Below are 72,089 nucleotides of genomic sequence, written 5' to 3' on the forward strand. Positions count from 1 at the left end.
CGATGAATTTTGGGATAAAGTGTTGAATTAACTTGTACCCTTTTCAATTTTTTTATTTTTTATTTTTTATTTTTTTTTGTAACATTTGATCACACATACAGTACGCTTATTTTCAATATTTTCAATTGCTATAGACAATAAAAAATGTAAAGAAATTTAGGACGAAAGGATTTGAGTATTTTCAAGAAATGACCGAAATTGTTAAAACTATTGTGCCACATGGGCCTTGGCCCGTGCATCCACACAAGAAGCCCTTGACTCTAATGAAGAGGATGAAATGCTTGATAAATTTTGGTCTCCTGGAGCTGGTGGGAGTAATGTGGCTGAACCTATTATTGTTGACTTATTCGGCGATGAGTATATGGAACCATCGAAGGACAAAAGTCACAAGAGGGGCCCTACAAATAGCCAGACTACCAATGGTCATTCTAAAAGATCACGGTCAAGTCACTTTGATGATGTCTGCGTAGCTTTCACTACCTACGTACAGGCAAAAACGAAACATTCCCGTACATGATCAACAGACACAGAGGCTGTAAGTGCAGGTAGTGATGACTATTCCCTTGATGCATGTCAAGATGCCCTGTTAGAGCTTAAGGACATAACAGCAGTCCAGTACGTTAGGGCACTGACACTATTCAAAGATAAGGAATGGCGGAGGTTTTTTATGCGTACTCCTGCCCATATGCGCCTAGCTATGATCCTAGCTTTGCAGTGAAGGGGGAAGTTGTGCCTTGATTGAGTTTGCGCTTGTCCTTGTGGTTGTGCAACATGATTTGATGATTTATGTTTTGTTTTTATTAATTTTTTTCACCTGATGACATGCTCTTTTTTATCCGTCTTTGTATGTTTATTTCTATATTTTTCTAAAACTATTTCTGTTTTACATTTAGATATGATTTTATTCTTCTGCGTTCTTTCATATCTGTTTTCTTATTTCTGCTTCAACTTTCAATTTTACACACAGCATAGAATATGCATTAGTAGGTATGACAAAATGACTAAATATTAATATATTTTCTTCTCATGTATATTTCCATTTAGTTTGATAAATGACTAAGGTCGACAAAGTGTAGCCAGTGGTTAATTTCAGTGCCACCAATAATGGTAACAGTTAGCATGTTGTTAATCAATTTTTTATAATTATGCTTTTATTATGATGTAGCCGAAACAATACGTCATCCGACACAAAAAACAATGCAATGGAGAGGTCATCAGAGGAGGATGAGGTTATTAAAGATTTTATGAATTTTTTTATAATTGCTTTTATGAATGAGCATATGAATGCATCAACCAGCAGACGACCGCAGCGAACTTGTCCATTCAAAGGTGATGATTACATCTTCAGTTTATTAAATGGCCATCCAGAAATAATGATGGACATCATGCGAATAGATGCCCAAACATTCATTTTATTGAAAGACACCTTACTTCAAAATGGCTTTGTCGAAACTAAACATATGCATATCAGTGTCGAGGAATCGCTTGGCATTTTTTTGTACACTTTCGCACAAAATGACCGGCATAGACTACTAACCGATAGATTTCAACACTCTAGTGAAACTATTTGTCAACACATCAAAATCATTATGTGGGCACTGTACAAGCTTGCATCAACGATTATCAAACCACGTAACCAAGACGAGATACCGGCAAAAATTCTAAATGATAGGAGGTTTTTCCCTTGGTTTAAGGTATGAGTACATGTTTGTCCTGTAAGTTTTCAACAACAGTAATGAAGGAATTTTTTTTTAATGTTTTAAAAGTAATATCTAGGTTTGTTTCGTGTTTAATGTCAAACTAATATATTTCAAGTAGGATTATGTCGGTGCTATTAATGACATATTGGTAGATGCATGGGTCCCTACCTCAAGATAAAATACATTCCGTGGTCGAAAAGCTATGGTATCACAAAATTTACTCGCAACTTGCGACTTTGACATGTTGTTCACATTTATTAATTCTAGATGGGAATGTAGCGCCCACGACAATGCAATTTTAGTTAACTCAATTACAAGAGTTGATCTACATTTCCCACACCCACCCCATGGTGAGTGTCACAAAATAACACACTATACTTTCTTAAATGTTGATTTTTGTGTACATATATTTGACAGAGCATTGCCTACATTATTTACATGTAGGCAAGTATTATTTAGTGGATGTTGGCTTCACGAACATGCCTGGATTTCTTGTCCCATTTCGTTCCCAACGCTATCACTTGCAAGAGTTTCATGGCCGCCATTATTCTGGACCCAATGAATTGTTTAACCATCAACATTCATCGTTACGCAATGTCATAAAAAGACTATTCGGTGTTCTGAAGAAATGCTTTCCAATATTGTGGTCCATGCTAAATTACAAGTCCACAAGACAAGGACCCCTCATGATTGCATGTTGTATAATGCACAATTGGATCCATTTGCATGCAACTGTGGACCTGTTCTTCATGAAAGATGATAATGAAATGGCGGCAGAAATGGCAGCAGACGAGTTTGTTGGAGGCCAAGCTGACTATGTTGACATGTTACAACATGGGTTGACGTACCAATCGAACTTGAGGGATGCAATTGCTACTGCTATGTGGCAAAATCATGTTGGCCGTGGGTAGATTTGTGACGTGAAGAAATAATGTGAATTTGGTAATATTGTATGTATTATTACATTCGACTTTTTTTTTTTTTTTAATGTATACAATACAACTGTAGTTTGAACCGTACTCTTTAAAAGCGTTATCCAATTTTAATCTTCACCTACGAAGAACATTTTTTTTGGCCAAAAAAGTAGGACAATTATGTAACTACTTTTTGTCAATTCTTGAAAATTGGTAACGATGGATTAATTTAACATTTCAGTAAAACAAAAATATTAAAAAAAAAACATTTTAAAATTCATCTACCGCGGATAGAAATAAAAATTCAACCATAATTTAGGAAAAAAATATGATTGTAGACATATTTTGTTGTATATTTAACAACAACAACAACAGCAAAAAATAAAAAATAAATAAATAATAAGAAGCGACTTATTCCGAAAGGTTATGTGGTATCAAATGTGGTACCAACTTATAAATCAGTCGTAAATTCTGATACCTATAATTAGGTGCTATGCACAAGTTACATATTTTGAGAAACTTCCCACGAAAAATTAATAGGTAAAATACTAATAGTGTTAATAGTTACATTTAATTCAATTAAATTTTATTAAATATTTTCTTATTTAATATTTTTTTGTTATAGCTGTTATTTTACTGAAAATTTTACTAATAGTGTTAGTAATAGTGTTATTTTATTGAATATTTTATAACTGTTACATAGTTACTAATAGCGATATTTTATTTTAAATTTTACTAAAAAGTTGTGCAACAATGAAGGGAAAAGTTTGGTTATAATTGTTTTTTTTTTCTTTTGTTAATAATTAATTTCTTCAATTAAATTTTAAGAAGAGTTTAGTTAACCGTGTTTTTTTTGTTAATAATTATTTTTTGAATTGAAATTTGAAAAGAGTTTGGTTATAACTGTTGGTGCATTATATGAATCTAATACTATTGTCAAAAAAAAAGTAATTAAATTTTAGAATCAAACGTAAATAGAACTATAAATAACATATATAAAATAAAATAAAAAATGAATTGTTGAACATTTTTCATTTCAAATTAGGACAAATAAATTGGAACTTTTATAAATACGAAGTTGAGGAATCATAATGCTTGCATACGTATAAAAAATGTATAGATCCACAACACCAATCTATTTTAATTCTATTTTTGGACTTCACGTTTTTTTTTAAGATAAATTACACTTAATACTCTTAAAGTGTTATCCAATTAGCATTTGGACATAAAAAGAACAATTGTTTTTTAAAAAAAAATTGTGGTCCTTCAATTTACATACTTTTGTCAATTATTGCAAGTTGGTAGCAGTGAATTCATTGTAGTTTTCATAGAAAATAACAAAAGTATGTTATCTTTCTTATCAAATTTCAAATTTGCCAATAATCCTTCTTAACTAATGTTTAATAGCCCAATGGGTAGTAATTAAAAAAATAAAATAAAATAAATAGATAGGTGCCTTATTTAAAAATAAAAAAGACAGCCATAAATTATATGGAAGAAAAAAACAAAAAAAAAAAAAAAAAAAATACAATGACAAATGGTGCTTACATCCATGATCCAAAAAATTAAGAAAGAAAGAGAAAGAAACAAACAAATAAGAACAGAAAGTACTAGTACATCTGCAACATAACTAAAAATCACAATATGCGTCAACCATTTAATCGCTCGTTGAAACAAGTTAAGCGTCATTATCAGGTAGTGGTGGAGGTGGAGGGAAGTAGTGATGGTAGACCTGAGTGACTTGATGGTCAATCTGATCAATGCGGTTTCTTGTTACTTCATCACATCTTTCAACGTCTATACAAAACTCACCAAATTGTTGAATTAGTGAGTTCTGAAAGGCAGAAAATGCATCGAACCGACTACCCAATGCATTGAACTGACTAACCATTTGTTCTTCCCATTGTACGCGCTGATTATGTCGTTCTTGTTCCAGCACCAAATAATCAGTCCAGTATTAGGGTTGTTAATTTGGTGGCTGGTATTGTTATTGGGGTCTTCGAGATCATCAGTTTTTGGTGCATTTGCAACATTAATAGATCCCAATAGGTTTTCAGCGCCATTAGCTCGAGTGAGTGTATACTCTGAAATTGGTGAAGTGATTTTCATATCAGCTTCACCTACAAGGCTGATATAATAAGGTTTGAAAATTTTGGTTAACAGAGCTCCAAAAAGTAATGACCGGACACTGAGAGTACCATGATTTGCAACCACCATTTCCTTCAATAGTATGTAGCATAAATCTAATGTTTGTCCAACTTCAAAATAATATAACAAATAAATATTAAAAAATGAAACAACATTAAAATGTCCTTTTTTGGAAGTGACATTTTCGACTATCCATCGATAAAAAATACGAATGTGGGGTTTCAAATTTCTTGCTCGTAAATTAGTACCAGAAAATCGGTTCTCACAAATTGTAGTATAAACCTTACTTACATCACCAACAATGTTAACTAGGTCAGACTCACTCTGAAAATGACTTTGCAAATCCACTGACTGAACTCCAATAATTTGTAACAAAGTGTGGGGGTTCAGTGTGATTAGTTTACCTTTGACGTAAGATGTCAAACTATTCCTCCAACTTCTCCCTCAGTAGGTCTCAAGTGAAGGTGAAATAAATACACAAGACGTGGATATACCTTTTGTGGTAAATTAATTAAAGGTATCCATCCCATCGTCTCCAGTCTGCCAACCAACAAAGGATCATATTAAGAAGGTAGATTTACCCTTCTCCCGGTAACAATTGGTCAGTTGGCAAAATTTGGATAAGCTTGTTCATGATTATATGTGAGAAAATCAATAGTTAGATAGGTCTGCTGTTGTTGGCGTGGTGGAGGGTTAAAGGTTTTGCCACATTCTGGTTTGGCTCTTTTTGTTCTCGGCATGACTTATGAAGGCAAGCAAAAAGGATAGCAAAAGGTAAGAAAAATGTATGAAAATGGCGTGCAAAAGGTAAGCAATAGATAGCCAAAGCTCAGCCTCAGGTTGAGTCTTGCTGGAAGCTGGGAACAGGTGAAGCCGGTTGACCGGCCGAATGACCCACTGGTTGACCCACCGGTTGATCGCCAGGTCAACTTGTTTGTTGAACATTTCAGCTTACTTCTACAGCTCTAAAATTGTGAACAACACTAAAATTGTGACGCTCTGGTGTTGTGAACCTCTGGTCAAAGCTCTTCGTCTCTTCTTTTACACGAATATGAATTGTAAAAATATACACTGAATTTTTGAAATTAATTGATTATGAAATTAATTGAGGTAGGCGGTGGAGGAGGTAGTTGTATGGTTCGGGTCTCTGATCTGGTTGTGCTGATACTATTTCAATAATGAATGTAAATGAAGATTGTGAAGAAGTTAGTGAAAGTTGTGAAGGAATAAAGTTGTAGGAATGAAGATGGTGAAAAAGTTGCTGAAAGTAATGAAGTAATTGGAATGAAGATGGTAAAGAAGTTGCTGAAAGTTGTGAAATAAAGTTGTTGGTTAGCAGAGTGATATAAAGCCTCAATCAAACAAATGGTCAAAAAATTTGTAGTTGACTTTTGGCTTTTTTTTTTTTCCTTTTATCAAAAGCTGACCAACTATTTTGGCTTCTTCTTTTTTTTTTTTTTTTTTCCTTTTATCGAAAACTGGCCAACTGAGGTTTTGTAGAGAAGTGATGGCTCTGCAGAACATGAGTTAAATTACGATGTTGTCCTTTTCATTTTTTTCTAACATACCGCTTTAGTATTCTATAAAAAGAGGGGCAATTTGGTCATTTTAATGTCAAACACATCAATGAATAGCCACAATAATATTATTGATGGTACAGAACTTCACGAGTGGAAAAGACAGGTTAGGCACAATAATGAAGGTGAGGACAACGGTACAGGTTCACGAATTTTTCATCAAAGTGATAAAATTTAACGAACGAAAAAAATGTTCAAGTAGCGTTTGGTAACGTTTATGTTTTTTGTTTATATTTACAAAAATTTTATAAATTAGTTTTTGTTTATTTTTAGAAAAACATAAACTACAAACGCGTTTGGTTTGAACAAAATATTTGTTGTCTAAATTTAACAAACATAAACAAAAAAAACATGTGTATTCAAGTCTAAAATATTTATATTTATTTTTTATATTTTATGACAATGGGATCATACACATTATAATTGAAAAAAATTAATTAAAAAAATTAATTGAAAAAAAAATAATTGAAAAAAAAATTAAATGAAAAAAATTAATTGAAAAAATAAATTAATTGAAAAAAAATAAATTGAAAAAAAAAATTAATTAAAAAAAATTATTTGAAAAAAAAATTATTAATTCATTTTTAGAATTGAATTTTAAAAAGAGTTTGATTATGACTGTTGATCAAAAATTTTAATCGAGCTTTGAGTTGTGTGTTTGATTATGAATTATAACATTTTGAATTAAGTTTTGAAAACTCTTTTCAAAACTCATAACCAAACAAATTTTCTTATTTCACATGTCACATCAAACTTTCAAAACTCGATTTCACACTCAATTCAACACTTTATTCAAAAATCATAACCAAACAAATTTTCTACACTTAAATCATAATTCCAAAACTCACAAACTCAAAATATAACTCTATTCTCAAATCATATTTAGAAAACTCTACCAAACGCTACATCTATTTTCACATATCTAATTATCTTAGTCAATATGCTTAATGAAATATTATTTTAATAATAATCATACCCTAAATTAAAATGATTATAATGGACATCCACCAGTACCAATAATATTATATCAAAATATTCTCTATACACACCTTTTAAAAATTTTAAAAAAAAATCTCAATATACATCTTTTGAGTTAAAAAAATAATAATAAAATTAAACCCTAATTTCTTCATTATTTGTCACTTCTTCCATTGTTTCTCACTTTGCTTGTTATACAATCTATACTCCTTTATTGCTTGCGAAGCAATACTCTCATAACAACTCTCATATTGTTTTACTTTCTAAGTTTATACTCCATTATTTATATCGTTTTCTCATTAGTTCCATAATTATTCTTGATTTTGTTATAGAAAAATTACAAACCAATAGAAGTTCAAAATCAAGTAAAAATAGCCTGGTGACAGCAAAAGTAGTAATGAAAGGGTTAGTTTTTTCATGTGGAAGTTTTTTTTTCCGGCGATTAATTCGAAAAACCAGTGCCGAAATATTCTATTTTATTCGAAACTACAATGTCAAATAAATCAATATATTCCGGAACTACAATGTCGAACAAATCAATCTATTTCGTAAACCAAGTGTTGAATTAAAAAATGAATTTCGAAAAATCAGTGTTGAATTCCCAAAATCACAACTCTTCAAGGAAAAAACGAGGGTTTATTCTAATTTGTTATGCACTCGACAGAGAAAACGAAATGGTACCAAATGCGATAACGAAATCGAAACAAAGTAATAATTACCTTCAACAGATTTCGGAACTAGAGTGTCCAATGGAGGAGGAGGGTCTTCAATAGAGTTAGTGTCAATAGAGGTTCTTTAATGGAGGGTCTCAGGTCTTCAGTCTCTTTAATGGAGTTTCCGTCACTATTTTCACTATGAACCGAAATAGGGTACACTATTGCTCTTTAATTTTGAATAGGTGTGTGGAAAAAAGGTTGAGGTGATGTGTGTACAAGACATGAGTTAAGAATATGATTAGAATAATTGGTTTGTAGAATGAGAACAAAAATTAATAATCAAATTATTAAGTGTGTCCACTGAGAAAAGATATGTATTGAGATAATTAATAATGTAGAAATAGAATTTCCAGAATTGTTTGTAGTCTTGTTATTTTGGCATTGAAATTACATTAATAGCCTTAAAGTTCACATTTAGTATTGATTTTCCCTCAACATTTAAGAAATTACACTATACCCTATTAACCTTTGTTTTTTAATAATAGCAATGGAAAATGTATAATAATCTGAATTATTTAAGATAATCTAAATAAGTGTACTTTTAACTTTTTACGAAAAGATCCACAAAGAAGTAGATAGACAATGTGACTCAAAAAAGATAAAATGATTTTTAAAAAAATGTATTTATATAGTGTAAACCAAACCAAGTATCCACCTCGTTTGGCAACATTACTTTTTAACCTAAAAGTCAAAAAGTCACTAGGCCTCGTTTGGCAAGTGGCTTTTTTAGTTAAAAAGTCAAAAAGTTATTAAAAAAATCAAAAAGCTAACAATCTATATCAAAAAGTCAAAGATTCTCTTTTCTCTCTACTTTTTGCACATCTTTTCGTAAAAAACTAAAAAGTCATCCCAAACATACTAGTTTTTTTTATATCATATTTTAGCCAAAAAAATTAAAAAGTTACTAAAAAAGCTTGTTTCCAAACGAGGTGGTTGGATTTTTGGCTATTGCCTAGGGCTAAAAAGTCTCGTTTGGGAATGATTTTTTGACTTTTTTGACTTTTTTGTGAAAGAAATAATATAATGATTATGGGTTGAATGTGATATTTTGTCTTATTAGGCTAAAAAGCCTATTTTATTTTTTTGTGACTATTTTAGCCAAAAATTCCCAAACCTCGACTTCCCAAACGAGCACTAAAAAAATAAAAAGGCCAATAATTTGTACCAAAAAGTCAAAGATTTCATTTCTCTCTACTTACTTTTTGCACATCTTTTCGTAAAAAAACTAAAATGTCATCCTAGGTATACTATTTTTTTTACATTATATTTTAGTTAAAAAGTCAAAAAAAATATTTAAAAAGCCTGTTTCAAAACGAGGCATAACGGTGTTCAAAAAATCGAATCACTTGACAAACCCAAATCCGACCCAACGTTATCAGAGCATTCCCATCTCTCCCCTAAATCATTTCCTTATCTATTTTAGAAAGTTAGAGCTCTCTTATATCACCCTATCAACTCTCTTAGGCCCTGTTTGATTGGGGGATATAAAGATTGGGATTGGATATTCTATCCGATGAGGTCCATATATCCCATGTTTGCAATTTTTTTTGAAGGGGATATAATATCCGGTGGGATTGTATATCCCCCAAAGGTGTGTTTGATTGGACGGACTGGAAAAGGGGGGATTAGAATCCATCGGACTTGAGTCCTGGGACTGTGAATCCCCCGGACTATTTGGTCGGATTGGATATGTATCCTGTGTTTGTTTTTTCATGGGATTAGATGTCTGGATAGGACTATTTTCAATGAATCCAACGTTTGGTTGGACAGACTGGATAGGATAAATGAACAAAAGACTATTTTACCATTTTTCAATTGTTTACTAAGTAATAGCAATATTAACACATCTTTAATATTTTAATTATTTGTAGTAAACATTAAACATACTAATGGTTAAATTTTGTTTAAAGATATTTAAACATACTAATATTGATAAATTTTTTTGACTGGCATAGATTATTTTTATTTAAACAAATAAAAATTTATTGTTGAAATTAAACATACTAATGGTTAAATGTTTAAATTTTTATTTAAACAATTAACATTGAAATTATTTTGATGTACAGATTATGTTTAAACAATTAAATAAATGTTGATGTACAGATTATGTTTAAACAATTAACAAATGTTGATGTAATTAACAATTAACAAATGTAGATGTAATCTAATGTTGACGTATTAAAACATAATTTAATAGATGTTAAATAAATGTACATGTTGATGTACAGATGTTGAAATAATTTAATAAACATGTTGATGTACAAATGTTTAAATGTTTAAATAAAACATAATTTAAATAAATGAAATTATTTATTGTTGAAATTAAACATTTAATTGTTTAAATAAAACATCTATTAAAACATCTATTAAATTTAAATAATGAAATTAAATAAAAAATTAACAAAATTTTAAAATAAAACATCAATAAAATATCTATAAAAAATTATTTTAAAAAATTAAATAAATAAAACATTAATAAAAAGTTAAATAAAATTATTTTATTTTTAAATTGAGACATTTAATTTTTATTAAATTTTATTAAATATAATACATAATTAAATAGTAGAGGGTCAAAATTGTCATTTTCGCATCTAATCCAAACAGTGATTAGTCCCCCCAAAACAATCCCACCCCCCAGGATAGGATAGTCCCCCATATGGGGGACATGGAGTCCGGCCGGACATGGAGTCCGCCGGACTAAAAAAAAATCAAACGACGGATAAGGAGGGAGGCCGGACATGGAGTCCAAATAGTGGATAGTCCCCTCCCCTTATCCCCCCAATCAAACACACCCCAACAGTGGAGGATATACAATACCACCCCCCCATTATATCATATCCCCTTGGTTGGGATATGATGTAAAAAGTCCAATTTACCCTTTTATCTATCTAACATAATATAATTTAATATATTTTTTTGAATTTAATATAATATAATTATTGAATTTAATTTAATATTATTGAATTTAATATAATATAAATATTATTGAATTTAATATAATATAAATATTATTTAATTTAATTTAATATAATATAATTTAATACAAATTTTGAATTTAATATAATATAATATTATTGAATTTAATATAATATAATATTATTGAATTTAATTTAATTTAATATTATTGAATTTAATTTAATAAAATATAATTTAATATAAAATTTTGAATTTAATATAATATAATTTAATATAAATTCTGAATTTAATATAATATAATTATTGAATTTAATTTAATATAATATAATATAATTATTGAATTTAATTTAATATAAATATTATTGAGTTTAATTTAATTTAATATAATATTATTTTATTTAATTTAATATAATTTAATTTAATATAAATTTTGAATTTAATATAATATAATATTATTTTATTTAATTTAATTTAATATAATATAATATTATGAGGACAATCTTGAAAATTACTTGTTATATCCCACAATATATTTTGTAAAACAAACATGCGTAACATATATCCAATCTTATATATCAAGTCAACAAATATGACTTGGGGGATATACTATCCAATACCTATATCCTATTCATTATATATCCTAAGCAAGGATCCTCTAAAGTTTTTTTTTCCTAAAGTTTCCTAGAGTGGTGCATTGTGTGGTTGAGATTTCATGACAAGTCACATCAATTTTTTAACATTAAATCTCAACCACACAATACACCACTTTAGGAAACTTTAGAAAAAAAATACTCTAGAAGATCCTTGGTGATATATCCTGACTAAATCTCACATCATATTATATCTTCTATTTTATATCCAGTGAAACAAATGGGGCCTTATATCATATCCTAAACTAATATTTACAGTGATTCCTTATTTGTTTTGCTTTGTTTAAGGATACAGTACAAATTTATAATTTTTATTTCTTTTAAATTTATTATTCAAAATAATATTTTAATAGAATAAAAAAAAATTAAGAATTTGTTAATAAAACAGTAAAAGAATAAAGAATTTATTAAGAGAAATAAATAAAAATTGATTTTTAAAATAAAAAAATAAATTTTTAATTATATTTTAAAGTAAAATTTAAGTAAGGATGCTCTTACTGACCATTTTGCTAATCTTACGGTCGACAGCGGTTCAAATTCGTAGTTTCGGTCGGCCATCGGATTTAATAGAGTAGAACCCGTACAACCTGACTTGCTCGAATTTCTATATACAATCATTACAAGTCACGTGGTAATTATTGAGCTTATTATAATAAAAATATGAAAAATGGTAGAGTTCTCAAATTTTCTATTAAATAAATGACCAAATGTCTCATATGGGTGTGGGGCCTATAAAATTGCAGACCCCACACCCATGTGAGACATTTAATCATTTGTTTGGTAGAAAATTTGGTAGCATTACCCTAAAAATATTTTTAAACTTTAATTTGTGAGATTTAACAATTTTAATGGATAAATGAGACTTATTTGATGTGATATTTTGACTTTATTATTATTTTTTTTTTATTTTTTTTTCACCTCACTAGAGGTTTAATTTTAAAAGGATATATAATTGTTAAAAAAATAAATAAATAGATTAAAACATTACATTATAATGAGACTCATTCCCATTAAAATTTCCTAAAACCTTTTTATTAGGTCTCTCAATTATTTTTTTTAATTAAAGTATCTTCCCGAGGTAGCCTTATACACTGCCCACCGCCGCGAGTAGTCATTTCATATCTTTATTAAGCTAAATGGTTTTTTTTTTTTTATTAAGACCTTGTTTGATAAGTGATTATTTTAGTTTAAAAGTCAAAAAATTATTTAAAAAATTAAAAAATTCATAATTTATACCAAAAAATCAAAAAAAAAAATTCTCTCTATTTTTTTCATATCTTTTCGTAAAAAATCAAAAAGTCATCACCAACATGCTAATTTGTTTACCTCATATTTTAGTCAAAAAGTTAAAAAGTTATTAAAATAGCATGTTCCCAAATGAGGCCTAAGTTGATTTTTTTTATTAAAATAGTTACAGAAAGATAAAATAATTTTTTTAACTTAATAAAATAAAATGTCAAATTTAAATCATAATTATTTTACTTTTTCACTTATAAAATTAAAAAAAAATCAAAAAATTTATCCCAAACTAGACATTTTAACTCTCGACTAAAATAACCAAATTCCAAACGAATCACAATACAAACCTAGTCTTCCCAAGATAAATTTATCTCATTTCCCACACTATCAATCATTTTGTTTAGTTTGAATTTTTAAAACTCACTTTTCAAAAAAAATTTATATATACTTTTTTTTTCATTGAATTTTTTTAATATTTTAAATAATGTTTTTTAATTTTCAAACACATCTAACATAAATATACTTAAAAATATAATATTTGTGAAAAAATCTTTAAAAAATTCATTAAATACCAAAAATATAAAAAAATATATGAGAATTCAATACATTTTTCATATTTTGTGTATTTATTAATTTTTTTAAATATTTTTTCACAAATATTTTATTATTTAGATACATTTCAAAAAGTAAAAATTACTTAAAATTTTAAAAATATTCACTAAAAATAAAAATAAAAAACACAAAAAATAAAAAATAAAAAATAAAAAATAAAAAATTAAATTTTCAAAAAATTAAAACCAAACACACTAAGCCCTGGTTTGGTTTTCATGTTGGGCTAAAAAATCACAAAGGAACTAAAAAAAAAAAAAAAGAGGCAAAAAAGGCAAAATGTCAAAAATCACAAAAGGACAAAAAAACACTTGTCATTCTAAAGCTAAAAAGCCAAAAAAATCAAACAAAAAAACCTAAACAAAAAAAAAAGTTACAAATTAAAAAAACTAAAAAACTAACTACAAAAGTCAGTGTCAAAAACCCTTAAATTCAATTTTTTTTTTATAGGTCTAAACCATCGGTATCCAGAAGGCCACAAGACCCCGACTAATCCGGTTCGAGCCGGGTAGGACTACAAGGGCGGCAAAGCTCGCCCAACAAGTTTTTAACACAGCTGCGTTCCCAAGTCTTGATCCCGGAATCTTGATTAAGCTAACATAGCCCTTTACTAGCTAAGTTACGTGCTTGTTGGTAAATTCAATTCGTCCATCTTCTCTTCCCTGTTTTCTCCCATTTCTTTCTTTAGCCTTCTTGTCTCCCTCTCACTCTTGTTTTTGCCTTCTCTCTAAACTCATTTCATCTCTCTTCATCTTCACCCTCACCCTTTCACTCTCTTGTTTCCCTCTCTCTTTCTATCTCAGTTTTATTGTCTCTCTCCCTCTCTCCCTTTTTCTTAATCTTTCAAATGTAACAAAGTCCTTGAGGCAAAGTGTAGCGATGGATAAACATGACAATAACTAATGAAATTCCATATATATTGCTCTCTTTCTTCCTCTTGAACCATTATCCAACCCTAGAACTCATGCATGGCAGTAGTATACAACAGGAATGATGGTGGTGTATGTGTCTTCTCTTTATTTTACTTTTATTTTTTTTCTCAGCATTATATTTCAGATTTGTTATGTATGAGAGTTATGTTTGAATTAAATAACATTATATGTATGTGAGTTGTATATATTTTTTATTTTGAAGTTTTTTTATATGCTGGAAGAGAAAAAACTTGTTCATAAATACCCGTCCGAACCGACCATTGGATGATTTGATTCGGTCCATTTCGAGCATGACGGTCGACAATGGTTGACCAATATACTAACCCGATATATTCGGTTTGGATGACGGGTTGAGGGCAGCCCGACCCTGGCCGACTTGTGAACACACCACCTCAACTACACGAGTGAAATTATTGAATGTGTTTGGTAGAATTTTCGAAAATTAATATCACCCTTATATTTAAATTATTAGGTTTTATTCTTGGCAACCCCGTTTGACAAAACTCCTTTCAGTTGTATTTATTTTCGCACTTTTATTTCAGTGAGGCTATGAGTGCTTAGATGCGAATCCAACCCGAATTGTGCCTTTCAGAGAAGTTTGTGATGCTAATGCTTTCAAGATTGCCACTTCGCTGATTATGACGAGGATCGAGCTGCCCGGTCAGCTCGCGGGGGTCCAGGGGACAGCGCCCCTTAGCAGGTCCAGGGCAGCGCCACAGCGGGGTCGAGGGGCAGCGCCCCCGAAGCAAAATGCAAAAATGCATTCCAAGTTGCCTGTCCGCTTGAGCGGACTTTACCCCGCTCGAGCGGAGAATCCCTGGTTCCAGAAGTTTTGGTCGCTTGTAAAAGTACTGAGCTATGTGATTTCGCACTCGAGCGGGTTCTCTAGCGCTCGAGCGGACCTCTGTTATATCACGCGCATATTTTGCAGAAGCCGCTCGAGCGAGCTGTTGGGCGCTCGAGCGGAGATCGCGGGACAGATTCTATAAATTCACGTGTTGGGTCAGTTTTTAGGATTACTACTCCAGATCTTCTTTTTGGGTTCTAGGGATACTTTGTGAGTTTTCTTTGATGTTTTGATTGAGTATTCAACTCATGTTTTAAAGAGTATACATCAAAGGTTTTGTTTGTTCTACAAAAGAGAGAGTTGTTCTTCGGTGGATTCTGAAGAATTCGAGCCTGAAGCTTTGGTGGATTCCGGGGTGGCTCATTGTAAAGACAATTCCGAGGTGAAGACGGGTTGGAAGAGGCACATAGAGGTTGGTTCAATTAGGCGTGGATTCGCCAGGTAATTGAGAGTATACCTGTGTAATTCCTTTAAATCTTCTTAGTGGATTGTTTTGTGACTGTTGCCTGTGATTTTTTAATCACAGTTGGAGGTGTCCAATTGTGGTTTTTTCCACGTTAAAATCGTTGGGTTGATTTGTCTTGATTGTTTGATTGGGATTGTTATATACTGCTTAAAATTATTACATAATCACAAATCAATATCTAGGGGATTTCTAGATTTTTCAATTGGTATTAGAGCAAGTTGTTCTATTTTTTTTTAAAAAAAATATTCTTTTAGAACGAGATCTTGTTTGATTTATGATAATGGATTCAATTCGTGAGGAAAATTATATGGTTCGACCACCTCTACTTGACGGATCCAATTATTCTTTTTGGAAAACTCGGATGAGATCGTTTTTAAAATCTATTGATGAAAAAGTTTGGCAATCTGTCATGAATGGGTGGACCGAACCAACAATTACTATTGATGGAGTAACTTTTCCCAAACCAATTGATAAGTGGGACACAACTGATTACCAAAATAGTAGCTGGAATAGTAAAGCTATCAATTCTCTCTTTTGTGCTGTCACACCTGAAGAGTTTAGTCGTATTTGCAATTGTGAAGTCGCAAAAGAGGCTTGGGATATCTTACAAACTATTCATGAGGGCACTCCTTCTGTTAAACGCTCAAAACTTCAAAGGCTCACGTCTAATTTCGAAAACCTTTCTATGAAAGATAGTGAGACCTTTGATGAATTTTATGCGAAGTTAAGTGACATTGTAAATTCCAGCTTCAATTTAGGTGAAAAAATTCCATAATCCAAAGTTGTGGGAAAAATTTTGAGATCCTTGCCCGATCGGTTCCAACCAAAAGTTACGGCTATTGAGGAGGCTCAAGATGTTGACAACCTCAAGCTGGATCAGTTGGTTGGAAATCTCCAAACTTATGAGGCACACAGGAATTTCAAAAAGAAACAAAAAGATATTGTTTTTAGTAGTGCTCATAAAGTTAGAGAGGATTCTGATGAGGATTTTGATATAGATTCCAAGATTATGGCTGCTTTTGTTAAACAATTTAAAAAATCTTTTTTGAAAAAGAATCCTAATCTTTTGGAATCTACTCATACTCATAAATCTAAAGGCAAAGATAAACTCAAAATTAATTCTATAGCCAAGAAGGAGAAAGGAAAGAGACAAGGGAACTCTGAAAGACTCCAATGCTATGAATGCCAAGGATTTGGCCACTTTGCTTCAGAATGCCCTACTCGTTTGAGAAAGAAGAAAGCCCTCACTATCACTTGGGATGATGAATCAAAATCTGATGAAGATGAAAGTGACAACGAAGATCAAGGCGAAGAGGGACATAAACAATTCCTTACTTTCATGGCGGCTTCCGAAGTTGAAGGACAAGCAGATTCTCCGAAGATGTCAGTTGAGAATATCACTGATGATGAATCCTCGGAGAGTGATCGTGAAGAGCTTGAGCAAGCTTATGAAAAGTTGTATAAGGAATCTCTTAACTTATTCAAATTGAATGACAAACTCACAAAGAAACTCAAAGCATGTGAAAGTGAGAATGTCAAACTTAAAGAGGAGATTTCCGAGGCCAGGATTAATGCCATCAAGGTAACTGATGATCGACAAGTTCTTTGTGCAAAACTGTTGAAGACAGAGAGGAATGAGCTGCTGCAAACTCATGCCATGTATAAAGGAAAGATTGAATCTCTCAAGATGTCACAAGTTGCTTTGGAAGAACTAATGATCAAGAAAGAGGAAGAGCTCAAGTGTGCTATGGTTACCATTGGTCTTTGGAACAAAGGATCAAAGACTTTGGAGGATATCATTGGGTCTCAACAAATGAGTTGTGTCAAGAGTGGCATTGGCTTTGGTGGTAAGAAAGAGCAAAAACAGAGTGCTTCAACATCTCATGATACAAAAACTCAAGGAAAGGGAGAACAAAAAATTCAACATAATGATGAACTTCTTAAACTTCCTAGAGTTGGTAAGGTAAAAGAAAAGAAGGTACACCCTGTTTTTATTTGTCATCATTGTGGTGTGCATGGTCATATTCGCCCTTATTGTTATAAGTTGCATGGGAGAGTGTATTTGCCTAGACCTAGGAATAGGAAGTTGGAAACTATGTCGAGACGGGTTCCTATTGCAAGGGAAAGGAACCACAACGTGAAGACACCACCCAAGAACTGCAATTCTCACAACTTTGTTCGTACTAAAGCAGTTTGGATAAGAAAACTTGACTTGTGTTAATTTGTTTATTTGTTTTAGCTTTTGGGTTTTTGTGTATTGTTTTTAATGAAAAAAAAAATGTGTGCTTGTTCATTTTTTTTTTTGTCTTGCTTTATTTTTGAAAAAAAAAAAATTCCCAAAAAGATTTTCTTAGTATGGTTTTGCAAGCTTAAAATTTTTGAGTGATCCTTGGTGCATATTGGAATTGATGAGAATATCCATTACATGTTAATATATGTGTGCTTTCTGTGGTCATTACTCATTTTGGAGTGCGTGTTTTTTGATTAGTATGTTTCATTCTGTACACACTCTTGGATTAGCAAATTTTGGAGTCTTCCGCCTTAGTGATTATTTTTTTTTGGACTTCTGGCATAGTATCTTTTGCTTTTCAAGAGGAATTGACCTATACTAGCATATCATGGGTGATGTTGAGTCTCTTAACCATCTTCTATCTTTTTGCACCTCCACGGCTTTCCCCTTAATTCTTTGCAGTCTAGCCATGAGGAAAAGGCTATCTCAGAGACACCAACGAGGCCATCATTATTATATCCATGCTTCTCTGGTTCGGTTTCCATACTCTTGAGCGTGTCAGCCACCAATGATTGTGCAAAAGGAAAAGAAAAAGAAAAAATATGCAAAAGAAAGAAAAAATGTGCAAAAGTAAGAAAAAGTATGTGAAGAAAAAAAAAAAGAAAAAAAGATTCATTGATTAAGGGGGAGCCTCCGCCTTTACTCACCAAATACCCCTTGATTCCTAGTGGTTTGACTTTCCTTTGTCGTGCTTAATTCTCTTGTTGGAGGTCCAACTTTCAAATCACTACTAGGATTGAATCTAGTGTTTGTCGAACTCCAAGAGTCACACACATACTTTTTATCATGGGATCTATGCTTTTCACATAATGCATCACTTTCTTGCATGAGGAATCTTCTACAGACTGTGCACATTGTGTTTACTAGTAATTGTGCTTCTTGGATAATCTTATGTGTTTTAAGGTACTAATCTGAAATTCCTTGCTTGCTCCACCATATTATTTTTGTTGTTTTTTTCTTCTTGTTCAATGTTTTCAATGTTTGTGGTTTATTTTAGCGCAGGGGAGTTTGGTTCATCTTGATTTGTGTTGGTAAGGGAGTTTGGTGTTTCATTGCAAGAGTTGTTTAGCATGAACACTTTGATATGTTCGGTAAGGGGGATTGGCTTTAATTGTTTTGCAAATTGCTATGCACTGTTTGCTAATTGTTTTCTTCTTGTATGTTCCTGGTATTTACATCGTCATATCATTGCTTGTGTGATTTATGATCTTGCTTTTATTGTTTGAGAGTTGTTTTTCATGAGTCTTAGTTTTCATTTATTCATGATTTCCATCTCATGTTTCAAGATAATCGTGTCATATATCTATTACTTTTTCATATACTCTTGTGGGACTAATAGTTGTTTTGGAGATTGTGGCACTAATAACTGTTTTACAGATCAAGACCTTGAGAAAGAAGTTGGTTTTTGTTGGCTGTAATGGGTTGGGGTGTTTAGGATTTTATTTGTTAAGTGTGTTTTGTCACGACATTGTCAAAGGGGGAGATTGTTAGGTTTTATTCTTGGCAACCCCGTTTGACAAAACTCTTTTCAGTTGTATTTATTTTCGCACTTTTATTTCAGTGAGGCTATGAGTGCTTAGATGCGAATCCAACCCGAATTGTGCCTTTTAGAGAAGTTTGTGATGCTAATGCTTTCAAGATTGCCACTTCGCTCATTATGATGGGGATCGAGTTGCCCGGTCAACTCGCGGGGGTCTAGGGGACAGCGCCCCTTGGCGGGTCCGGGGCAGCGCCACGGCGGGGTCGAGGGGCAGCGCCCCTGAAGCAAAATGCAAAAATGCATTCCAAGTTGTCTGTCCGCTTGAGCGAACTTTACCCCGCTCGAGCGGAGAATCCCTAGTTCTAGAAGTTTTGGTCGCCTGTAAAAGTACTGAGCTGTGTGATTCGCGCTCGAGCGGGTTCTCTAGCGCTCGAGCAGACCTCTGTTATATCACGCGCATATTTTGCAGAAGCCGCTCGAGCGAGCTATTGGGCGCTGAAGCAGAGATCGCGGGACAGATTCTATAAATTCGCGTGTTGGGTCAGTTTTTAGGATTACTACTCCAGATCTTCTTTTTGGGTTCTAGGGTTTATATCCGGGGATACTTTGTGAGTTTTCTTTGATGTTTTAATTGAGTATTCAACTCATGTTTTAAAGAGTATACATCAAAGGTTTTGTTTGTTCTACAAAAGAGAGAGTTGTTCTTCGGTGGATTCTAAAGAATTCGAGCCTGAAGCTTTGGTGGATTACGGGGTGGCTCATTGTAAATACAATTCCGAGGTGAAGACGGGTTGGAAGAGGCACATAGAGGTTGGTTCAATTAGGCGTGGATTCGCTAGGTAATTGAAAGTATACCTGTGCAATTCCTTTAAATCTTCTTAGTGGATTGTTTTGTGGCTGTTGCCCGTGGTTTTTTAATCACAGTTGGAGGTGTCCAATTGTGGTTTTTTCCACGTTAAAATCGTTGGGTTGATTTTTCTTGATTGTTTGATTGGGATTGTTATATACTGCTTAAAATTGTTACATAATCACAAATCAATATCTAGGGGATTTCTAGTTTTTTCATAAATGTTATTTTTTGTTTGAATTTTCAAATCATAATACCAAATCAATTTTAAAATATATTTTGAAAACATGTTTGGTTAAGCAGATAATTTTTGAATTTTTGGTCTACCCAGTCATCCGTCCAGACATCCTCCCGAATGTCCAGCCGGTTGACCGGAACAGTACAATTTTTTTTTTTTTTTTGCAATTGCCAATGCCATATGTTATTTGAAAAAAAAAATTATATTTGTTTTTGATATTTTTCAAATATACAAATTATTTTTTAGACCAAAATAACAAATTATTTTTTTGAATTGAATTTTAAAAAGAGTTTAGTTATAAATTTTGAATAAAATTTTTAATAGAGTTTTGTGTTGTGTGTTTAGTTATGAGTTGGAAGTTTTTGAATTAGATTTGAAAATTCTTTTCAAAATTTATAACCAAACAATTTTTCTCACTTCATATGTCACATTAAAAATTCAAAACTCAAAGCCAAACAAATTTTCTCTTTTCAAATCATAATTTCAAAACTTACAAACTCAAAATACAACTCAAATCATAATTCTAAAACTCTGTCAAACACTACCATTGTTTTACCTCCATATATCTCAATATTTTCTTCTTACTTCTCTTTTTCATTGTTTCATACAATTTTTAAAATAGTGGTGCTATTAATACCCCATCTATTATTTTGATCTCCTATTTCTTTGGACCTCACTTATAAATTTTGAAACTCTTAAAAATTATTTTCTCTCCCAAATAATACTAAAACTATCTTTGTGAAAACATTTTACTCATTCAATTGAATGCACACCCCTCCCACATTCCAAAAAAAATTTCTTACAAAGACATTAACAAAACCCACGAAGAAGAAGAAGAGCTAAGTGTGATTATTGTCTCTCTCTCTCTACCGCCTCATCCTTTTCTTCGGTGATTAATGTTCGGTTACCATTTCCTGAACAAATAAACAATGTTCGAGCCTATGTTCCCGAATTTCGGTCATATGTTTGAGAGTTCAATTCTAAAAAAATGACGAACAAATTTTATTATTTTTGTTATTTTTTTAAAGAAACTTACCATTACAAGGCCAATTTCTTTTGAGCTAAGAACACCATCAAAGTTATTAATTTTCTCTAAACTTTTATTGTCGTACTTCTCTCGTCTCATGGAATTGTGGTTGATGAAAAAACTTCCACTTATTATTATTGTTAGAGAAGTGTGGGTAATTAAATGGTTGCTACCGTTATCGTCGAAATATTGTCGCCAAAGAATTTTTAGGGTTTTGAGGGTGAGTAAGTTTTGAAGGTGAGATTTGAAGAAAATGGATAGATGGTGATGGAGGTGACTGCTCTCATAAATTCTAATTCATGGTAGGTGTTTGGGAAATTGTTATTTTAATAGGTTTTTTTAGTTTTTGATTATTTTAGGAGTTTAAAATTTTTGTGTATGGGAAGATAGTTGGGTTTTTTTGTAGTTGCATGTGATGTTTGTGAGAGAAAAAGTGAAATAATTATGGGTTTAATGTAACATTTTGTCTGGATTTTTTTTTTTTTTCTTTTTTGGTTTTTTAACCAATTTTTTCTTTTAGTGTTTTTTTAGCCAAAAAAAAAACACTTTCCAAACACCACCTGTTGAAATTGATGTATTATTGATTGATATATATTGATTGATATAATGTTATATTTATTACAATGATTCATGATTCCTATATATAGAAGAGGGTGAGTGTGTAGTAGGTAAGGAGTAGGTGAAGTGGAGGTGGTAGTGGTGTAGTGGGTTAGGTTTAGTGGAGTAGGTTTAAGTGGGTGAAGTAGGTGGAGAGTAGGTGGATTTTAACAGCCCCCCGCAAACTCAAGGGGGATAGGAACTAACCAACTTGAGTTTGGAGAGAGTAACAAAACAAGAAAATACATAAAAATAAAAGAGGATAAGAGACACTGTATGGTCGTGTCAGACCATTGGTGAAGACACTGGATGGTGGTGTCATAACGTTGTAGAGGACACTGTATGGGGGTGTCATAACCATGTAGAGGACACTGTATGGTGGTGTCATAACGGTGTAGAGGACACTGGATGGCGGTGTCAGACCGATGTAGAAGACAGTTTATGGGGTCATGTCGGACCGTTGTAGCAGACAATGTTGTGACAGTTGTGGTGACAGTTTACGGAGTCTTGCTGGACCCTTGTAGAAACTAACCGGAATCAATGTCGGGACAGTTTACAGAGTCTTGTCGGACCCATGAAGGAACTAACCGGAATCAATGTCGGGACAGTTTACAGAGTCTTGTCGGACCCATGAAAGAGCTAACCGGAATCAATGTCGGGACAGTTTACAGAGTCTTGTCGGACCCTTGTAGAAACTAACCGGAATCAATGTCGGGACAGTTTACAGAGTCTTGTCGGACCCATGAAGGAGCTAACCGGAATCAATGTCGGGACAGTTTACAGAGTCTTGTCGGACCCTTAAAAAGTCGCACCCTCAAAAGGTGTGCCCAATTTTTTAAAAAGCATGCCATCAAAAGGCGTGCCCAATCCATAAAAAGGCGTGCCATCAAAAGGCGTGCCATCAAAAGACGGGCCATCAAAAGGCGTGCCCATGTCATAAAAAGATGTGCCGGACATGTTGGCGAGGCACGTGAGCGCCTTGGCTTGCGCGCCCGTGTTGTCATCTGTCGGCAAGTGGCGCGCGATGCGCGGATCGGCCCTGGCTATTTAAACCAAGGGTGAGGCGGAGGCTGTGCATACCAGTCTGAAACCGCTGAAACCAACCCGTCTCTGAAAAAAAAACTCTGCCTCTTCGGAGAGAGAAACTTTGGAACACTTTGTAACCCAGAAAATGGCTTCGTCTTCCCGCGGTCTGCTCACCCTCTTTCCCGACCTCAACGAGTCAACAAGAGAGATAACTGGTGCGGTGGCACTGGAACCTCAACCAAGCGCCCTGGAGTTTGCTCCGTTGAACTTTCCGATGTGGTCGGTGGAGCAAAGAATGGCAGTGCAAACTGACATTGAAGCCAATCAGTATACTTTGAAGTCCTGTGTGGAGACGATGACGGCAGTCACAAACTTGTTGCACCGGCTGCAAAGTAGGACAAATGAGGTGCAGCATTTAAACGGCCAACTGGTTCTGCTCCAGCGCATGTATAAGGATGCGCGAGCAGAGATAAGTGTGCTGAAGGCGGAAAACAAGGAGCTGAAGCGGAAGGCTACCGTGATGTTCCGATTTGGAGGTCCACCATATGCTGTAGTGGAGGAGCAGGGTGGAGTGAACGTGCTCAGTGGAGTGGGAAACACGGAGGCAACACCGTCAAGGACCGCCCAGGACGGAGGCAAGAAGAAGAGACCGGCAGCAGAGTAGAGAAGAAAAATCCCGCCTGTGGATGTGGTTGTTGTGGGTTGTTTGTTTGTTTGTTTTTTTTTTTTTTTTTTTTTTTTTTTGGGTGTAAAATTGTGATCGGGGTTGATCCCCTGATATGAAGAAAATAAATGTGTTGTGCAAACCCGATGGTAGAAAGAACATGCAGAAAAAAAGGGTTGAGAATGTGTGGGAGCAGACGGCGTGGTGTAAAGTGGATGAAAAAAAAAAGATAAATAAATAAATAAAGATTGGTTTAAAAAATAAAAAGGAGTATGGGTGTGTGCAAAAGGTAGTGAATGATGGGATAAAATAAAATAAAAAAAAAATGATGGGATTTCAGAGAAAGAGAATGTAGGTTGGGGTTTGTGCCCTGCAAAAGAGATATGGTTGGGTCGGTGCGTGGTGGTAAAGGAAGTAAAAGAAAAAATAAAGAAATAAGAAAAGAAAAGTAAAATGGGATTTGTGATGCCGAGGGAGATTTCTCAATTTGTTCAGCTCATCTTTCTGGATGCCCCAACCCAATTTCCCATCTGGAGATCCCCAATCCGAAAGGTTAGAAGGCATTACATTTGCAGAAGAAGCAGGCAAAGGAAGCCCAGAGAGATGGTTCACAGTGCTTCTATCGATGAAGCTCTGGCTCCGCTTTGCAAAGGCAGCTGCCCTTGAACTCAGAACTGCTGCAGCTGCTGAAGCCCCAGATGGGTCAATCCCCATTGATGACGATGCACGGGCTGGTGAGGATGAAAGGCTTGTAGGATAGGTCGAGCGGAGCTGCTGGTTCATGTTCTGGCGCATCTACATTCCAGTTGGAGACTGCGCTTGGGATGCGGAGGCATCTAGAGAAAGTCCCTGGAACTAAGGCAAAATTGCAGGATCAATAGATCCGAAAACATCATCAAGGTTAGTAGGTTTCACACCTCCGAGCCTATTGAAATCCCCACTTCGATCAAAAGACGAAGCTGCAAAAGCTGCAGCAGTAGCCAAGTTACAATTCCAACTGGTTGGGGAGGAGAGACTTGACATCTCATCCATCAACTGTTGCTGCTGCCTGCGACGATGACTTTCAAGCCCAAGTAATTCAGCATCTAAATCCATGTCTCTAGCACTCCATGAAGACTTCAACCGGCTACCAGGAAGCTGCAGTGTGGGAGGCATGTGTAGAACATGAAAGATTGGTAATGAGAGAGAGTATTTGTGCAATGATGGGAAGGTATGTGTAAAAACTAAACGGAATAGGCTGAGGTCCGGCGGACGGCTAAGGTGAGGTTGCCGTCCGCCGGTGAAGCGAAAAATTATAGGTTCTAAACCTGCTCTGATACCATGTTGAAATTGATGTATTATTGATTGATATATATTGATTGATATAATGTTATATTTATTACAATGATTCATGATTCCTATATATAGAAGAGGGTGAGTGTGTAGTAGGTAAGGAGTAGGTGAAGTGGAGGTGGTAGTGGTGTAGTGGGTTAGGTTTAGTGGAGTAGGTTTAAGTGGGTGAAGTAGGTGGAGAGTAGGTGGATTTTAACACCACCCATGTAGTGGGGTGTGAGCTTAATTATGAGATGGGGTGTTCCAAAATTAATGATGTCATTTTTAATAATTTTTTTTGAAATTATTATTATAATAAATTAAAAAAATAAAAATAAAAATAAAAAAGCTAAAAATTGAAGGGTTCAAAATAATTTATTAAGTCGTAATAGCAGTAATCTTTTAAAAAATATAAAATCACTAATCATTCCAATAATCACTCCCTAATCGTCTTTTATTATTGGTCATTATTACCAAATCAACTCTAGCGGCCCATCGATGGGAGTTATTGTTGTGGTGGTGGTGATGATGTTAGCAATGTAGGAGTTGGGACTTAAAATGTTTATGATGTTTATGAAAGAAAGAGAGAGTCCCTTCCTCTTGTGTATTTTTACAGATATAATATTACATTTTATAAACATAATTATTTTGTGTTTGGATGTGTATATGCACATATATAACTTGCACGTACAATGAATTCACAAGTTTTATTAGATAATATGTTATTAACGTGCGCTTGTGTTTGGAACAAAAAAAAAAAAAAACTTGGTGCATTTAGGGGGTGTTTGGCAACTTAGGTTTAGGTTATTTTTTGGTTAAAATTCATAAAAAGATAAAATAGATTAAAATAATTAATAAGATAAAATGTTACATTAAACCTGTAATCATTTCATTTTTTCTCTCACAAATATCATATTTAACTTAAAAAATTCAATTATCTTTCCAAATATAAAAATTTTAGCCTACTAAAATAGCCCACTAAAATAACAATTTTCCAAACACAACTATATCATAAATGACTAGGGCTGGCTTTGGCCCAAAGCTACCACTTTGGACTTTCGAAAATTGTTTGAAAAAAAGGATTCCAAAATATTTTTGGCTATTTTATTAGTTGACAAAAAGAAAATTATGTATATGTACAGGGAATTCAGAAGTTTTATTACGTGATATTGTTGGCTTATTTTTCCTACGAAGGAAAATATTATAAATGCGAGCGTGCCAACAAGGATTGAAAAATCCTTACAGATTAAATTCAAGCACATTATCAAGCGATTGCGTTGACGGTTCTTTTGCCTCAACAAAGAGGACTTCAAAATTGCCAAGTGTAAAGAAAATAAAAATTAAAAGAAGAATGAGGAACGGAGAAAGACGATTGAGTGAACAATCAAAGTAATAATTACTTACCTCTACTCCTATGCTTCGAAAAGGAAGTGCATAAAATGCTTCGAAATAGAAATGCTGAAAATAAATGCTTCGAAATATAAATTTATGTTAAACTACTCCTAAAATAAGGAAAATGACAAGAAATATTGAAATCAATTGTCTTTGATTATGAATTCTGAATCTTTTACAATGTAGTCATTAATGGCTATTTATAGAGGAAAAAATACAGTAATAACTACTTAGTAACTACCCATTTCTTCCATCTTTATTCTTGTCTTGCCATGTGTCCTTCCACTCATCCACTTTGTCCTTCATATTCTCCATCATCTCTATAACTTCTTTTAATTTCCAAATGAATAAGAAGATGCCACGTGTCTTGAAAATAATAATAATAATAATATTTTATGGTGCCAACATTACCCCCCGCGGCCCTTAAAAATGATATTTACTTGAATTTTTGAAGGGCCGAACCAAGCACATGACTAATCTAAGCAATAAAATGCTTCGAATAATATCAACAAATTTCTTTGAATGATATAATAGTACCAATAAAGTACTTCGAATGATATAATAGCACTAATAAAGTGCTTCGAATAAGTAATAGCACCAATAAAGTACTTCGAATGATATAATAGCACTAATAAAGTGCTTCGAATAAGTATGAAATTATGACTAAATGATCAATAACAAGCTTCGAATGTGGTATAAAAGACCAAATTCATCGTTCGAAGGTCTTGCGGCACAGTTTTGAAGGAACAACATCACCCCTCGAAGGTTGGAAGCATTGATGTAGGATGATGATACTTTCAATGAAATTTCAAGGTTAGGCTTGATGCTTCAAATGTATCTTCGAAGCTTTATACAGTTTCGAAGGTGAAGTAATCAACCTTTGAAACAACTCTTGATGCTTCGAACGTATCTTCAAAGCTTTATACAGCTTCGAAGGTGAAGTAATCAACCTTCGAAACAACTCTTGATGTTTCGAATGTATCTTCAATGCTTTGATTGTGTACATACAAATAACTAGCCATCAATTTGAAAAGATAAGCCATTCTCAACCACTTATTTAAATGCATAGGCTTTTCCTAACCAAGTTCATGCATTTTAAATGGTCATCCCTTGTTCTTAGTGCTTCGAACTCATAAGAACAATTTGTTAATTTTATTAGCCACATCATCAGAATTATATTTTGGTGTGATCCACAAATCCAAAATGGATTTCGAACAAAAAAAGTCATGGTATAGTGTGACCATGAAAATTCATACTTTTTGACATTTTGAAAAATGTCAAAAAATTTGAATTCATGAACAGTGGCTTGTTCATTATTTTTGACCATGTTTGTTTTAAAAACATAACTTTTGCCGAATAGATTTTCATAATTATTTGGCAAAGTGGGTTGTTTTTCCATGTTAGCCATTAATGGCTTATGAAAATCACCCATAGATATGTTATTTTCATGACTTGACTTTCCAAAAATTGGTTTTGAGACCCCCCGAGCCATGCATGGAACATCATTCTTAGCCAAATTTGGCTCAAGAACATGCTCTTTCGTTATATTAATTTCATAATTTGGCTGTTTAAAAACGGACTCTTGAACCCTCCGAGCCATTGATGAAATTAACTCTTTGCTTTTGCTATTTTTAACCATGGAAAAATTCTGAAAAATTCACCAATTCCGGCCATTAAGGCCTCAGTTAAAGACTTGGTAGTGAGAGTTGATAACTCATCATTCCATTGGCGAATTTCCATATCAAGTTGATGAATTTCTCCAATTAAATGGTGGATTTTTTCTTTCACCAAATAATATTGTAAGGGATTAAAATTTATTTCATCAAGAAAATGGATCTCTTCTTGAAGATCCAAAATTTCTTGTTTACGCCAATAAATTTTATCTAAGCTATTTGAAATGAACAAATCCAATTCATTTTCCATTTATTACACTTGACGTTCCGCTGGGCGTGCCAAAAATTGTTGGCTTATTTTTCCTACGAAGGAAAATATCATAAATGCAAGCGTGCCCGCAAGGAATGAAAAATCCTTACAGATTAAATTCAAGCCAATTATCAAGCGATTGCACTGACGGTTCTTTTGCCTCAACAAAGAGGACTTCAAAATTGCCAAATTAAAAGAAGAATGAGGAACAGAGAAAGATGATTGAGTGAACAATCAAAGTAATAATTACTTACCTCTACTCCTATGCTTCGAAAAGGAAGTGCATAAAATGCTTCGACATGGAAATGCTGAAAATAAATGCTTCGAAATATAAATTTATGTTAAACTACTCCTAAGATAAGGAAAATGACAAGAAATATTGAAATCAATTGTCTTTGATTATGAATTCTGGATCTTTTACAATGTAGCCATTAATGGCTATTTATAGAGGAAAAAATACAGTAATAACTACTTAGTAACTACCCATTTCTTCCATCTTCATTCTTGTCTTGCCATGTGTCCTTCCACTCGTCCACTTTGTCCTTCATATTCTCCATCATCTCTTTAACTTCTTTTAACTTCCAAATGAATAAGAGGATGCCATGTGTCTTGAAAATAATAATAATAATAATATTTTATGGTGCCAACAAATATATTATCAATATGCGCTTCTGTTGGGAAACAAACATAATTTGGTGCATTTAATAGACTATAGCCTCTTTTAGATACTTGGCTTTTAGTCACATTTGTGCGTTTATAATAAAAGTCAATAATTGGCTTTTTTTATATTTAAAGACATTTGAGAAATTGGTTTTCAGCCACTGGTAAAATTATAATTCTACCCCTCATAGGTCAAAATGTGTTGGGGAATTTTTAAAATGGGTTTTCAAATTTATAGTTTAGTTTTTGGTGTTTTAAAAACCTTCCATGTTTTTCTTTGGAAAGCATGAAATAAGCTTGGGAATTGTGAGGTGAAAGTTAGTGTGCATGCATCCACACACCATCCACACACACGCGCGGGTAGCGTGGGCAGTGGGCTGTATGGCGTTTGATGGCGCACTTTACACTTTACACGGGCGCATCGGCGCCATGAGAACGCTTTCTTATTTGCATCGGACAGGTTGTATCAATGGCGTGGCATGAGCAACATGGAATACAGTCAGCTCCACGACGCATCAGCGCCATGAGGGTGCTTTCCTATTTGCATCGAATAGGTTGGATCGATGACGTGGCATGGGTGACGTAGAATACAGTCAGCTCCACGTAGCAGTGACATGTCACCTGTTGGCGATAAGTCAACCAACCGATCAAATGGTTGTGTATTTGATCTGGAGTGGGTTGACCATAGCCGTTGATTGAAGATGCACGTGATCGTACGAACGAGATGACACCCGATCGGGATCAGGTGTGATTAGTCAAGGCGTCTGTTCGGTGTGAGAATTATTTGCACCGTAGATCGTTGATCCAACGGTCAGATCTGATCGAATGCGATCAAGGGATATGACCATTCAATCAAGTGCATCAATGCCTATAAATAGATTGCGAAATCAGCCATTTCATTCCATCCAGAAATTCAGAATTCATTTCTACAATTCTTTTTCTCTCACTCTCTCTTGATTTACAGTTTTCAATCAAGAGTTTCTTAAGCAAATTTCTGTTTTTCTTACTGGTAATCAAATTCTGCAAATTTGATTATTAGTATCTTGGTTTTCTTGATTATATCAAGAGTATTTTGATCTACTGCCGTCAGTGCAAACACCGGTAGATTTGATCTTTAGATCAAGCTTCATTGTATGCTGGAGGCAAATTTGGTATTACCCCCTGCACATCTTTTGGTGGATGCAAATATTGTCTTTAGAAAAGTGACTTAGTAATGTGACTTGATGCATTAAATTTCTGTCCTACATAGACAAGATCATCGCCAAATTTTGAAGACCCGAAAACCACTAATTGAATAATTCAAGACAAATTGTTCTAACAATTTAAAGACAATATTTAAATATGGCGATGTTTATTAAGAAAATGACTTAAGATTTCATGAACTTTGACCGTTTTGATGGAGGAAATTTCTGACATTGGCAAAAGAAAATGTACTTTTTGCTCACCACTCTCAAAGTGGTCTATGTGCTGACTACCCCCTATCCAGTGGAGCAAAAAGATGAGACTATAGAGCAAACCCATACCAGAACCAAATGGGAGAATGACGACTACATTTGCTGAGAACACATTCTGAATGCGCTGTCAGACTCTCTGTTCGATGTGTATCAACATATGGAAACGGCATAAATGAATGCCGGTCATACAAGAAGAAACTAGAAGCATCAAATACCAAGAACAAGTTCGTGGTGTTGTATTCGAGGTGTACATACTCGAAGATGCTAGTGACTAGTGGATTGACTCAGGAGCAACAAGGCACGTTTGCAACGACAAGAGCCGTTTCACTACTTATGAACAAGTGAGTGATGGAACAGTTCTCTACATGGGCAACTCTTCAACTACTGCTATCAAAGGCAAAGGGACGGTGGATCTAGAGTTTACATCTGGAAAAGTCTTAAGTCTTAATAATGTTTATCATGTACCTGATGTCAGGAAAAACTTTGTATCTGGAAGCCTGCTTAATAAGTATGGTTTCAAGTTAGTATTTGAATTGGACAAATTTGTCCTATCTAAAGGTGGAATTTTTGTTGGGAAGGGTTATATGTATCAGGGAATGTTCAAACTCAACATTATCAATAATACATCTATTTCTACTTATATTGTTGATTCTCTTTCTTGTGGCATACTCGTTTAGGTCATGTTAATATTAGGAAAATGCATGATATGGTTAATTTAGATTTAATTCCTAAGTATGACATTGGTATGTTTGAAAAATGTAAATTTTGTGTGCAATCAAAAATTACTCGCATTCCATTTCGTAAAGTAGATAAAACCACATCTCTGCTTGAACTTGTGCATAGTGATGTATGTGACATGCATAGTACCCTCACTGGAGGTGGTAAGAAATATTTTGTAACATTCATTGATGATTTTTGTAAGTACTGCCATATCTATCTTTTGCATTTAAAAGATGAGGTGCTTGATAAATTCAAGATTTTTAAGACAGAAGTAGAAAATCAGTGAAATGTCAAAATAAAGAGACTTAGGTCTGATAGAGGCGGTGAATACCATTTTCCAGATTATTGTGAAAATTTTGGTATTATTCATGAGAAGTTTGCACCCTACACACCACAACAAAATGGAGTAGCTAAAAGAAAGAATAGGATATTAACATAAATGATTAATGCTATGCTTTCTTACTCTAGTTTAAGTTCTAGTTTTTAGGGTGAAGCCTTGCTCACTGCCTGTCACATACTCAATAGAATTCCTTTCAAGGGAAGAAATGTTACTCCTTATGAACTTTGGAAAAACAAGAAACCCAATCTTCGTTACTTGAAAACATGGGGTTATAAAGGAATGGTCAAATTGCCTAAACCTAAAAGGAAGAAATTAGGTGAAAAGGGAATTGAATGCATATTCCTTAGCTATGCTATACATAGCAAAGCATATAGGTTTCTGATAGTAGAGCCCAATGGTTCAGTGGAAAAAAATACCATAATTGAATCATGTAATGCGATATTTTATGAGAATCGTTTCACAACCATTCCAAGGTTGGATTCTAATCAAGAAAATGAATCAACTCCTTTGATGTCTACAGAGGAAAATGAACAACATGAACTCATTGAGCCTAGTGAACCTAATGAGCCTGTTGAGTTAAGGAGGAGTAAGAGAGCTAGGACTGAGAAGTCATTTGGCCCTGATTTCGTTATTTACCTTGTAGAAGGAACTAGGAAAGCTTATTGTAAGCAAACAATGATTTCTTTGAATATGGATTCAGATCCATTAACCTTTGAGGAGGCTATGAAGTCTCAAGATGTTGTTTTCTGGAAAGAAGCAATAAACGGTGAGATGGATTCTATCATGGGTAACAATACCTGAATACTTGCTAATTTGCCACCTGGATCCAAACCAATTGGTTGTAAATGGATTTTCAAAAGGAAAATGAAAGTTGATGGCACAATTGACAAGTTCAAAGTAAGATTAGTTGCTAAGGGTTTTACTCAAAAGAAAGGTATCGATTATTTTGATACATATGCTCCGGTGGCTAGAATCGCCACTATTCGAGTGTTGATTGCCTTAGCCTCAATCTATAAGCTTGAAATCCATCAAATGGATGTTAAGACCACTTTCCTAAATGGAGAGTTAGATGAAGAAATCTACATAAAACAACCGGAAGAATTTGTTGTACAGGGTCAAGAGCACAAAGTGTGTAAACTCGTGAAGTCACTATATGGACTAAAACAAGCTCCAAAACAGTGGCATGAGAAATTTGACAAAGTAATAGTGTCAAATGGTTTTAGGATACATGAATCTGATAAGTGTTTGTACAGTAAGTTTACTAGAAATAGAGGTGTAATCATATGCCTATATGTAGATGACATGCTTATTTTTGGTACTGACAATGATATCATTAAAAGTACTAAAAGTTTCTTGTCATCTAGTTTTAGTATGAAAGACATGGGCTTGACTGATGTAATTCTGGGTATTAAGATCAAACGAGAGGATAATAATTTGATTCTAACCCAGTCCCACTATATTGAGAAAATTCTTAAGAAATTTAATCAATATAATTGTGCACCCATGTCTACATCTTTTGATTCAAATTTGATATTGTATCCTAATACTGGAAGAGCTGTTGATTAACTAGAATACTCAAGAGTAATAGGCAGCCTGATGTATGCCATGACTTGCACTAGACCTAATATTGTTTTTGCAGTGGAAAAACTTAGTAGATACACTAGTAATCCCAGTCGTGTGCATTGACATACTGTTAACCGAGTACTTAGGTATTTGAGGAAAACAATAGACTATGGAATAGTTTATAATAGCTATCCAGTAGTGCTGGAAGGATTCACAGATGCTAGTTGGATAACTGATCGTAAAGATCACTCATCCACAAGTGGTTGGATTTTTACTCTTGGAGGAGGAGCTATCTCCTGGGGTTCAAAGAAGCAAACATGCATAACAGACTCAACCATGGTGTTAGAGTTTGTAGCATTGGCTTCTTGTAGCAAAGAGGCAGAGTGGCTAAGGAATCTCTTATTAGAGATTAAGATATGGCCAAAACCTATGCCACCAATATCTTTGCATTGTGATAGTGAAGCAACTCTATCACGGGCCTATAGCTATGTCTATAATGGAAAGTCCAAGCATATAAGACTAAGACATAACTGTGTTAGGCAATTAATCACAGAATGTGTGATTACCATTAGTTATGTAAAGTCAAGTGAAAACTTGGCTGACCCCTTAACAAAAGGACTTGCGAGGGATTTGGTGTGGAAAACATCAAAGGGGATGGGTCTTAAGCCCACTTAACATAATCACTCCTGGTGAAAACTCGACTCAACGCTTGAAGAAACATTAAGTCTTGAGTTCAATGAGCCCAAGTACACCATATGTTGTGATTTCAAGCACTTAGTTTTATTTCATTTTCATCCCAAGGTTGAAGTGCTTGGTACGTGTAATGTGAAAAGAAGAGAATGAGTTAGCAAACTCTTAATAAACTTACAATTGAGTTGTAGGGTACTGTAAATTACAGGGGTACTCTTAGCAAGCTTATCTATGTGAGTGTAGGAGGTGGTGCCGCTTCCTATGAGTCCAAGAGCTTGACTCTAGAGCGCTCATGAAACAAGATATAGAAACAAGGCCAATCCACATGTCGGTTTGTTTGAATACTTGAGGTAAACTGTACTGTGCGTGACACATGTCCGGTTAGTTGAATAAGATCGCTAGTTCAAAAACAAGTCTACTATGCCATCTTGACTAACTTTGAGATGTCTTCACTAAAGTAAATAATTCAAATCGTAAGATATCATCACCTATGCATAACACTGCCAAGTGAACCAAGAATCATCATCTGATATTTTGAAAATGGTGGGAGAGTGTTGGGAAATTTTCAAAATGGGTTTTCAAATTTATAGTTTAGTTTTGGTTGTTTTAAAAACCTTCCATGTTTTTCTTTGGAAAGCTTGAAATAAAAGCTTGGGGCTTTGTCCCACATCGGAAAGAGAGAAAAATATAGAGCACTTAATAAAGTACTACATGGAATATTCCTTTGAATATAGAATTGTGAGGTGAAAGCTAGTGTGCATGCAAAACACCATCCGCGCACGCAGACGTACGCGCGTGCGCATGGCGTGGGCAGTGGGCTGTATGGCGTTTGATGGTGCACTTTGCACTTAGCATAGACGCATCAGCACTATGAGGGTGCTTTCCTATTTGCATCGGACAAGTTGGATCGATAACGTGGCATGGGTGACGTGGAATACAGTCAACTCAACGTGACAATGACGTGTCGTTCGCTGGCGATGAGTCAACCAACCGATCAAACGGTTGTGTGTCCGATCTGGAGCGGGTTGATCATAGCCGTTGATTGGGATGCTCACGATCGTACAGACGAGATGACACCCGATCGTGATCAGGTGTGATTAGTCAAGGCGTCTATTCGGTGTAAGAATTATCTATACCGTAGATCGTCAATCCAACGGTCAAATCTGATCAGATACGATCAAGGGACATGACCATTCGATCAGGTGCATCAAAGCCCATAAATAGGCTACGAAATCAGCCATTTCATTCCATCCAAAAATTCAAAATTCATTCTTGCAATTCTCTCTCTCTCTCTCTCTCTCTCTCTCTTGATTTATAGTTTTCAATCAAGAGTTTCTGAAGCAAATTTCTATTTTTCTTACTGGTAATTAAGTTCTGCAAATTTGATTTTCAGTGTCTTGGTTTTCTTGATTATATCAAGAGTATTCTGATCTACTGTCATCAGTGCAGACACCGATAGATTTGATCTTTAGATCAGGTTTCATTGTATCTTGGAGGCAAATTTGCTATAAACCCCTACACACATTTTGGTGGGTGTAAATATTGTCTTTAGGAAAGCGACTTAGTAACGCGGCTTGAAGCATCAAATTCCTGTCCTACATAGACAAGATCATCGCCAAGTTTTGAAGACCTGAAGACCACCAACTAAAGAATTCAAGACAATTTGTTCTCACAAAATGTGCTACATGGGTGAAGTTGTAAATATCTTAAATTGAATAGGAGTAGTTTGGTCATTTTATTGTGATTTGACATCATAAATAAATATGAATCAAAAAAGTCAAAACTAAGTTTTTTATCAACTTCCCAAATCACTTGTCTAAAAAAGCCAAAAGCTTGGTTAAAAGCCAAAAAATTATTTTTTACCATCTTTCCAAAACACCCCTATATCATAAATGACCAGTGCTGGTTTAGGCCAAAGTTGCCACTTTGGGCTTTCGAAAATTGATAATAAAAAAAAAAAAAAAAAAAGAGGACCCCAAAATATTTTTAAGGAGAATTTTGTCAAAACCCCCTCAAAATAAAATTAATGCATTAACAGCAAATACAAAAAGTTTTTCTTGAAAATTCTAACAAATATCACTATTATCAAAATATTAAATTTTAAAATAATATAATTTTTTATGTAGATGTCAGTTTTTAATAAAATTAATATTTTCAGAATTCTCTCATCAAGATCTATTAAATAAGATCTATGCTGACTATGAAATTCTTTATATAAAAAAAAATTATTACCGTTGAAATTGATGTAAACATTAACAATAACATGTTACTCTGTTTCACAGTAATATCTTATTCTGGCAATATTGTCCAAGAAAGGAAAATATATATATTTTTTACTTTGTCCGTACTCAATTTTGTATTTTCTCCTTATGAGGTTTATGAAGAAAAATAAATTGGACTGTCCTTTTCACTAAACAAGGGTCTAATTAAAGGATTTTGACTAATTTCCCTATTTTTAACTATTATATTTGTTCGGAAAAAAAAATTATGTATATGCACATATATAACTTGTACGTAAAACGAATTCAAAAGTTTTGTTAGGTAATATATTATCAATGTGCTCTTGTGTTTGGAAACAAAAATAACTTGGTGTACTTAATAAACTACAAGTTTTTGTTTATTCTATAATTAGGGCTAAGTCCTTTTTATCTAGTCTGTATATATGATGATATAAGAATGATGTGTGTATATATATAAAGTTTAAATTTTTCTATCTTATATAAGTCTACACAGCTCAATGAACAATGTATGTTTAATATTTGCTTCCACCAGTCTCTAATTATATCAATCTTTTTAAGAGGCCTTCGATAACCTTAAGATTACTGGTCGGTCATGGCGCTAAACCTATAGAGGCGGCTTTGGGTCGTGACACAATCTTCACTTAGATCTAGCCGAGAAGAAGAAAGTATGAGGAATTACAATGGTGATGAAGAAGGCGTCGCAACAGTGGCAGTGTGCACGGAGGAGGAAGCGATGGCGACTGTGTCACCATGGTAGGCGGATGAGAGTGAGAGAGATGGAGTATGATTTGTTGACCGTATATATGATACTAGCGGGTGACATACGCAATACATGTGCAATTCAGATAACTAATAATAAAAATAGATAATAAAGAATTTAATATCATAATATATATTTGCTTAAGCGATATGTTCTTTATGAAACCCAAGATCTTGGATTCAAAACTTGCTTGCGTTGTATATAATAATTTTTTTATTTTAGCATATACAAAATTACCACATTACACGAGGAGAAAATGTTAGATAATGTCTCAATGGGACCACATAATTAAATGTGGTGTTATCATTTATAAGAAACCTACAATTTAAGTGATTCAATTTAGTTAATAGGCTTAAGGGTATATGTGTTATGGACCTAATGTGTAGATACTAGTTGTATAATTTCTATTTCTATGAGGAGCAGAAATAGAAATTAAAACATATTGGTTAAAGTTGGTTTTCATTACCTTTCAGTTTTAAAACCAATAATAATAATGGTTAATTTATTAGTTTTTATTACCTTTCAGTTATGAAACTAATAATGGTTAATTTATTGGTTTTTATTACATTTCAGTTATGAAACCAATAATGGTTAATTTATTGGTTTTCATTACCTTTCAGTTATGAAAACCAATTACAACCTTTAAAAGGTTATGGTCCCTATTCCTTCCCAAGAGTGAAAAAAAAACAAGAATACTGTTTTGTTTTCTAAATCCTCTCAAGGAGAAACATAAGGCACATAAGGGAAAGGATTAGAAGGCTCTAACAAAGTCAATATTAAGGTTTTATTGACAATCAGACGCTTCCGTTTAACCGTTCATCAATGGATTCAGGTATGTCATTTTGTCTTGATCTCTTGATAATACACATGGTAAATGATCCAAAGTGTAAGGTTTATGTTCTGAAATTTTATGTTTACAAGTGGTATCAGAGCCATCATATCATGTGTCTTCTCAGAATTGATATGCTTTATTCATTCTATTTAGTTTCCTGGAATCAGATTCTGAATTTTCTTATGGATGTAAATTCTGTTTTTTCCTGTTTTGTTCTGTGAAAATGGCAATCTATTTTCTGGCATTGTAAAATGATTCGGTGGGCAGTTTTTTTTGGACCCGTCAATTCTATTTATATATGTATATATATAATTGGAATTGCTTCAGATTATATAACATATACGGGGTCACAAATTTAGAAATCTCTAAATTTAATGTAATTTCATACAACGTCTACGGAAATTTAATTTTCTAACATTCTCAATATAAGTCAATTCAAACAAGATGTCACAAAAGTGATCTCTCTTGTCTAGATTGTTTTATATGGAATGTTTTGATGTTCATGTCTGTGTATCTCATGCGGGTATTTATCGGTCCAAAGACATGATTAAGACTTGGCAGAATTACACACACATTTTGTGGTGATCAACATGTGCCAATTGTCAAGGAAACCTAATGTGAATAATAAATCCATCCAAAGATAGATTTGTTATTTGACATAACTTATTGTCAATGTTTGATCATTACAACAAGAATACCACTTACAGTTAATATCACTACCCAAAGGTTTGGTATTAATGTTGTGCTAGGTATCTTGAGATGTTGTCATTTTTTTATTTAGAGATTATCTGTTTGGTAACTTAATGTGAGCATTCCTTTTATTTTCTTGTCTATTCAGCTTTAATGTCGACTACTTCAATCTCTGCCAACATGAACAATGTTCCAATGTTAAATTGAACAAACTTTAAGGACTGGAAAGAGAACATATTGATTGTTCTCAGCTACATGGACATAGACTTGGCATTAAGAATGCCAAAACCGAATGCTCTCACTGCACAAAGTACTCCTGAGGAAACTGTGTACTTTGAAAAGTGGGATCGTTCTAACAGGCTAAGTCTTATGATCATGAAGCGTGGGATTCCAGAAGTTTTTCGGGGTGCAATAACAGAGGATGTTACCGTTGCCGGTGAATTTCTTTCAGAAATTCAAAAGCGTTTTGCTAAAAACGATAAGGCTGAAACAAGCACGCTTTTAGCAAGCTTGATTTCAATAAAGTATAAAGGCAAGGGTAATGTTCGCGAGTACATCATGGAAATGTCTCATCTAGCTTCAAAACTTAAGGCACTAAAGCTCAACTTATCTGATGATTTGCTCGTGCATTTAGTTCTCATCTCTCTTCCTGCACAATTTAACCAATTTAAGGTCAGTTATAACTGCCAGAAGGAGAAATGGACTCTCAATGAGCTCATTTCATTTTGTGTGCAAGAGGAAGAGAGATTGAAGCAAGAAAGGACTGAAAGTGCTCATCTGGCAAGCACCTCCAAGCATACGGGCAAAAGAACGCATAAGGGAAAGGAAGTTGCTATTCCTCAGGGTCCGGAACCAAAGAAACAGAAAGTGCAGGATGGTTGTTTCTTTTGTGGCAAGCCCGGACACAGAAAGAAGGATTGTGCCAAATACGTCGCCTGGCGTGTAAAGAAAGGTACATTTCATGTTTTGGTCTGTTCTGAAATAAATTTAGCTTCAGTACCAAGAAACACTTGGTGGGTAGATTCTGGTGCTACTACTCACATATGTGTTTCTATGCAGGGTTGCCTGAACTACCGAAAGCCAACTGATGCTGAAAGATACATCTTTGTGGGTGATGGCAAGTCGATAGAAGTGCAGGCAATAGCGCACTTTAGGTTATTACTGAAAACTGGTTATTATTTGGATTTATTAGACACTTTTGTTGTACCGTCCTTTAGACGGAATTTAATTCTGTTTCTGTATTGGACAAATTGGGATATTATTGTTCTTTTGGAAATATGAAGTTTAGTATGTCTATTAATTCCAATGTTGTTGGTACTGGTTTACTTAATGTGTTTGATAATCTATATTTGCTCGAAACTATTGCATCTTATAATGCAACCTTGCACGTGGAATCACGAGGTACAAAGCGTAAATTAACTAAGGAAAATTCAGCCTCATTATGGCACAAACGCCTAGGTCACATCTCTAAATCTAGAGTTGAGCGCCTTGTGTCTGATGGAATTTTGGACTCTCTTGATTTTTCAGATTTTGATGTCTGTGTTGAGTGTATCAAGGGAAAACAGACCAAAATAAAGAAATATGGTGCCCATAGGACTACAGATGTCTTAGAATTAATTCATACGGACATTTGTGGCTCATTCCCTATGGCGTCTTGGAATGGTCAACATTATTTTATCACATTCATAGACGACTATTCCAGATATGGGTATCTATTTCTTATCCATGAGAAATCACAGTCTTTGGACGTATTCAAAAAATTTAAGGCCGAAGTTGAGTTACAACTCAACAAATGGATTAAAAGTGTCAGGTCTGACCGTGGTGGTGAATACTATGGCAGATATGATGGATCAGGTGAACAACGTCCAGGACCGTTTGCAAAATACCTGGAGGAATGTGGAATCGTCCCACAATACACCATGCCAGGATCACCTAGCATGAATGGTGTATCTGAGAGACGAAACCGGACTCTTAAGGATTTGGTAAGAAGTATGATCAGTCATTCTACTTTACCAGAGTCCCTCTGGGGTGAGGCTCTAAAAACAGCAACTTATATCTTAAATCGGGTGCCAACTAAAGCAGCTGCAAAACACCTTATGAGCTTTGGGTTGGGCGAAAGCCTAGTCTAAAACATTTGCATGTGTGGGGGTGTCCTGCTAAGGCGAGGCCTTATAAACCTCATGAACGAAAATTGGACTCTAAAACCATTAGCAGCTACTTTATTGGCTATGCCGAACGATCACGGGGTTACAAGTTTTATGATCCCACAAATAGGTCAATATTTGAGACGGGAATTGCAACATTTTTTGAGGATGTTGAGTTTGGGGGGAGAAATCCAGTTAGAGATATTGTCTTTGAGGAGGAAGCAGGAGTAATCCCACTTCCTACTACTACTTTTGACCAATCACAGGTTCCTATACCTGTCATTGCTCGAGAAGTAATTTCGGATCCTCAACCTGACAATGTTGTTCAAGATAATATAGTTCAAACCCCCATTCAAGATGAGGTAATTGTTCCTGAGGAACAAACTCTACAACCTCAACCTCAAGAATCTGTGCCATTAAGGCGATCCACCAGAGAAAGGAGATTTGCATTTTCAGATGATTATATTGTATATCTCCAGGAACATGAGGTAGAAAATGGAATGTCGAAAGATGATCCAATCAACTTTCGTCAAGCCATGGAAAGTTCCAACTCTCATAAGTGGATAGAAGCCATGAATGAAGAATATAAGTCTATGCAAGACAATAAAGTTTGGGAACTTGTCTCATTACCAGTTGGTGCGAAGCCCGTAGGTTGTAAATGGATATTTAAAACCAAAAGGGATTCAAATGGTAATGTGGAGAGGTATAAGGCACGTCTTGTAGCCAAAGGCTTTACTCAAAAAGAAGGAATTGACTTTAAAGAAACTTTCTCTCCAGTTTCTTCGAAAGATTCTTTTAGGACAATTATGGCGCTTGTTGCATATTTTGATCTTGAGTTGCATCAGATGGATGTCAAAACAGCTTTTCTTAATGGTGACATTAAAGAAACAATTTATATGGTGCAGCCAGAAAACTTTGTGTCAGGAGACCCAAAGAATATGGTTTGCAAATTGACTAAATCCATCTATGGACTCAAACAAGCTTCTCGTCAGTGGTACTTCAAATTTCATCAAGTTCTCACTTCGTATGGTTTTGAAACTAATGTTGTTGATGAATGTGTGTATCACAAGTTCAGTGGGAGTAAACACATATTTTTGGTTTTATATGTTGACGACATATTGCTTGCCACAAACGATATAAACTTATTGCATGACACCAAGAGATTTCTATCTAAGAATTTTGAAATGAAAGATCTTGGTGAAGCTTCCTTTGTATTAGGAATCGAAATACTCCGAGATCGTTCTCGGGGTATTCTGGGATTATCACAAAGGAGCTATATCGAAAAAATACTCATTAGATTTGGCATGCAAAATTGTAAATCAGGTGAAACCCCGGTTGCTAAGGGAGACAAGTTTAGTCTCAGCCAATGCCCGAAGAACAGTCTTGAAATTCAAGAAATGCAGAAGATTCCTTGTGCCTCGGCTGTAGGGAGTCTAATGTATGCTCAAGTATGTACGCGTCCGGATATTGCGTTTATAGTTGGCATGTTAGGCAGATATTTAAGTAATCCTGGCATGGATCGTTGGAAAGCAGTCAAGCGTGTTATGCGATATTTACAGAGAACAAAGGAATATATGCTCACATATAGGAGATCGGATAAGTTAGAGGTCATTGGATATTCCGACTCCGATTTTGCTGGATGCCAAGACAGTAGGAAATCCACATCAGGCTATATTTATCTGTTAGCTGGCGGAGCAATTTCTTGGAGGTCTGCAAAGCAGACGCTCATAGCTTCATCCACCATGGCTGCAGCATTTGTAGCATGTTATGAGGCATCAAACCAAGGGATATGGCTGCGGAATTTTGTCACTGGGTTGCGTATTTTGGAAGGCACTGAAAGACCACTTAAGATATATTGTGACAATAAGTCTGCAGTTTTATATTCCAATAACAACAGGAGCTCGACAAAATCAAAGCATATTGATATCAAGTTCCTAGTTGTAAAAGAAAGAGTGCAGAGTGGACAGATTTCCATAGAGCACATTAGGACAAACTCCATGATAGCGGATCCACTTACGAAGAAACTACCACCCAAGGTCTTTCATGAGCACACTGCTCATATGGGTGTTGTTCTATTTGAGAACATTCTGGTTTAGTGGGAGTTTGTATTTATATTACTGCTTTATGTCAGTCTTGAGTTTTATCTATGTAATTAGATTAATTTCTGCAGAAATGAAGTATTCAGTTTATTACGCTCTGTTACGTATTGTGAAGTATTGATCTCAATAAAGTTAAGTAGGACCAGTTGGAAATAGGCATGTATGGATCACATCACATGTAATTTCCATGCTACGCATCCATGATTGATCTATGTCATTTAGCTGTATTAGTATACGTGACCATTGGTGGGTCGAGTTACGATTGATGTAACGAAGACCGCTTTGATCCTATATTAATATAGTTAATGGACAAGATTGTTTGGATACCCTCAAGTTATGATAACAAATTTCTGAGCTCACTAAAGTTAAGCACATTTTTCAGGATACATATGTGGTCCAGTGGGAGATTGTTAGATAATGTCTCAATGGGACCACATAATTAAATGTGGTGTTATCATTTATAAGAAGCCTACAATTTAAGTGATTCAATTTAGTTAATAGGCTTAAGGGTATATGTGTTATGGACCTAATGTGTAGATACTAGTTGTATAATTTCTATTTCTATGAGGAGCAGAAATAGAAATTAAAACATATTGGTTAAAGTTGGTTTTCATTACCTTTCAGTTTTAAAACCAATAATAATAATGGTTAATTTATTAGTTTTTATTACCTTTCAGTTATGAAACTAATAATGGTTAATTTATTGGTTTTTATTACATTTCAGTTATGAAACCAATAATGGTTAATTTATTGGTTTTCATTACCTTTCAGTTATGAAAACCAATTACAACCTTTAAAAGGTTATGGTCCCTATTCCTTCCCAAGAGTGAAAAAAAAACAAGAATACTGTTTTGTTTTCTAAATCCTCTCAAGGAGAAACATAAGGCACATAAGGGAAAGGATTAGAAGGCTCTAACAAAGTCAATATTAAGGTTTTATTGACAATCAGACGCTTCCGTTTAACCGTTCATCAATGGATTCAGGTATGTCATTTTGTCTTGATCTCTTGATAATACACATGGTAAATGATCCAAAGTGTAAGGTTTATGTTCTGAAATTTTATGTTTACAAAAAAAAGTTTCACTAAATCAATTTAGACTTTCACTTAATAATAGTATAGATAAATAGATAGATAGATAGATATCATAAATGACTAGGGCCAACTTTGGCCCAAAGCTACCACTTTGGACCTTCGAAAATTGATGAAAAAAAAAAAGGACCCGAAATATTTTTAACTATTATATTAATGCCAAAAAAAAAAAAAAGCACGTATATGCACATATGCAACTTGCACGTACAAGGAATTTAAAAGTTTTATTAGGTAATATATTATCAATGTGGACTTGTGTTTGTAAACAAAAATAATTTGGTGCACTTAACAAACAGGGTCGGCTTTGGTCCAAAGCTGACATTTTGGACTTTGGAAATTTGATAAAAATAAAATAAAAAAGGGCTCTAAAATATTTTTAACTATTATAGTAGTTCAAAAAAAAAAAATTATACATATGCACGAATATAACTTGCACGCACAAGGAATTCAAAAGTTTTATTAGATAATCTATTATCATTGTGCGTTTGTGTTTGGAAACAAAAATAACTTGGTGCACTTAATAAACTATACCATACTATATCATAAATGATGAAGGCCGACTTTGGCCCAAAGCCTGCTTTTTTTTTGCACATGAGGAAATAAGGTGGCCCAAGGCCTTCAAAGATTGATAAAAAAAAAAAGGACTTCGAAATATTTTTAATTATTATATTAATTCATAAAAAAATTATTTATATGCGCATATATAACTTGCACCAATAAGAAATTCAAAAGTTTTATTAGGTAATATATATGCACATATATAACTTGCACGTACAAGAAATTCAAATGTTTTATTAGGTAATATATTGTCAATGTGCGCTTGTGTTTGAAAAAAAAAAAGAACATTTATTAATTTATAAACTTATATTTTATTAAGTTTTAATTAAAATTTTTTAAAGAGTACTGCTATTAGCGCCTCAAGAATTATGTTGGACCCTCCAATTTTTAGTTTTTTTTTTTTATTACAATAATAACCTTAAATGAAATTACGAAAAAGGGTATCATTAATGTTGGGATACCCCATCTTACAATTAAACCTATACACCCACTATATCATGAATTAGGGTTTATGTGAACACCCACCTCTATCACCACTCATTCATCTTTCCCAAATCCCACTTTCAAAACTTACCCACGCTGAAAACCCTTTGGCAACCATTTGATTACCTACACTCAACCGGCAATAACAATGAGTGGAAGTTTTTCAGGCAACTACAACTCCATAAAACGAGAAGAGTACGACAATAAAAGTTCAGAGGAGATTCATAACTTTGATGTTGTTCTTAGCTCAGAGGAGATTGGGCTTGTAAGAGTAAGTTTCTTGAAACAAATGACAAAAATTATAAAATCTGTTCATCATTTGTTCGAGACTGAACTCCCGAACATTTGATCAAAATTTAGGAACACAAGCTTGAACATTGTTTATTTGTTTGGGAACCGGTAACCGAACATTTATTATTTGTTCGGAAGCATGTAACCGAAAGTTATTCATAGGTTCAGACCTGTTTTACCGATCAAATTTTGAAATTTAATTTGTATTGTTATTTATTTTGGGATGATGGCGAGTCAAATAGAAACAGCAAAGTTGGCTCATAGTTCATAATAAATTATAGTAATGAATTTGTGACTCACGAAGTAATATACGAACGTATTGAAAATTATATATGAATATTTTTCAAATGTATATTGTTAATGTGCATTAATTTATTTCTTTATGTGTATATTGGTAACAAAATCATTACTTTATTTTTGCAATTTTAGATATTCAAGTCTCGAGATGAATTAATTCGGTGGGCACGCGATGTTGGGAGGAGAAATGGTTTTGTTATTGTTGTGAAGAAATCAGATGCGGGTGGTACTCATCGTAAAAAACCAAGACTAACTCTTGCTTATGAGAGGAGTGGATGTTATAGGGACACTAGGAAAAACACTAGGCCTAAGGAAAAAAAATTGAAACTTACCGGTACTAAAAAATGTGACTGTCCTTTTCTGTTAGAAGCTAAAAAATTCGATACAAACGATGATTGGACATTGATCGTGAGATGTGGTATGCATAATCATCCTATTATGGTTTGTCTTGAAGGTCATTCTTATGCTAGGAGGTTATCACATGAGGAAACTTCTTTATTGGTTGATATGTCGAAGAGTATGGTATGACCAAGTGAGATATTAGTCACACTTAAACAACGCAATAGTGAAAATGTTTCCACAAGAAAACAATCTACAATGCATGTCAACGGCATAAAGTTTTTGAGAAGGCTGGGAGATCTGAAATACAGCTACTATTGGGTCAGTTAGCGGTGAACAAATACATAGAATGGCATAGGAAATGTAAAGATACTGAGACTGTTACCAATTTGTTCTTTGCACATCCAGTTAGTTTGAATTTGCTACGTGCATTCCCACGTGTGTTACTAATGGATTGTACATATAAGACCAATCGATATCGTTTGCCACTTTTAGAGATTGTAGGTGTAACATCCACTGAAAAAACTCTCTGTGGGTTTTGCGTACCTCCAATATGAGAGAAAGGATAATTATGCATGGGCACTTGGTATTTTGCGTAGTTTGATGGATGAGAATAGTCTTCCCAATGTTATTGTTTCAGACAGAGAATTGAGTCTAATGAATGCTATTGCAACGATATTTCCACAAGCTACAAGTTTGTTATGTAGATGGCATATTAATAAAAATGTGTTAGCCAAATGCAAAAAATTGTTTGAAAAGAAGGAGAAATAGGATATGTACATAACAAGTTAGAATATGTTAGTTATGTCATCTTCTGAAGAAATGTACATGCAACGACTCGTATTGCTACAAAATGAGTTCGTCTTTTATGCAAAGGCATTTCAATATGTCACAACTTCTTGGTTGGATACATATAAGGAGAGAATTGTACCTGCATGGACAGATACATGTATGCACTTGGGAAATTCAACAATGAACAGGTAAATTCAATTATTTTCAAAAAAAAATGTATATTTTCCTATTTTACCATTGTAATGGTTTACATATATAAGGTAGAGAGTTCTCATGCAAAGCTCAAGAGATATCTTGGATCAAGTCAAGGGAGTTTTCAGTCAAATTGGTCAAGGATACACAATTTGCTTGAGTTGCAACACACATGTCACGACCCACTCCCCGTACCCAAGGGTTAAGTATCGTGATGTCCAGTAACTGAAGTTACCTCCGGCCAATTCTTGAATAAATTAATAAACGCGAGTAGAAATAATAGTTAAGTGAGGGTACCAAAATAATTATTGGAGCTTCTATTTAATTAAATTGTCAGAGCTGAACAATGTCTAACAAGTGCTTTGTGCCTACCCCAAGCGCCGACTCTGACATGTCACCTAAAAGTGGTAAACAACTATAAGCATATGGCAGAGTGAGAAATATTATACTAAGAGCATAAGGGCGTAAAATTCACCATGGATAATTATGGGGCTAAATATAACTTTATATTAAAATACATAATGTATATAGTACGGAAATCATTTGACATATAATACAGAAATTACGTAAATAACTATAACCACGGTACAAAACAGAAGGAACAGATGTATGGACTCAAGAGGTGGCTCGTACGAACTCTAGAGGTGGCTCCCACAATAGTTTAGCACTTAGCACCGTACAACAATTTGCTCCACACCGGAAATCAGAGTGTCAGTGGATCCATGACAGACAGAGGGTCACAAAGTGACTAATCAGAGAGCCAATGGTTATTTAAGTCACCCAAGGCATAGGACCTCCGTGGTAATACTTATAAAATAATTACTCAAAACACATTTTAATAAACAGTTATATCCATGGGTTTTCCTTAATATATCAAATAAGGCTCATAAATATATAACATAATTAAAAATGCTAATATAGTATATAAAACACAATTTACGTAAAATAAATTATGGTAACTCAAAACATACGTAAAATATATAAAGGTAACTCAAGGTATAATATAACTGTAGCAACCCACATTTCATGTCCTAGTCATGTTGTATGCATTTATATGTTTTGCATGTTAAGTTGCTGCAACAATCCATATTCGTGTTGTAGTCATGATCATGTTCACTTACACAACCTTGTCTTGCTAAGTTTGCATCCATGAATCTTGTCTTGCCTTGTTTTGATGCCTATGTGATCTGTCTAAGTGTTGCTGCATGCTTTGCTCCTTCCTTGATGTGAAGCCTAGGTCACGCCAAGCCTAAGTTATGATAGCCGATGTTATGCCAAGCCTAGGTTACGTTATGCCTAGATCATTCCAAGCCGAGGTCATCTTCAGTTTAGAAGTATCTTGGAACCCCTTCATTTGACCTCCACCTTTGCTTTGACATATTGGCTGAGATGTGTATTATCTAGGCCAAGATGTTACCTTTGCACCTGAGCGACCTTGTCCTGGAGTGGTATGACCTAGACCGAGATGTGGCACATCTAGGCCAAGGTGTGGCACAGCTTAGTCAAGTGTTGTCCTTCCTAGCCGAGGTCATTGTCACCTTAGTTGCCGAAGCCTTGCCCTTAGCCGATGTCATCACTTGCCGGAGTGCTTTACCGAGTAGCTTGTTAGATACGCTTTGTCATTGCCTTGTCTTGTCAATCCATCACCTTTTTGAAGAGAACCAATCCGCCGCTGCCACGCGTCCGAGTTGAGAGTTAAGTCAGCCGATAGAGAGAGAAACCCCTCATTTGTTCCTAAACTTGTTTTGAAGAGAAGAGAGAGAAGCTCTAGGAGAGGGAAAAGAGTTCTTGAGAGAGAGTAGATTTCCAAGCTTGATCCCTAGAGATCGGACCGTTAGATCCGTGTTCTAAGGTTAGATTCTTGATCTGCTCATGTTGTTCTCTATGTTTATGTCATTGCATTCCATGATTGGATAAGATTTGTAAGCCATGCATTGCTTTGAAGTTCGGTTTTAGAAAGAGAAAATGGCATTCATGTGTTCTTCAAGAAAAGATATGTTTTGATCCGAGGGCTCATGCCTAGATCCATGTTTTGTGTTTGTTTTTGCATAATTTTCAAGTATAGGTACCTAGGTCCATGTTTTCAAACTCATGGCATGAAATCCCAGATTTTTGTAACAAGTTACGATCTTGCATTCATCTTTCTCATGATCATGTTCATCATGTTCTTCATGTTCTTCAAAGGGAAACCCAGGTTTTCCTGACTTTGCTTTTGAATGAGGCCACCTGGACCACACCTCGGCAAGGAGGTGTAGGACCTCGGCTTAGACCTGGTTGGTACCCAGCATGTCTTCCTGATATGTAAAACGGTGTTTTGACTTCTAGCATGTTTTCCCGAGATCATTCGCATGCATGTGAGACTTGTTTTGAGAAGTATGTTCAGTATGCTTTGCCATGTGTTTGTAGGACTTGGACCTTTGCCTTGACCCCGACGTCCCAAGAACTAAAGTGAGTGGTATTTTTAATAAAGTTATGTTCTTAAGGTTTTGATAAAGCTTTGCCTTGTTTCGATAAAAGTGTTTGTTAAGCATGAATGATATCCCTATTTTATGTATCAAGTAAGCTTTGTTTTGAATGACAAGTTATTAAGTAAGCTTTGTTTTGAATGACAAGTTATCAAGTAAGCTTTGTTTTGATGTCATTCTTGAAAAGTCCCTTGTACTGGAGGACTCTAAACTTTCGCAGTACCAAGTATAAAAAGTCCCTTGTGCTGGAGGACTCTAAACTTTCGCAGTACTAAGTATAAAAGGATACGGTCCTTTCTTGGAAAGACTATCGTGTTAAAGCGGGCTACGGGCCTAAGTAACACGAGCTCCATGATGTTAAAGCGGGCTACAGGCCTAAGTAACACGAGCTCCATGATGTTAAAGCGGGCTACGGGCCTAAGTAACACGAGCTCCATGATGTTAAAGCGGGCTACGGGCCTAAGTAACACAAGTCCCTCGTGCTGGAAGGTTACGCTGAGGTTATGTTATAAGATTTGACGCATGTTAAGTATGTGAGTTTTGTAAGATCAAGTTTGATGAACAAGATTTATCTCATGTTTTGTACAAGCTATGACAAGTATGGTTTTGACAAAGACATATTTTGTATTGTTTTGAAAGACCTCGGGAATCATTCATTTAACCCCTTTATTACTTGTACCATTCACTGAGTATCCAAGCTCACCCTCCCTATGTATATATGTAGGTATCAACCAAGAAGTCGGCTACGCCGAGATGTGTGTGTTGTATGCATGTTATGTCGGCTTTGAGGATGTCGGCAATCTGAAGATTATGTATTCTTGATTTGTATTTCATGTGTTATATTTATGTCAGCTTGAGAAGCCTTTTGCCAAGGTGTATTTTTGTACTTTTGTATTCAAGTTTTAAAGCTACGTAAAAATGTATGCCATTCCATTTGACTTATGCACAGCTCTTATAGATCACTTGTATTTTGAATTATTGCTTCCGCATTTGTGAGCCCCCTATATATATACTCTGATTGTGTGTGAACTTTGGAAGTTGGCCTTCGGTAATTACAGATTTACTGGCCATCACGGCACCAAACTACTAGGGGCGGTTTGGGGTCGTGACAATAACTCACCTTAAGATTAATACCTTACTCTTTCTTTCCACCATCAAAAACCTTCTTGACTTCCGGTATTTTCTTCCTCTTTTTTAGTTTGTTTTCTTTCTTTTTCCCTTCACCCCAACAAATACTCCCTTTTATAGAGAGATAGTTGTGGCCACCGAGCCACCAGGTTGCCACGTGTCATTCTTTGCACCAAGCCACAAGGCTACGTGTCCCAAACCATTAATTCATACTTATCTAACATATTTAACTTTAGGTTTAACTCTACTTTGGCCCAAATCTTTAATTAATTATATGCCCCTTTTTTCGAAAATATATAATCCCTAATTTAATTACACTTTATCTCATATACCCATAACATTTAATATTTTATTTTACTCTTATGAAATATTTTATTAAACATTTAGGGTTTTTCTCATTTATAATTAAATAATACTAAAATAAAATTTAAGAGACAACTTAAATTTTTGGGTAATTACAACACTGACATCAAATCATCTTTTGAGAAGAGCAAGATAGTTGTGCAACATAATTTCAAGCCTGCTCAATTTAAAGATCTTTGTGGGAATGTGTCTATTGCAGCATTGGAAATGATATTGGCACAGTCCAAGCGAGCATCTTTTGTTGGCATGGACATTGTTACATATGGTTGTGTTATTCGTCGTACACATGGATTACTGTGTGCGCATGAAATAGCAGATTATATGAGAGAAAACTGACCAATTCCTTTAACTTCTGTAGATCCACATTGGTCCAAGTTGGACATGCTTAATACTCCTAAAAATCCAAATTCATTTTTGGATTGCAAATCAAAGTTGGATATGTTTGCTCGACGTTACGAAAAGGTAGATCGAACTATGCAGGTTCAAATGTTAAAGAAGTTGAGGGAGATACATACACCTGAGAGTATATTCTTGATTGAACCTGAAGTAAAGCTTAACCCATAGGGTCGACCATCCTTGAAGATTGATACTTCTACTCGTCCTGAGCCCTCTGTCTTTGAGTTTGTTTCATCTGTACAGGACAGCTATTCACCAAGTGTAGGTTTGAAGAAAAATACGTGTCCAAAGAAATTAAAATCAATGTTGCGACCAAAGGTGTGAGTTTGCAAATCGATTAATTATGTTTATACCTTTACAACAACATGTATTAACTAACTTTGGCAATGGATTGTATGTAGGTATACCCACATCGATCTACAAAAAAAACTAATTTGTCTTTCATAGGTGAATTTCCTTCAAGTTTGAGGTCATATGTTCAACTCGTGAAGAATGTTGATGCTGATGGTAATTGTAAATTTCGAATCATTGCTGGATTGATGGGGTTTAGAGAAGATGGATGGTTGCAAGTGAGGAAATATTTACTACAAGAATTACATGCCCATATAGATCACTATAAGAGTTTATTTAGGGGCCAAGAAAGAGTTGATGAGTTAACTACTACTTTAGCGTATTTTGAATCAAATGCTGCATATAGTCATTGGATGACAATGCCTGACATAGGTCATTTGATATTATCTTTTTACAATGTTGTGTTATTTCACTTATCTTCTCAACAATGCCTTACTTTTCTCCCTCTTAGAATGATCCCAATGCCGATTGCATCTCGTAAGGAGATATGTATCGGGTTCGTCAACAACAACCATTTCGTTCAGGTACTCATTATGAGGCCCATTACTGAAACAAATTTGTTTCTGTTATTAGCAATACAATAGTAAATTGTAATTTACCATTATTTCATATTTGTAGGTCTTCTTGGTGCATGGTCACCCGGTGCCACCTATAGCAATGAATTAGCGATGTTACCATTTACCTGCTGCTACAGGATGGGAGACAGCTTACAATGCCCGAGTGCAGCATTTCACTTCACTCGTAGGATCGAGTTTAGCGACAACTGAGACAATAGAGTTAGATGTAGACATATGAAGTTCTAGCGAAGTAGATGTGCATGTTTATAACATGTTTTTTATTATCTGAAGAATTCCAATTTTGTTTATTTATGAAATTGGTTGGTAACGCGAAGTCCAATTTTATTATCTGAAGAATTCCAATCTTAATCAAAAATATTAAACTTTGACCAAATGAAAATTTTTTAACACTTTCAACAGTTAAAATTGTTAAGGCTTGCAAAACTTTTCATTATTCAAGTTTGGGAATACAGGTCCGAACATTACTTATTTGTTCGGTAACGCGTTCCTGAACAAATAAGTAATGTTAGGGAGTACAGGCCTGAACGTAGAGACTTCCTAACACTTTCATCAGTCAAAATTGTTAAGGCTCCTAGAAGTTTACATTTGTTGATGTTCGGGAATACAGGCCCAAACATTACTTATTTGTTCGGTAATGTATTCCTGAACAAATAATAATGTTCGGGAGTACAGGCCAGAACATAGAGACTTCTTAACACTTGCAACCGTCAAAATTCTTAAAACTCCCAGAAGTTTGCGTTTTTTTATGTTCGGGAATACAGGCCCGAACATTACTTATTTGTTCGGTAACGTGTTCCCGAACAACCATGTAATGTTCGGGAGTACAGGCCCGAACATGGAGACTTCTTAACACTTGCAACCATCAAAATTCTTAAAACTCCTAGAAGTTTGCATTTTTTTATGTTCGGGAATACAGGCCCGGACATTACTTATTTGTTCGGTAACGTATTCCCGAACAACTATGTAATGTTCGGGAGTACAGGCCCAAACATGGAGACTTCTTAACACTTGCAACCATCAAAATTCTTAAAGCTCCCAGAAGTTTGCATTTTTTATGTTCGGGAATACAGGCCCAGACATTACTATTTGTTCGGTAACGTATTCCCGAACAACTATGTAATGTTCAGTAGTACAAGCCCAAACATGGAGACTTATTAACACTTTCAACCGTCAAAATTCTTAAAGCTCCTAGAAGTTTGCATTTTTTTATGTTGGAGAATACAGGCCTGGATATTACTTATTTGTTCAGTAACGTATTCCTGAACAACTATATAATGTTCGGTAGTACAGGCCCGAACATGGAGACTGCTTAACACTTTCAACCGTCAAAATTCTTAAAGCTCCCAGAAGTTTGCATTTTTTTATGTTCGGGAATACAGGCCCGGACATTACTTATTTGTTTAGTAATGTGTTCCCAAACAACTATGCAATGTTCGGGAATACAGGCCTGAACATGGAGACTTCTTAAACTCAATGATGATGTATATATAACGACAAAAACACAACAACAAATTTGAAGCAATCATAACAATCAAACACGACATATATAACTCAAAAGTATTAATGAAATTACTAACTGAAAACCATGGTGCGAACATAACTTCTGTCGTACATCAAAGCAACCATGACAAAATCATCCATGATATTACTAAGTCAAAAAGATGGTCCATAATCATCCATACTAATGCGAAAATACACATAAACATTCACTTTAATAACAAAACATTCATTGTAATAACAAAACATCCATAGTATCTCACAAATGATCATAAATTTTTAGTTCTGTCTAGTGTCAGTTTAGCGAGGGCGAGGACGAAGGCGACGGCGATAAACCAAACTTTCTTCAACGGATTGTTGTTATTCCAAGGGGGAGTGGTGTTCCGATGGAGAGTGCTGTTCTGGTAGGGAGTGTTGTTCTTCATCTATATGCTGGCCCTCCAATAATTGCGTCACTTGTTCGAATGCATTGTACAGAGACTCCGGAGCACTAATGACTTCAATGTAATCCAACTGCATTATTGGACGTGCTATATAGTCAAGACTTTTGCAATGCATTGTGAGTCACTATCAACTATTGATGCCTCAGAACGAGGGTCATATGCAGATCAATGTGTCGGATTTTGAATAGTGACATGGGAAATGCGACAATACCATTCCATGTAATTGGGCTTGCAATCCCATGGATGTAAAACTGGTTCACTATGCTCCACTACAGACAACACATAATTTTTCCACCTCTCTGTAATCTGATCCACATTCGTACGAAAGACAATACTTGCCAGCGGTGGATCCTCGTGAAAGCGAAACAAGTGGAGGTGGGGGAATATTTTGCACCCTTCCAAACTGTCTCAAAAACCTATTTGGATGATAGAGTTCAACAATATCCATGTATTTTAGCAATCCAGTGTAGTAAACAACTTCAGCAAATGGATGGTTCTCACATTTACCAATATATGGATCAAAAATAACCTGCAAACAATACACAAAATCATAAGTTCTCTATAAAAGATCAATGACACAAAGGAATTACACGTTACTTTTTTACCTCATGAGCCTCCAATCTATCAAGCTCCTTTCACAATGACTTTGACACGAAAATCGATGAACCTAATTGTGTGCGAGGAATCCAACGATAAGCCCAAGGCTGATGTTCTGTATAATTTAAATTTGGATGGGTTCTAGCACATATAAAATGTTCGTAGATCGAAGCCTCCAATAGTGTCATGTATCCTGCTATTTGTCTAACAGTAGACTTTGTTGCCATACCCAATTGTCGATACAAAAAAGCTAATGCAGCTGCACCCCAAGCATACGAATGAACTAAATCCAAATCCTCGAGCAACTGGAGATACACAACAGGAACACGATTTGTGGTCTTGTCAACGAACAAGGTACAACCTAGCAAGAATAATAAATATGTCTTCACTGCATAATGAATGAAATCATCTAAATCCACATCTGAAACTGACTTAAATTTTTCATGTAACCATTCCAATCGCACTGATTGGCCTCGCGCTTCCTTCAACTCAACAACTGCATCATCTTCTAACACTCCCAATGACTTAACCAACACCTTTGCAGCTTCATCTCGTGATAACTTATTAGTTGAAACAGATATACCAATCACTGGAATTCCTAATATGGTACTTACATCATCTAATGACACGGACATCTCACCAAATGGCATGTGGAAACTATTAGTCTTAGGTTGCCATCTTTCAACAAAGGCAGATACAACTACCTTGTTCACAAATTTGTATGAGCAACTAGTTAAAGAATACAATCTCGAATGTTTAATAATGTCCACAAATTTAGAGTTGTCAACTCCTTCCGATGTTAAAGACCAATCGGCAACCTTAGAGCCATGGTTCAAGCATCCCAACAAATCTCGTTCCTGCATCATTGCATATCATGACGGTGTCATGTATCTCTCATTTTTTTATTGAAATTATTAAAACAAGACAATAGTTTGTAAGTTATACCTCATTATTCCAAATTTTGGCTACTATATGACAACTAAAATTTGTCAGAATGGAAGGATCAACTGGGCCCCCGAGAAATGATGTAGCAAGCTCTTCACTTGAACCAAGCATGTCAATGGGATGGTCAACATCAGGAATGTCCGTATGGTGGTCAATGACAAGAATGTTCGTTTGCTCTTCATTGCCACCAATATCATTGACATTGGGTTCAACACCATCAAATTCGTCAACCTGAACATTACGAGCACGACGTTTCCGACCGACATTTTAAGGTACTTAGGTTGTGTTACGCCTCAAAGATGCCGTTTGCCGCTTTCGAGTTATATTGTTAATGTCCATAAGTTAGCTGCATCATTTGGAAGACACAATATTTACAAGGTAAGACAAGTATAGCAATTAAAAAAAAAATGAAAACATACTTATTAGGAAAGGAAAAAATGAAAAGAAATAATATGATCATATGCAAGACAAGTATATCAATTATTTGGGGTTTACTTATTGTATAATTTTTCTCTAATTTTTTCTTTTAAAAACCATATCTTCCAGTTAAGTTTAAGTTAATCATTTCTTTTGGAACCAACTCGACCTATGTCCTTCTCAGCCTACCCTTTTGTCTTTTGGCACTCTCAAACCTGAATTCTTACAGGCGCATTGTTTGATCTCTATTATATTTTTTCATACTATCTCAAATGATTATCCCTCCTTTATTTTCTATATCCTAATTTTGTAATAATTGATTCAAAATCATAAAGCATTGACACCTAATTTGTCATGTAAAATAATGTGTAATTGTTATGGATATCATTTCACTTACTAGAATATCAATACATATGTATTATATATATAATATTTTTCAACGAATTTTAATGATTAATGCTTATGTTACACAACAAAATTCAAAAAATATAGAATACAAATATTGATAGTTCATATGTAAATTGCACAAAATGATACAAAATTTTACAAGGGCATACATATTTAAATAAGAGTTGGGGCAGAAACCTGGATACACAAAAATTGAGGGTCAAAGTGCATATTGTCGGTACTATGATGTAGATGTTCATGTGTCTCCATATGTAATATTTTCCTTTTGGTCCCAATATCAAACTAGGCTACAAGATTACTTACTATAATATGCACTTTGACCCACTTGACACTTAATTAAGTGAAAGGAGCCACTTGCAGCTTTGATAATATTCAAAGCCTTATTTATCAGAAATTGATCAAACAGATGACCACTCAAAGATACCTGTCAGTTTCAAAAATCAGCAAGGTTGAACAGGAAGAACTAGAATGATGGCTAATAATGATTGTAATTTGAATTACAATTGAAATCCTTACTAACGTAATTTACACATTAATAGCAGGTTATGTAGGTATGATAAGGAGAATCATACCAATAGATTGTATTTCTTCTTATTAGAGTGACAGCTTGCAAGAGTTTTTGATAAATCTTTGCATATTAAGAGAGTAAATCCACATCCATTAGTTAACACAGAACAGAAGCATATTGAGTAAATTGATTTAATAACCCTCTACATAACATAAAAATTTAGGGCTTCAGCTGCCAAAATCGAAGCCCCAAAATCAGGTCACACCAACATAATAATACAACTACATTAGCCCACAACAATTATACCTATTACCAACTATCCAAACTGAACCAAATAGTGACAAAGAGAAAATATAAGACTAAATATAGAACTCAACTCAAATCAACTGGTGTTTTACATGCGCCTTTCTGGCCAAAAGAATAAGCACGCCAGACAGAGAGAGAGAGAGAGAGAGGGAGACAAAGAGAGACAGAGCGAGAGAGACAGAGCATACCAAGTCAGAGTTACACTTGTTCTTCTTGTTCTTCTTGTTCGTGGATTTGAAGATGCTGAGGTTTTGTTAAGGTTTTTTTTTTTTTTTCGAACAGAGGTCTTTTTTTGGAGGGGGTGTCCATTCAATTGGGTGTAATGTTTAAGGATAATTTTGGTATTATTTGGGGGGTGTAAAGAAATTTCTAGGGTTTTCAAAATTATAAATGGGGGTTCAAAGAAATAGGGAGTCCAAAATTGGGGTACTAATAGCACCACTCTTTTTAAACTTTCAAATCCCATTAAATTTTTAATAGTCAGAATTGCCTTCAAATAATGATTGTTCATTATTTATGATTATCTATAAAGGAACATGATGATTTGACATTTATTTTGATTTTCAAACATTAATTTTCAAATTGAAAGAGCTAAAAAAATTATGCGCAAAAAAAAAAAAAATTTGAAAAAATTGAAAAAAATAAATTATTTTTTTGTGCAAAACTAAAAATTTTGTGTCTATAAAGGAATATGGTGATAGAACATTGATGTACGAAACTGGAAAAAAAAAATGAAAAAATGAAAAAATTGATAATGTTCTGAGTTTTAAAACTAAAAAAAAAAACTGATAATGTTCTCGATTTTATTAGATAGTTGAATCAAACCAATAAGTAGAAGGATAAAAGCATTTAATCTTATGCTCTGTTATTTTTCATCAGCTAGTGAAACAATTATCTGAAACATTTACTATGCAAAATTGAAAATGTTCTTAGTTTTAAAAATTGAGAAAAACTGATAATATTCTCAATTTTACTAAATATGACTTATTAGTTCAAAAAAATCTTAGATAAGACCTAAACTATTGTAATATTTATAAATAGAACTTTTAACTAATTAACTCTTAAAAAAATAACTTGATGCACTTAATAAATGACCGGGGCCGGCTTTGGCCCCAAGCTGCTACTCTTGGGCCTTCAAAAATAAATCAAAAAAAGGGCTTCAAAATATTTTTAATTATTTTGTTAGCTCACTAAAAAAAAACTTATATTTAAAAGGCCTTGACAAAGTTTGGTAAAGATTGAAAAAAAATAAATGATTAATGTGGTGAATTATTTAAAATTAATATATAATTGTTACAGGAAAAAAAAAACCAAAAAGTGAATTGATATTGTGAGTTATTTAAATTAATGTACGGTTGGTTCCCAAATGTATGGATTATATATAGAATATAATTATTTATATCAGTTACAATTGTTTTTTGGGAAATAAACTTTTCAAATTTAAAATTGATTAAATCTTGCATTTGGCCAACTATATTACAAGAAAGATTGAATGGATTATAAATTTTATATATTAAAAACAATTAAGTTGATAAGCTTGATTATCATTTTTTGCAGCTAAAAATGTGAAAAGAGTAATTTTTAAGTGAAATTTCATTACAATTTGTTCACTTTTATTTATTATTTGAGTTTCGATTTGTTTTGGTTTTTAAAATAAAAGAAAAGGGTACATAATCTTTTGATCATAATTTTTTTTAAAAAAATATATGAAATACTCCACATCGAGAGCTCATTTTAGGTCTAAAAAATGTTAGAGTCAACCCTATAAATGACAAATAATAATAATAATAATAATAATAATCTTACAAAGTTATGCTATTCTTTTATACCATACAATTAGATGATGAGATGAGGCTCACTTTATTGCTGTAGTTAAGAAAATGACATACTTCCTCATTGATATAGGGTTCAATCCATAACATCCATTCCTCTCCTCCAATAAAACTGGTATCACGATGTTCTACTCATGTACCAAAATAAATAAATAAATGATGAGATAACAAGTAATACAATTGCGAATGGAAAACATGTCAGGTTAAAAAATGAAGACGGTGTTATTCTAAACCACATAGGACCTTAGCCCAAACTCTCCTGATGAAGGTTCAACTTCTCCATTTAGGAAGTGGATTGGACTTGTCTAATTTGGCTTGGTGGTTCCACCGTCGCACCTGCATCACTGATATGAAACTATTTATTTTCTAAAACCCAACATGTAGATTATCTATGAATAAATTCGTATTGATTCAATAAAAATTATCACATTATTTTGTCATATTTATTTTCAAAAAAATTACCGATAAGTATGATTTTGAAAATGAGACTTCATTCTTTTAAGGCAAATCTAATAATATCATTTGGTTACAATTATTATATAAATTTTAATTTTTTTTTCATGCATGATCAGCATAAGGTTCTAGGAGACAAATGATTCAGATCATCATGGTGAGTTAGAGGTTGGCCCATAAGCCAAAGTGAACAGGTCCAGTCCTCTCCTTTCCCCTTGGAGAGATATTGAACCCCTTGATAAACTATTCTTCTAATATAGTGTTGTTTAATTTATATAAAATTGATCATTATTTTACTTTTTTATAAAATTTTACCGATTTAATTAAAAATGGCGTGTCTAATAATATTGTAAAAGTAAAAATTTAAAAAGGTGAAAAGTCCCATTCAGAGATGCAAAACTTGCTCATTGGGCTTGTGGGACTTGTCCTAGCCAGAGCCAACCTAGGCTAAGGTCTATGAAGCTCGGTACCCAGTCTGTCAGGTTTGATTTTTTGGGTCGAGCCAAGTCAATTCCATCAATTTTTTCAGATTGAAAAAAGAAAATGATCTAGCCCATAGGCTGGGCTTGGGCCAAGATTTGTAAATCTTGCTTCGTCCAACTTGGGATTTAGGCCTTATTTGACAAGTGATTTTTTTAGTTAAAAAGTTACTAAAAAAATTAAAAAGTCAAAAATTCATATCAAAAAATCAAAGATTCTCTTTTCTCTTTACTTTTTGCGCATTTTTTCGTAAAAAGCCAAAAAGTTATCCCAAACATATTAGTTTTTTTTAACTCATATTTTAGCCAAATATCAAAAAAATTACTAAATTAGCTTATTCCCAAACGAGGCCTTAGTTAGAGGTTGATTGGTATAAGTCAGAGCAAAAGCTTTTCCATAAATTGATCATTATGTTACTTCCTATAAAAACTTTTCCATTTAATTTAAAATGACGTGTCTAATAAAATTGTAAAAAGATAAAAGATCCCATTTAGGGATGTAAAACTTGCTCGGAGGGCCTGTGGGACTAGTCCGTACTTAAGAGGCCGACTGTAGGATTGGCGAGCTTTGGACAATCTCTCAGCAAGTGGCCAACTTGGTCATATCTAAAGCAAGCTCCCGAGTCTCGATGGCATCGTCCCCAGTGAGCTCTTCTACAAGTGGGACAATTAGAACTAGTGCCACCTCTGGGGTTCGTAAGACCTTGGTTATTTGAACTGGTTAAACTGGTTATACCCGTATTTACCCTCTTGGGAGACGCGACACTGGATCTTCTGTTATCTCTTTTACAAAATCACTTCCTTTGGCTCAGTTCCCCGGAACGCAAGGCTTTAATCCATTTTTCTGTAATGTACGCTCGATCCACCACCTCCGTATAGGTTAGTAATTTCAAAACCTCCAGCATGTCCTTGATTTCAGCATCCAATCCTACTTCAAATTTCCTGACTTTTCGAGTTTCGATAGGGATGACTTATGTCACAAATCGAGCTAGTTGCGTGAACTTGCTCTCGTATTCGGCTACTTTCATGATTCCTTGCCTTAGATGTATGAATTCCGATGCCTTTTGTTTCCATAGTGAATCTAGAAAGTATTTTTCATAGAATACCTCCAAGAATCTGGCCCAAGTCACAATATCTTCTTTCTCTAAGGTAAGCAGCCACCATTCTTGTGCATCGTCTTTGAAGATGAATGTAGTGAAGGTCACCTTTTGTCTTTTTGTGCAAGGTAACGTGCAAAAAATCTTCTCCATAACTTTGACCCAAGCTTCTGCCACCAGTGAGCTTGTACTGCCGATAAATATGGTAGGTTTCAAGTCCTGGAACTGTTTTGTTATAGTTAGCTCTTCTTGTCGTTCAGGCATTCCGTTACTTATGTTGGTTTGTAGGGCTCGCAGAAAACTGGTAACTGCTATTTCCATAATTTGCTCCATTAGGTCGGTACCGCTAACCGACAATCCGGTTCCATTTCCATCATTAGCCATTACTACAAGGTGAGAACGGTTAATGGACTTCCCTTTTTCTTTTCTTTTTTGAACCACTTAGTATACATTTAATTATCACAATATCATATTTATAATTCACAAGATACTATAACAGTACATATATAGTTTTTCTTATGCAAAATAAAAGATATTAGTGCAACGTACTTAAAATACAGTCAAGAGTTAGTGTCTAATCCTATTAATACAAAAACAGAATGATTAGACTAATCATGGTCAAGTCACAAAAAAAAAGATCTCCGGGTCAGACGTCTAGAAGGGACTGTTAGGTTACCATAAGAACTGGCTTTGGAAAACTGGGGCATGAAACAACCCCGCAAACTCCCCCTGTGTGAGGGACTCAAACTTCCACGCACTGTGCTCTATTCCAAATCAACTCCATACCACCTGGACTATGTAGACAAGAACACCGTGATCATAATCCCAAAACTCCCGTCTGGTAATCTGTACCAGTATCTCCAAGTAGGATACACTGTCAGTGAAGTCCACATATGGGATATGGACAATGTGCTATAGAGGAGGCGTCGTAGTGCGAATGTGGCTGCTAGGTTATGTGTGTCCCCTTCTCTTCGCAAAGCGTAAGTGTGACAACCCTCACCTTTTATTAATGTTAAACTGTGTTTGAGCATGATAAGTAACTGATTAGAATGAAATCCTGATCTGTTTGCATGAGTATGTCATTTTCGTTTCATTTCTATCTGTTTGATTACTGAATGATCTGTTCGTGTTTTTATTTCAAATTGCGAATTGAAAGTCTTATCGGCGACCGATTCAGAAATTGATTAATGTTATATGCTAATTAAGATTTATAGGATTTTATGGTAGGTTTAATTAAAATATGATTTGGATTGATTAAATTAGTTTAAATAATGTTAAATTACATTAGTTTGAAATTATTACCTTATTGCCATTGAGTGGTTTAATTCAAGGCCACTACTTCTCTCGCCCTTTACACTTGTTTAGCATCAACCTTCACTTCATCTTCTAGACCAAACGTGAGAGAGAGAGAATTGGGAGAAAAATTGAGCTCAACAAGGAATCTTGCTTGAACTTGGAAGAAATTGTAAGAGAATTGCATAATTAGGCTTCTGCATTGGGAATTCAAGACTTAAGGTAGGAAATTCATCCTCATAATTATGAAATTGAGTGGTCACATGCATGGTTTATGAGAAATTAGTGATTTGAGTCAAGACTTAGCTTAATGTGTTAAATTCAGAGTCCATTCATGCATGCATGTCCTTATGTTGGAGTTTTGAGGTTGTTTTCATGAAAATTCTTACATGCATGTCCGTATTTTGATTGTAGTCCATGAATTCACCATGATTTCGAGTTCAAGCTTGCATTTGATTATGTTTTAGAGCATTAGAGTTCATAAGAACTCATGCATATTGTGTTCTTGCTATGTTCATTAAGTTTCATTCAAAATTGTGTTCAATTACCACACCTTTGGGCTTGATTTTATAAAATGATCTTTGAAACATGTTGTATTATGGGTTTTTAAGTATTCTCCAGAAAATTAGCCCAAAAAAATCAAGTTTGAAGCTTTAGAAGTTGAGTTTTGTGCTTGAGGATCAATCTGAAATTCCAAATTTTGGATCCACGCTCGAGCGGAGGACTTCACGCTCAAGCGTACACTCTGAGTACATGCACTTCCGCTCAAGCGAAGAAAGTCACGCTCGAGCGTGAAATGCATATGCCCAGAAGTTCTTGTGTTTTGCAGTTCGCTCGAGGGAGAGAATTCACACTTAAGCGAGGGTCTGAGTCTCACGCTCGAGTGGAGGTCAAGCGTCCGTCGAGCGTGAATATCATGCAACCAGTACTTTTCATGAGTTGAAGCCTGCTCGAGCGAAGGAAGTCACACTCGAGCGGAGCTTCATTGTTTACATGTCCACTCGAGCATAGAAAGCCACACTCGAGCGTGGACCCCTGTTTCAGCAAATCTTGAAAAGTGTTTTAAAGTACTTTTTGCATCCTCATTTCATCCTAGGCATTCCTAGGTCAAGTTTAAGGCATCTTAATGAGGACAATGTTATAGAACCACCCCAAGTCAAGTTTAGGGGCTAAGCTATTAATCCCAAGTGTGTAGTTTAGTGTGTGTTCGTTCTGCAACTGTGTAGGGTTGGCACCGAGGATGCTGACTAGCCTGTCTTTAGCCCAGTGCTCTATGAGTAACAATGTTGTAAAGATACATTCAATTATAATTATTTCTGAACAATTGACTGTACCATTTTCTGAATGATATTACTTACTGAATGAATGTTTGTCCTATTTGTAAACTGTATTCGTGGCATCCATAGCAACTTACTGCTACTGTATTGTTACTACTACTTTTACAAAGATCTCTATCAGTTCCAATGTTTGGAACTACTACTATTTACTGTTCTGATGGCCATCAACTGACTGTTCGGTTTATTAAGACCTACTGTACTGTTTTGCTATTGGATGTACCGCATATGACTACTGTGGTTTCAAAATGACTGATATGGCATGAAATATGAGCCACTGATTGAATAACTGATTTATTGATGCAAATGACTGTTTTAATTAATGAAATGACATTTATTCTTAACCCCTTTACGCATTTGTTATTCACTGAACTTTAACTCTCTGTTTATATTTATATGTAGGTGTCCAGGCACCGGACCGAAGTTAGGAGCGTCAAGTTAAGCTCCCATTTTATTGAGCCAACCATTGTGCCTCACTTCGAGGTTCCGAGTTCATTCAAGCTAAGGCTGTTTTGGGGTGTTCGGGATCACCCTTTTTGTCTCCATTATGTATTGAATATTAAGACCCTTGAGTGTACAGTTATGGCGAAGGGATTTGGTCCCTAGCCTGGATGTTTGAGTTTTTGATGTAAATATATACGTTTTGATTATGAATGTGGTTTGTTCATAAAAGTCTTTTTCCATTCAGATTTTCACAGCTCATTGGACATCTTTTTATTTACTGTTTGGCTTCCGGCAGCCCCTTACTCTGTATTACTATCAGTACTGTCAAGCAGGCCTTCGATAATCACGGATTACTGGCCGGTTGCGATACTAAACCCATAAGGACGGGTTTGGATCGTGACAATAAGGGTAGAGGTGCGACCAGAAAATGCGGCTGTCCTAGGTCCGGAGCAAGACCAACAATGTGGGTCGGCCCTATGTACCTCTCACGAGTGTTGCCTTGGCTAAGCCTCTAAAATAAGAAATCCTCATCAGGGTCGGCCTGCAAATATACGGGTCGCCCGATGAGTCAGTTAAGTGTTGGGTGGGCTTGCCTGACTCTCCGAATCACCCCAACCTTCTAATAGGTTTAGGTTAAGATGAGCTCCTGGGGGCTCGAACCAGAATAACTCCATTAGATTCGCCATTCCCTACAACACAGGAAAACTTAGCGTAGACTATATTTATAAAGTGGTTTAATCATGTTAGACAAACTACCGTTTTTTTTTTTTTTTTTTGTACCCAAAAACCTGGCTCTGATGCCACTTTTGTCATGACCCAAACCCGGTACCCAAAGATTCAGCATCGCAACAAAATAAATAAAATAATTCTAAAATTACTGTATTAGTAACGCAAGTGAATAACTTATAAATAAATAAATAGGTACCAAAAGTTTATTAAAAGAAACAAAAATAATCATTTGAGCTCTTTATTTTATTATAAAAGTCCGATCCAAAATACAGATAGTAAAAAAAAATTACGATTTATTCTCCATCTTGATCCCGCTAAATCTCGTCACTTGAAAGGAGTAACAGTTATAAGCACATAGTAGAGTAAAAAATATTATACTGTGAGTATAGGGGCATAAAATAGCCACGGATAGTTATTTAAGCTAAAACATTAACATAATTTAAATTGAATAAACAAATTAATTAAGTGGCAGAAACTGAAATGCAGAAGTTACGCAAATAACTATAACTACGGTACAGAACAGAACAGAACAGAAGTCACTGGAGTGACAAATAGAACAGAGGTCAATGGATCCATGACAAACAGAGGACCAGCATAAGCCAATGGTTTATTTATGTCCCCCAAGACGTGGGACTCTCGTGGTGATACTTAGAGAACATAATTGTTTATAAAATCATTGTCAAATAATTTCTAAAATTTAAACAAATATATCCATGAATTTCAATTTAAACAAATAGAGTTCAAAAAATAATCTACGTAATTGCAACATTAACATAACCATAAAACATAAATTATATAAAATAAATTGTGGTAACTCAAAACATTCTTAAAATATATTATGGTAACTCAAGTTATAATATAACTCACCTTACTATTGACCCTAAGCCTTCACTTTCCTATGATTGTCTCGTTATTCTCTGCTACTAGTACGCTGCTTCTAAGTTATTTGTATCTTTCCTATGTTTTCGAAGCTTCCTCATTTGCTCCCTATATATAGGTGGTGATTGTCTAGTTTCTAATTAAGTGGATTGCTCAAAATTGGCCACCTATCTAATAGGTGCCATTTCCTCCTCCTACTAGGATGATTCACCTTTGCTATATTACTTAGTCATGGTGATAAACAACCTTTTTTTTTATTTATTTTTATTTTTAACCTTTGATTTAATTTGCATTTGGCCCAAGGTTGTAATAATCTTATTAGATTACATTTTATCACCTATAATCATAACATTAATTATTTTATTTTATTATTATTGTTGTTATTGTCATTATGATCGTGATTGGTTATTGTATTAATTACATATTTACGGTGTATTATTATTATTATTATTATTATTATTATTATTTATTAGTTTATATATATATATATATATATATTATTCATAAGTAATTGATTTAATTACGGTATTGAATTAAATTAAAAGAAATTCGGGTGTCACAAGCTTGTGGAAGTTGTCCTAGCTCGAGCACAATCTAGATTATGATCTTTGAAGCTTGAGGCCCAATCTAACTAGTTACGGTTAATAATATAAATTTTAACATGATCTTTCCATAGAATTCTAGAGATCAAATGATTCAAATTATCAAAGTGAACTTGACATGGACACATGGCCAAAATGACTGGTCCAGCCATCTCTTCCAATTGAAGAGATGTTGAACCCCTTGAAAACTATTCTTTCAGTTGAGTGCCATTTAATTTATATGAAATTGATCATTATTTTACTTTTTCTATAAAATTTTACCGATTTAATTAAAAATGACGTGTCTAATAATATTTTAAAAGTAAAAAATTTAAAAGGTAAAAGATCCCATTCAGAGATGTAAAACTTGCTCATTGGGCTTGCGGGACTTGTCCTAGACGGAGCCAATTTAAGGCTAAGTGTTAGCCAAAGGACAACTTAAGTGAGGAGGTGAATTAAATTTTTATAATTAAAAATTAATAATATTTTAATAAAAATTATGATTAGTACAATAAATAAATATAGTTAATGAAATAAAAATAATTAAAATAAGTATTTTAATAACTATGTCAGTTAATGATTTTAGCACAGTAAAAATTTAAAATATAATTATAACAATTTAAATAAAATAAAGAGATAAAGGAGAAAGAGGCAAACAAATTTATAGTGGTTTGGTTTCAACTCAGCTTACGTCCACTTCTCAAACTTCACTTGAGATTTTCCACTATACTCTAACTTCATAGGGTGCTAGCAACTTCTTTACAAATAGAGCAATCCTCCACGAATTTTGCACAGACTTTCTAAGTCAAGAACGTACTGCACTCTTATAAGGTTAAAAAAAAAGGTATTTTTGCTTTCACAAAAAGCTACAAAAATTATCTCTCAAAGATAGATATAAAAATGAAGCTCTGATTTTTCTGTAAACCTCACACAAGAAAGATGGGTTTAAAGGTATAGTGTATAATTTCTGAAAGAGGATGTAAACAAAAATTGAAGAACACTTCTCAGAGAATTTTTTAGAGAATAGATGTAAGTGATTATAAATCAAAGAATATATATATATATATATATATTTTGTAACTTGACATTAGAGACTTTGATATATATAATGAAACTTATAGCCGTTTATAGCTGTTGTATTCATTTGAATTAATAGTTGTTTACAACCGTTGTATTCAATTGAATATCTTCCACTCCATCATTACAAATTTGAATATCTTCCACTTGAACCTTTTGAACTGCTGCTGTGCTGGGCTGTTTAAACCTCTGTTTTTAGGCTGTTTAAACTCCTGATTTAATCAAATATTAAATACGTTCTAACAACATTTAGGATAAAGGTTTAGGTGAAAAATAATGGGATAAAATAAATTTTGATTCTATTTTTCTCTTTCAAATAAATTAAAACATAAATAAATAAATCATCAAAATAAATGTTCATTCTATTTTTTTCTTTCAAATAAATTATCAAAATAAATTTTAATTATATTTTTCTCTTCTAAATAAATTAAAACATAATTAAATAAATTATCAAAATAAATAAGTCTAAAACGAAGGTCTATAAAGCTCAATACCCAGTCTGTCTGGTTTGATGTTTTAGGTCGAGCCAAGTCAATTCCATCAATTTTTTCATATTGAAAAAAGAAATCGATCTAGCCCATAGGCTGTGCTTGGGCCAAGATTTGTAAATTTAGCTTCGTCCAACTTGGGATTTTTAGAGGTTGACTGGTATAGGTCAGAGTAAAAGCTTTTCCATAAATTGATCATTATGTTACTTCCCATAAAAGCTTTCCCATTTAATTCAAAATGATGTGTCAAATAAAATTGTAAAAAGATTAATGATCCCATTTAGGGATGTAAAACTTGCTCGGAGGGTTTGTGAGACTAGTCTTTACTTGAGGAATAATGCTTGGGATCCTCTTTTGGGGGTCACCCCCTCACCCCCCTTTGCCACGTGGCGGGTGGTGATTGGAGGAGTAGGAAAAAAAAAGAAAAAGAAAAAGAAAAGGTAACCAATGAGAGAGAGAGGGGGTCAAAGGGGGTGGGGGGAAAAGGGGCGATGAATCATTACTTTTACTTGAGCCTAACGTAAGTTCTGTCTTTGAAATTCGAAATCCAGTCTGACAAGTTTAATTTTTTTGAGTCGAACCAAGTTGACCCCATCAATTTTTTCAAATTGAAATATAAACAAAAAAACTCCTAGATTGGGCTGGGGCCAAGATTTGTGAATTTAGCTTGGTCTAACTTGGTATTTAGTTAGAGCCCGATTGGTCTAGGTTAGACGCAATAGATATGCACCCTTAGTCTCATCTAGGTCTCCTTCCCAAATACTGATTTAACTTGTAAAATTGTTAGTTTCAATCTTTCTATTTCTTTTGTGTTTTGCACAGATGGATGTTTTATTTTTTAAATAATAAATAAAATTGCTAATAAAAGATTGATGGAAGTTTTCATAGATGCAATGGCTTGTGATTCGGTTGGAATACTGATCATCAAGTTATAGCCTCAATTTAATAAATTTCTTCATAGGTCCCCTATCTGCAAAGATGCTAATATTAGTTGATACAATAGAGTCACATTTTGGAGGATTGTAATGAAAAAGATATTGTATTGGAGAAAAAATGACTTCAAAGAGAAAGATGGAGAGAAATGACAGGAAAGATAATGAAAATTTAAGGGAAAGAAAACATTTGTCCCCAATGATACAGATTGGCATGGTGAGGAGTTGATGTGGTGTAAAACTTAATAACCAAAGTGAGATTTAAATAATACAAATGTTTTAGCATAAATGTTTCTCAATTGGGCCACTTTTAGTGTATAACACATTTTCAATTTTACCACTCAAGTATTACAATTTTTTCCACTATTCAGTACTGTATGACTTTTTCTACATGGACAAATATTCAATAATTTGAGAATGGAAAATCTAAAACTTAAGAACCAAAGTGAGATTTAGATAACACTTAAGGATGCGAAATGTAATTTACTCTAAAAATGGAGCCTAATCTCTAAAACTTTGTTAAAAGAGTACATCTCAAAAAATGAAACAAACACATAGGTGAAAAATGTTACGAGACATTATGTAAAGATATATGCTCTAGTCAAATTTTAAATATTCTCTCATCTTTCACTGATGAACAATTTATTTATTCACTTTGAAATACAATATAACTATAATTTTACAAAAAACTCACATATGGTTGGGTTACATTTTAATTTAATAAGTACATTATTGTTTTTCTTTGGTAGGCTCATTATATTTCTATAATTATATTATCTTTTTATATGCAAGCTTATTTATTAAAACTCAATAAAATCACAATTAAAATAATAAATAAAGATTCTCTTAAATTGAGAGAAAGAATCACAAATAAATATAATGAAAATAAAACCTACACTTAAATGGAATAATTAGGATGCGTTTGGTAACGTTTACGTTTTCAGTTTATATTTATAAAACTTTTATAAATTGATTTTTGTTTATTTTTTGTTTATTTTTAGAAAAACATAAACTATAAACGCGTTTGGTAATTGAAAAAATGTTTAAAAAAATTTAAAAATATAAAAAAGAGTGAGAAATGACAAGTGGCGGCGGAAGACAGTGGTAGAAAGTGGTGATGGTGGGTGGTGGCAGGTGGGTGGTGGTGATGGGTGGGTGGGTCGGTGGGTGACGGTGACGGGTGGTGGGTGGTAGCGAGTGGGTGGTGGTGACGGGTGGTGGGTGGTAGCGAGTGGGTGGTGGTGACGGGTGGTGGGTGGTGGTGGTGGTGGTAGGTGGGTGGCGGATGGCGGGTGTTGGTGGTGGGTGGGTGGCGGATGGCGGGTGTTGGTGGTGGGTGGGTGGATGGTAGCGAGTGGGTGGTGGTGGTGGTGGTGGTGGTGGCAGGTGGGTGGCGGATGGCGGGTGGGTGGTGGGTGGGTGGGTGACGGTGACGGTGGCGAGTGGTAGCGAGTGGGTGGTGGTGGTGGTGGTGACGGGTGGTGGGTGGTAGTGGCAGGTGGGTGGCGGATGGCGGGTAGGTGACGGGTGGTGGTGGTAGTGGGTGAGTGGGTGACGGTGGCGGATGGTAGGTGGTAGGGAGTGGGTGGTGGTGGTGGTGGTGGTCGTGGTTGGTGGGTGGTGGGTAGTGGTGGCAGGTGGGTGGCTGGTGGGTGGTAGGTGATGGTGGCGGTGGTGGTGGTGATGGTGGTGGCATGTGGGTGGCAGGTGGCTAGTGGCGGTAGGTGACAGGTGATGGATGGTGGTAGCAAGTAGGTGGCGGGTGGTGAGTGGTGGCGGCAAGTAGGCGGCGAGTGGTGGTGGTGGCGGGCGGTGGATGGTGGTGGCGGGTGGATGGCAGGTGGGTGGTGGTGGTGGTGGTGGTGGTGGCGAGTGGGTGGCAGATGGTTGCAAGTGGGTAGCAGGTGGGTGGTGGTGGCGGGTGGTGGTGGCAAGTGGGTGGTGAGTGGTGGTGGCAAGTGGTGGTGGGGTAGTGGGTGGTAAGTGATGGTGGCGGAAGACGGTGGTAGAAAATGGTGGCGGGTGGTGGTTAGTGTTGGGTGGTAAAAAAAATAAAAAAATAAAAACTGAAAACGGAAACACATTTTTTGTGTTTTCATTTTTTGGCCAAATTTATAAACTGAGACCACTGATTTATAAATCAAAAATTTTACCAGACAAGTTTTTCTTTGAGTTTTTAAAATTTTTGTAAATATAAACAGAAAACTGAAAACGTAAGTGTTAGCAAACGGTACATTAGAATCCCCAATTTTCTATTAAAATTCTCATAAATTTATGTTGGTTTTTATTATAGACGATACATAAAATGCACTTACTATAAAATTTGTGATGTAATTACTCGAGATGTAATTTTCTATTAACATATAAAAATTTTGACTAACAAATTATGACAACATATGTGAGTCTTTATTATACATAAAAACATAAATTGCAATTTATATCTCCAAATTCCTTTTCAAGGTGTGATTTTAAGGCCACTTTTGTTTGGTAGATTAGGTTGAATAGAATTATTAGTGAGAGAATGATTAATAAAAAGATTATTAATGTGAAAATTATTAGTGAGAAAATTAAGTAAAAATGTATTTGTTTTGATGATAGTGTGGCAAATGATTAGTGATGGGATTGTTAAATTATTTTTATATAAAATAAAAATAAAATATTTCTATATTAAAAAAAATTCTAAATCAAATCACCATATTTGTTTTCAGTTTTTTGAAAATACTTTTCAGAAAATTATATTTTCTTGTTTTCCGTATTTTTTTGTTTTTATTGAATTTTTTTAATATTTTAAGCAATTTTTTTAAATTTTTAGACACATCTAGCATAAATACACTTAAAAAGTATAATTTTTGTGAAAAAAAAATCTTTAAAAAATTCACTAAATACCAAAAATATAAAAAATATATATATGAAAATTCACTATATTTTTTTATATTTTTGTATATTTAATAATTTTTTAAAATATTTTTCCACACATATTTTATTTTTTAGATATATCTAAGTAATGTGCATCTAAAAAAATAAAAAAAAATAAAAAAACTTAAAATTTAAAAAATATTTATTAAAAACAAAAAAATACGAAAAATTAAAATTTTAATTCTTAAAAAACTAAAATCAAACACACTGAATATAATTTTATTTATTGTTATTTTTTGCAAATAACACTGTTTTAATCATTTTATACAAAAAAACAGGGCAGTAGATATAACAGGCTCCACTTGGATTAAAAAAAATATATACTGTTTCAATCGACCAAACGAATAACTATATATCCCCCTCCAAGAGCTCCAAGAATGCACCAAACATGTCATCTTGGACCCAAGAAGAGCACCAGTCCAATTCTACCCT

The 72,089-nt window shown here is 34.3% G+C and overlaps 2 protein-coding genes and 1 pseudogene across 2 annotated transcripts; 2 read left to right on the plus strand and 1 right to left on the minus strand.

Moving 5' to 3' along the window:
- Positions 1-2,179: 2,179 nt before the first annotated feature.
- LOC145791672 (uncharacterized) lies at positions 2,180-2,611 on the plus strand. Its single transcript, XM_082872079.1, has one exon. It carries the CDS (start codon positions 2,180-2,182, stop codon positions 2,609-2,611), a length of 432 nt encoding a protein of 143 aa, XP_082728205.1.
- Positions 2,612-23,795: 21,184 nt separating this feature from the next.
- LOC114283128 (zinc finger CCCH domain-containing protein 33-like) lies at positions 23,796-25,036 on the minus strand (annotated as a pseudogene).
- Positions 25,037-38,698: 13,662 nt separating this feature from the next.
- Positions 38,699-39,742, plus strand: LOC145790201 (uncharacterized). The gene is made up of 2 exons (XM_082868010.1): positions 38,699-39,388; positions 39,496-39,742. Exons 1-2 carry the CDS (start codon positions 38,716-38,718, stop codon positions 39,522-39,524), a joined length of 702 nt encoding a protein of 233 aa, XP_082724136.1. The 5' UTR covers positions 38,699-38,715; the 3' UTR covers positions 39,525-39,742.
- The last annotated feature ends 32,347 nt before the right edge of the window (positions 39,743-72,089 follow it).

This window comes from Camellia sinensis, chromosome 5 (assembly GCF_055761805.1).
Source record: "Camellia sinensis isolate YWXY chromosome 5, ASM5576180v1, whole genome shotgun sequence".
Lineage (NCBI taxonomy): Eukaryota > Viridiplantae > Streptophyta > Magnoliopsida > Ericales > Theaceae > Camellia > Camellia sinensis.

Coding starts and splice junctions, on each gene's coding strand:
- LOC145791672 (XM_082872079.1), top strand. CDS start 2,180: ATGCCTGGATTTCTTGTCCCATTTCGTTCCCAACGCTATCACTTGCAA.
- LOC145790201 (XM_082868010.1), top strand. CDS start 38,716: ATGCCAAAACCGAATGCTCTCACTGCACAAAGTACTCCTGAGGAAACT. Junction 39,389..39,495: donor CGCCTGGCGTGTAAAGAAAG/GTACATTTCATG, acceptor GTTTCTATGCAG/GGTTGCCTGAACTACCGAAA.